At 35.2% G+C, this 63,553-nt stretch overlaps 5 protein-coding genes and 2 long non-coding RNA genes across 7 annotated transcripts; 4 read left to right on the top strand and 3 right to left on the bottom strand.

The window, feature by feature from the left end:
- Positions 1 to 867: 867 nt before the first annotated feature.
- On the top strand, positions 868 to 1,671 carry LOC142178278 (uncharacterized). The gene has a single exon (XM_075247607.1). The coding sequence runs from the start codon at positions 868 to 870 to the stop codon at positions 1,669 to 1,671; it is 804 nt and encodes a 267-aa protein (XP_075103708.1).
- Positions 1,672 to 6,743: 5,072 nt separating this feature from the next.
- On the bottom strand, positions 6,744 to 10,320 carry LOC107761417 (protein IQ-DOMAIN 3). Its single transcript, XM_016579643.2, has 6 exons — positions 10,135 to 10,320; positions 9,472 to 9,556; positions 9,036 to 9,356; positions 8,670 to 8,891; positions 8,200 to 8,319; positions 6,744 to 7,707 (listed from the first exon to the last, which is right to left on the bottom strand). Exons 2-6 carry the CDS (start codon positions 9,529 to 9,531, stop codon positions 7,045 to 7,047), a joined length of 1,386 nt encoding a protein of 461 aa, XP_016435129.2. The 5' UTR covers positions 9,532 to 9,556; positions 10,135 to 10,320; the 3' UTR covers positions 6,744 to 7,044.
- Positions 10,321 to 20,268: 9,948 nt separating this feature from the next.
- LOC142178486 (uncharacterized) lies at positions 20,269 to 21,212 on the top strand. The gene is made up of 3 exons (XR_012706649.1): positions 20,269 to 20,472; positions 20,741 to 20,895; positions 21,003 to 21,212. It is a non-coding gene; the product is annotated as an uncharacterized LOC142178486 (long non-coding RNA).
- Positions 21,213 to 21,561: 349 nt separating this feature from the next.
- On the bottom strand, positions 21,562 to 23,677 carry LOC107761419 (uncharacterized). The gene is made up of 2 exons (XR_001642594.2): positions 23,466 to 23,677; positions 21,562 to 21,947 (listed from the first exon to the last, which is right to left on the bottom strand). It is a non-coding gene; the product is annotated as an uncharacterized LOC107761419 (long non-coding RNA).
- A 2,737-nt stretch (positions 23,678 to 26,414) lies between these two features.
- LOC107761420 (putative catabolite repression protein creC) lies at positions 26,415 to 34,490 on the top strand. Its single transcript, XM_075247106.1, has 11 exons — positions 26,415 to 26,923; positions 28,014 to 28,328; positions 28,409 to 28,517; positions 28,594 to 28,687; positions 29,747 to 29,834; positions 29,945 to 30,028; positions 32,659 to 32,752; positions 32,870 to 32,957; positions 33,141 to 33,246; positions 33,328 to 33,420; positions 33,522 to 34,490. Exons 1-11 carry the CDS (start codon positions 26,741 to 26,743, stop codon positions 33,921 to 33,923), a joined length of 1,656 nt encoding a protein of 551 aa, XP_075103207.1. The 5' UTR covers positions 26,415 to 26,740; the 3' UTR covers positions 33,924 to 34,490.
- A 2,564-nt stretch (positions 34,491 to 37,054) lies between these two features.
- On the bottom strand, positions 37,055 to 37,792 carry LOC107776717 (trypsin inhibitor 1-like). Its single transcript, XM_016596631.2, has 3 exons — positions 37,658 to 37,792; positions 37,509 to 37,544; positions 37,055 to 37,383 (listed from the first exon to the last, which is right to left on the bottom strand). The coding sequence occupies exons 1-3, from the start codon at positions 37,701 to 37,703 to the stop codon at positions 37,181 to 37,183; spliced, it is 285 nt and encodes a 94-aa protein (XP_016452117.1). The 5' UTR covers positions 37,704 to 37,792; the 3' UTR covers positions 37,055 to 37,180.
- Positions 37,793 to 61,773: 23,981 nt separating this feature from the next.
- Positions 61,774 to 62,718, top strand: LOC107814132 (trypsin inhibitor 1). The gene is made up of 3 exons (XM_016639467.2): positions 61,774 to 61,921; positions 62,025 to 62,063; positions 62,404 to 62,718. Exons 1-3 carry the CDS (start codon positions 61,876 to 61,878, stop codon positions 62,604 to 62,606), a joined length of 288 nt encoding a protein of 95 aa, XP_016494953.1. The 5' UTR covers positions 61,774 to 61,875; the 3' UTR covers positions 62,607 to 62,718.
- Positions 62,719 to 63,553: the final 835 nt, after the last annotated feature.

Genomic DNA, 63,553 nt, shown 5'->3' with positions numbered 1-63,553 from the left:
TACTATTAGTTCTGAAATTATGGATTAATATACGAAATTATGAACAATGGCGTTTTGAACGGGTGAAAATAGTGATGTTTTTCCCATGTTTGTTCGAATTTTTTTAATGTAATAATAATATTATTTTGAGTTCTGAAATTATGGATTACCATACATAAGTATATTATGTGATATGAACGAGTCAAAATAATCAAAACCCTAAAAAATACCAAAAACAGAATGTTTCAAATAGGTCATGAATTTGGAATTCTGAAATTCTGTCAAACTCCGATTGACCTCAAATTTGGTAGGTTCATCGGAAACGACCCAGTGAGCAATACTCATCACTTTGCTTATGATGTACATCGTGTTTTGGGTATTCGGGGTCGTTTAGATGGGTTTTGGGCCATTTTTCTATTTTCTGGAAAAATAATTTAGTAATTTTTTTTAAAGAAAACAATGTTGGTAGGGTTCAATTCCCATGGTTCCCAATCATATTTTAAAGTAATATAATGTGTTGACATAGGTCTTCTTCCATATCGGATAAGTTCATTATAGATGATTGTTGTAGTTTTGCCTCTAGTTATTTGATTACTTGTATTAACTCTCCAACTGAGTTACATATTGATTTAATGAAACTAGAGTTTATAACAGTGATATTTACCTATCTTAAATTAACAGTTTACTCTCCATCTGAGTTGGTCATATTTTAATTTATGGGATAAATATCTTACATAACTCATATATTTTGCATGAATAGTTAAGTTTCCCTAACGAATCTAACTGTTCAATGAGCATGGTTATATGTGTAATGTGCTGTTTTGAATTTAACTATTCTAATTACATAACTAATGATCTATTTAAATTCGAAAATCTCTCAGATTAACAATGTCTTCATTCAACCCACTTACCTCAATTTTGAACCAAAACAAATTAGAAGGATCGAATTATATCGACTCGAAACGGAACCTTAATATTGTCCTAACTGCTGAAGGTTACAAGTTTGTAATCACTGAGGAGTGCCCAGAAAAACCTGATGAAGATGCTAGTGATGATCAGGTTAAGGCCTGTGACAAATGGGTAAAGGCTGATGAGATGTCACTATGTTACATTCTTGCCTCTATGGCGAATGATTTGCAACATCAGCATCAGTCTATGGGATCTGCTTATGACATGCTCGAAAATCTCAAACAGATGTTCGGTGAGCAAAATCGTGTGGCTAAGCAGACAGCCATGAAAGCCCTTTTGAACACCAAGATGGCTGAAGGATCATCGGTAAGGGACCATGTTCTGAAGATGATGGGTCCTCTGAATGAACTGGAGGTCCTTAGAGCTGTGATTGATAAAGAATCTCAAGTTGAGATGGTCCTGCAGGCTCTGCCTGACAATTTTCAACAATTTTGCTTGAACTATAATATGAACAAAATGGATTTGTCACTGGCAAAATTATTGAATAAGCTGCAAGCGGCAGAATCTATTATCAAACAACAAGCTCCAGTTGTGGCACTAAATATTGAGAAAGCTTCGGTTTCTAAGTCGAAAGGCGATAAGAAAAAGAAGAAGGCTCAAAAGATTTTGGCACTTGGAGGTGCGGCTGGTGTGAAAAAGCCCAAAGGAAAGTACTATCATTGCAAGCAACTTGGGCATCACAAAAAGCAATGCCCTGCCTATCTGGCAAAGTTGAATAAGTAAGGTAATTCGAATTTAAATGTCGTTGAAACTGGTTTAGCGACTGTCTCTACCATATTTTAGTGTGTAGATTCAGGAGCCACTAATCATCTCTGCACCACTTTGCAGGGGTTTTAGGAAATGCGGCGGCTAAGTGAGAATGAAGTTTGCGTTTTTCAAGCCAATGGCGAGCCAACACCAGCTTTAGCATTAGGAGATATTAGAGTTTCGTTTAGTAGTGATAGAGTTTTAGTTTTGAAAGATGTTCTCTATGTACCTTCTATTAGAAGGAATTTGATTTCGGTTTCGAAAATAATGGATGATAGTTATAATATTTATTTTGCTAATAACTCTGTTGTTATTAATTTTAATAAACGTTTTATCTACACTGCTGCTATAGTACATGACCTTTTTATTCTTGATATATCTCCTCATGTGCTACAACAACCAAAAGAATTAAATAATATTAATCTGCCACATAAAAGAAAACGTATTTCTGAATTGAGCCAAACTTATTTGTGGCACTTACGTCTAGGTCATATAAATCTAAATAGGATTTCGAGATTGGTCTCTGATGGACCTTTGAGTTCATTGAAAGGGGAGTCACTGCCAACGTGTGAATCCTATTTAGAAGGTAAAATGACCAAGAGACATTTTTCCTCAAAAGGAAATAGAGCCAGCGATAAGTTAGAATTAATTCACTCTGATTTGTGTGGACCAATGAATATACAAGCAAGAGGTGATTTTGAGTATTTTGTGACTTTCATAGATGATTACTCAAAATATGGATACATTTATCTGTTGCGTCGTAAGTCTGAATGCTTTGAGAAATTCAAAGAATTTAAGACGGGAACGGAGAAACGACATGATAAATATATCAAAACATTGTGATATGATCGGGGTGGTGAATACCTTTCTGCGGAATTCATTAAATACTTATCATATTGTGGAATTACATCTCAATTATCTGTCCCAAGAACACCACAACAAAATGGTATGGCAGAAAGAAGAAATATAACCCTTAAGAAAATGGTTAGATCAATGTTAAGTTATTCCGATCTGCCTTTTTCCTTTTGGGGATATGCTTTAGAAACAACAAATTACATTCTAAATTTGGTTCCTTCAAAGTCAGTACCTTCAACTCCATTAGAATTATGGACTGGATGCAAGCCAAGTTTATGGCACATTCGGGTTTGGGGTTGTCCAACACATGTGCTGAAAGGGAAAACGGATAAATTGGAATCGAGGACAAAATTATACATTTTTATTGGATATCCAAAATGCACTAAAGGCGGTTTATTTTATTGTCCCAAAGAAAACAAAAGTAATTGTTACGACAAATGCTAGATTTTTAGAAGAGAACTATTTAATGAACCATATTCCTATAAGTAAACTAGTTTTACATGAATTAAGTAATAGAGTAACTAATGACTTATCTCTGGAACATATCCCGGAAGCTAGTATTGACATACCACTGCATTATCATAGTGGGAGAAATGTCAATAGGCAGCAGAATGCACAAGAGTAATTGCCTGACATCTCACTACCCCAAAGTAGTGTGAGTAATGTTGAGCAACCTCAGATTGTTGAGCAACCTGAAATTGTTCTGCAACCTGCACTCCAGGAAGAAGTTAATGATATCCCAGCACCGCAAGGTGTGAAGGATAACGTTGAGGCTTCAGTTCTGGAAAATGATGTTGTGATTCAACAACAAAATCAGACTGCACCTGTAGTGACTAGTCGTAGTGGGATAATTATTAAAAAACTTGTCTGGTTTGCGCTTTTGGGAGAATCTTATGAAAGAATCCCTGAAGATCCTAATACATAACCTCTTAATTACGACAAAGCACTACAGGATACAGACACTGATAAATGGGTTGTTGCTATGAAATCTGAAATGGAGTCCATGTACTCCAATCAAGTCTGGGATCTTGTAGAACCGCCTACTTGAGTCAAACCCATTGGTTGTAGATGGATCTATAAGAAAAAGAGAGGAGTGGATGGAAAAGTGCAAACTTTTAAAGCTAGGCTTGTTGCAAAAGGGTTTACTCAAAAAGAAGGGATCGATTATGAGGAAACTTTTTTGCCAGTAGCCATGCTTAAATCCATTAGGATTCTCTTATCCATTGTTGCTCATTATGAGATTTGGCAAATGGATGTCAAGACGGCTTTTCTTAATGGAAGTCTTGATGAGTGCATCTATATGTCACAACTATTTGGTTTCATTAAAAGTGGCAATGAACATATATTGTGTAAATTAAAGAAATCCATTTATGGATTGAAACAAGCTTCTAGAGCATGGAATACTTGTTTTGACACATCGATTAAAACCCTCGATTTTGATCAATGTGAAAACGAGTCTTGTGTCTATAAGAAGTCGGATGGAGATAAAGTTACATTTTTTATTTTGTACGTAGATGATATTTTGCTCATAGAAAATAATGTGAGCATGTTGAATTTAGTAAAGGAATGGTTGTCCTCGCGTTTTGATGTGAAAGACTTGGGACAAACGGCACATATCCTTGGGATCAAGCCTATGTGAGATTGCAAGCGAAGGATATTAGGCTTATCCCAAGCACTTTATATTGATATTATTCACACCGGTTTTAGCATGCAAGATTTCAAAAAAGGTTTTCTCCCTTTTAGGCATGGAATCTCTGTGTCAAAAGATCAGTCCCCAAAAACGACTGATGAGATAGAAAAGATGAAGGCGGTCCCTTATGCTTATGCTGTAAGGAGTCTCATGTATGATATATTGTGTACTAGACCTGATATCTGCTTTGTTGTTGCCATGGTTAGTAGATTTCAGTCTAATCCTGGACGAGAACATTGGACTGTCGTTAAATTTATAATCAAGTACCTGAAAAGGACTAGGGATTATATGTTGATTTATCACTGAGGTGATCTTGTACCCATTGGCTATACTGATTCAGATTTCCAGTCAGATAGAGATTCTAGAAAATCTACCTTAGGATATATTTTTTACTTTAGGAGGTGGAGCCATAAGTTGGAGGAGTATCAAGTAATCATGTGTTGCTGATTCCACCATGGAAGCCGAATATATGGCTGAATCTGAGGCAGCTAAAGAGGTTGTTTGGCTCGGGAACTTTCTAAAAGAGTTTTGTAGTTCCTTCGGTTCAATCACCAATTGTACTTTATTATGACAATAGTGGTGCAGTTACAAACTCGAAGGAACCAAGAAGCCATAAAAGGAGTAAGCATATTGAGCATAAATATCATTTAATTCGGGACATAACTCAGAGAGGTGATGCAAGAGTATTGAAGATTACGTCAGAGGACAATTTGCCAGACCCGTTTACAAAGAGCTTGCCACAGAAGATTTTTGACAAGCATGTAGAAGGAATGGGTGTTAGAGTTGTACATGCATGGTTATGAGTCTAAGTGGGAGATTGTTGGGATATACTATTAACCATGCAGTTTTGACATAGTATTGTGTTTTATTCTTTATGGAATAATTATTTATTTAATTTATTTAATTTATTCAATCCAATAAAGTACTATTTTAAATAGATCATTTGTTACATGTGTGTCATTTAGTTATGTAGTAGACAATTTAGTGTATGGAGTCTTAGCTCATGCATAGAAGATTAAATTGTCGTTTCTCATAATTAATAAACTATGTTCACAATCGAAGATATTATTAGGCAAAATATCTTGACGATTGTAGCACAAGATTATAGTATAATTTGTCTTGAATGAGAGTGGTTTTACTCCGACTTCTTGTCCTAGTATACTTAGTGTATATTGAACGGACCAAGTAGAGAAAAAATATTTTTGTACTGAATATATACAAAACATTTTCTCTAATTCATTAAATGAGCTTATACTCCTAATCTTGATATAATTATTATGATCAATGTGATTTTTATTGTTTTGATTTATCAAAAGGTACAACTCTATTCAGAGTTAGTGTATGCCTAATAGCTTGGACAATAACGAATAGCATTTGTGAAATAATAATTAGTTGATAGAGCCCATGACTCGGTTTTGAGTTTGATGATACCCCTTTATGTAAGCTTATAAGTTTTCATGTGAAAACCCGGCCGGTGAATTTTGTATCCGTCACATAAAATAGTTTAAGCGGAATTATAGAGGATTTAATTAGTTGATTAAATTAAATTGTCAGTGATTTAATTTAATTAATTGGTACTAGTGATCTTAACATAGGGAGTTAAAATAAGTGTTAATGAATTTTCGAAATTCATATTGAGGAGTTCAATTGCAGTTTTTAGTGGAATAAACTGCATTTAATTATAGTAGGAATTAATTCATCCAAATTTTCGAATTATGCTATAATTGGTAGCCTCTTACTATTTATGTGGTCCATGTTATACCTAGTAAAAACCTGGACCGACTTGGGTAAAAGAAGAGACTTGGGAGAAAAGTCATCTTGTAGAGTTAGAGTAAGATTCTACTTGCACAAGCAGAATCCTACACATTTTTGGAGCCCTCTTTGGCTCATAAACGAGTCTACATAAGGAAGATATTTTTCACCCAATGACCTATTTTTTAGAGTTGTATTGTTCTTGCCCACCCAAAAGCAAATTTGTCCAAGGCCTTGCTAGGACCATAGCAGAAGACTGCACCCCTGGATTATTGCTCTGAGGAGGACCTGCGCAACATTTTCAAGAGGTTAGTGGTTCCTAATCTCGTAATTATATCATTGTCTAGTTTACATGTATGTGCTGCCTGATTTGAAGGCTTGCTTCCGCTGGGCATGTTGTAACAATCCATTCATTCTTTGAGCTAAATTCTCATCAGCATCACAATGCCATATTTCCCCTTTCTAATTGCCATTTATGTTTTCATCAATATGTCAATTGTCATCATTTCCAATTCATATGTAATTTACACTAATTCAGAACTCATTTCCATTTGCATAAACTTCATTTCTACTCAAGTTCCTTTCTTCATCAAATAGTATCTGATCTCAAGAAATGCAGATGTTTTCAGCAGTTGCTTGTTGTTCAAACTTACCCGGCGAAGACACGTACTTATTATGATCGACATTCAGGTTTAAGGCTATCTGTTTGTCAACCATCCCCAGAATTCAAGCAGGGAAATACTAATTGATCTAGAGACAGAAAATAATTTCCATTTAACTGAATAAATAAATAATCATATTACATATATAACCACTTCCAAGGAAAATGTTTTCTTTAAAATGATTCACTATTATCACAACCTCACCTTATCAACAACTGTGGAAGAAAAGAAATATATAAAAGCAAGAACCATCCAAGGTAAGCCTAAATACAACAACAAATTAATAAGAATTTTATGGAGAAGGTGATTCCCCTCTAATCTTTGTTTCTTATCTGCATTTAGTTCATGTAGTAGGGTAACAGGATAGCTTCTGACTTGTGGCAAGAATAATTAATTGATGACCTCGTTCACGTTATCCTCAGCAATGGAGGTGTTTAGGGATGTATTCTCAAACTTTGGCGGGCCTGAATGCCGCCTTGGTCTTGCAGGTGAAGGCGGGTAAGAGAGCCGCTTCTTGACAGACCCTGCTGATCCCTTTTCTGGTGTACCGTTCTCCATGCCTAAAGGGTTTTGCAATCGTGTTTTTGCTTTTGCTGATTTAGTAGGTACCATATAACTTGGTACAGAGGAAGAGCTTGCCAAACTCTCATCATCTCTTATAGATGATACCCCAATGCTATGCCTCCTGTTACGTTCTGATTGAATACTGATCATGCTTCGCGCATCATCATCTTGGCTTATTGCAGCTACTCTTGCCGATTTCAATTTTCTGGCTGCTACTGAATTGGCTGTCTTGAAAGGGGTTGTAGGAGATTGGTGACCTTGCTTTTGGCTGGACGGAGAAGAAGGGAGTTCAGAATTCAGCTGATGCCGAGCAAATGCCTTGGTAATTTCTCCTCCGGCAATACTTATACTGGCACTTCTAACGGACATTTGATCATTTTTGAGTTCCTTCGCGCCCATCCACCGATCTAACCAGCTCCAACCCCACTGAGGATTGGTTGGATCCATAAACAACAAGTTGGGAGATTTTGATGACTTCTTCCAGGTTTTCTGTCCAGTCAAAGTTTTTGTCACAAGCAATACTAAAAATCTTCTAACTAGCTGTGAAATTATAAATTTTAAACGCATGCTAAAGTCATTCTGCTGAAGTACAACAACAACAACAACAAACCCAGTGTAATCCCATAAGTGGAGTCTGGGGAGGGTAGTGTGTACACATACCTTACCCCTACCTTACAAAGGATTCTGCTGAAGTAATTCATAAAATTTTAAACACATGCAAAAGTCATCCTGCTGAAATAATGAGTTCTTTTAATGTTTAATAGGGGAAAAAACAGATGAGACCCTGTTATAAGTGATCACGTCACCATAAAATTTTGACAATAGAAATTTTAAAGGTCATATACATGATTCTTAGAATCAGCATCTTTCCACCACAACTACATCCTAACCCTTTACATTCTCTGTCATGTACCCATATGCATCGACTGCACTCTTTCCAAATGCTGATTATTTTGTATAAAAAAAAGACTAGCTAATTACCTGGTGTGAATATGAATAAGCTAGTGCTCTTTCACGTCTCACTGCAGCTTCGTATTTCTTGATTAAGCTTGCTTCGACCTGCTCTTTTGATTGCACAGTGTCATCCCATTCCTCCCCTCTCTATCAAAACAAACAAGAAATGGTATAGCAAGAAACAAATTATTGGTAAAAAAAAGAATGTACAAAAAGACACAGAGACACAAAGTTTAACCAAGAACAATTGTTACCCAAAATTGAAACAAAACAGATCAGGTGCATAGCTTTTAAACAGTGAGTAATTATTCGGTGGTCAAGTGTAGATATCAATTTCCATTGCAGCATTTTTTGGAGTTAAAGTTTCCTTATTTGGCATATAAATTTTCCTAGTGAACTTTATTAAAACACTAAGCACTAATTGATTCGCATTCTAGAGCTTGAGTTCATCCCTTCTTTCAAGAAAAAAAAAGGTGGAATAGAGGAAGAAAACTGACCCTCAAACTCTCGAGTTCTTTTGCATGTTTCTGCATAAGCTGCCTCTGGAGAGCTCGGTTCTCTTCCAACATCCTGATCCTTCTGGAACTAATCTGAGACTGCACACGAGAAAGCATTTGCATGCATTTTAAAGTATGGGCAGTTTGCCGTTCTGCAGTAGGTCCATCAGCAAGTGATTTGAGTCTGACAAGTCCTCTTAACGCCCTCAATGCCCTCCTCGCCTGCAGATGATAAACCCCGATAACAAGTTCCTTATTAGTATCAAACCCATTTATGCTATCTTTACGGAGCTAATAAGGAAAAGCATCAAGTTTATGGTAAACTAGCTGAAAAGAACATGAATATGAGAATGTACAAAAGCATACCAGATATCCCCGAAAAGCAGTCTGAATTCTGATTGTGGCTACTTCCTCCTTTGATTTGCCGGCAAACTTAGTCACTTTAGTTAACGGAACAACCTCCGCAGCAACCTGGTTAGCTGCAGCAGAAGCTTCTGCAGCTGCTGAAGTGGAAGCTGCAACGGAATATACATGTTTTGTCTGCTCCTCTTCCACTTCAACCAGTGTGACCTCTTCTACTGGAGGAACTGGACGAGGAGGAGACACTGAGGAAGCGACCAGGGACGAAGAATCTGGAACCGGGTCCTTTTCTTTCCCAAACCATTTCTTCTTTGATTTACTTCCTTTCTGAAATTAAACTCAGGCACCGTTATTCACTGTTAAATGAGGAAAAAAAGCCTTACATCATACTAAAAAAAAAACTCGATATAGCTATTCCACAAAACCTTGTTCGCGTTCTTACCTTAGGATCTGGGCTCAGAGCCTTCTTTACTGAAGAAAACCAGCTTCCTTTCTTCCCCATTTTTCGATTTATTCGTCAATTTTCCCTATTTAAAAGACAAAACAAAGCACATTACGCAGCTGAATCAACCTTTCACTGAGAGATTCATCCACATAATTCACATAATTAAGAGGAAGCTAAATCCCCTTGACTTAAGATCACAATTGTACAAAAATGTATATTCTACTTGCCATTTATGTATGTGTTGAGACAGTATAAGTGTGAGGAAAGAACCTAAGATTATCTGAAGATATTAGGGAATAGAATGTAACAACTGAAAGATCTATGAATTAAACAGTCATGTCTAATCATCCTCAAATAAAAATTCTGAATCCTCAGTCCCATAGTGGTCAAAAATCTCTTTAATAGATCACAATTAGCTCTTTATCTCAATACATTCTCAGCAACTAAAAACAGAATAACATAACTACTAATCCAATTCACTATATTACAGTTCTAAAGATAGAAAGAAAAATCATCGAAGATAATAATTATACACAACAACAACAGCCCATCAAAATTTTAAAAGACATTAAAGAAAATGACAATTGTAAAGGAAAAAAAGATACATATTTTGTCTGAATTGGAAGTAAAAGAAAGATCTGAAGTATGAGGAATTATTACCCTGTGAAAAAAATGGAGCTTCTTCAGATCTCAGAAAATTATCTAATTTGTTCTTCTTTGTTTCAAAGAATGTAACTTTATCTCACAATATGTTTCTATTTTGTATACAGTAACAAAAAAAAGTAATGTAAAGTGTTGGACCCCTCTTACTTTAGTGTGATAAAAATTAGATCTTGATGAAGAATAGTGGAAAATTTCAACCATGAGTGAGAGAGCATGAAAAAAGACCAGCTGGTTATGGGCCCCACTGTTGGTTTAAGTGGACCCCCACACTTGTAATTTGTGATTATCTAAACTATTTTATTTATCCGGTAGATAATGATTAGATGCTTCTGAGTTTTCTTGATTTATTCCTTTAATAATAACAACTCATGAAGCCGACACCTTTAAATAAGTACAATCAAACCTTTTTTATAATAGTTGTATTTGTTTTCAATATTTTTTTTTTATGCTATAGTAAATTGCTTCTATAAAGAGTATAATATAACATAAAAAATCGGTTTCGAGAAAATAAATATAACTACTATAAATAATGTTATGTAATGAATGAGTGTTATATAGGAATGATGTTACAGAGAAGTTTGACTATAGTTAATAAATAAAAAAGATAAAAGCATCCACAGCTAGAGATGAATAAGAAGAAGAATACTCCTCGTTATACTATTGGGTTATCCATACCCCTGCAGTATTATTTTAGGTTCAAATATACCTCTCATTTAAACGGAGGGACACGTATTATCGTCTGTTGGTCAATTCTAAATATATCCTAATTAATTAAAAAGACATATTACCCATTAAAAGACCCATTACCCATCATTTTCGATTTTTTAAGTTTTTAGTAAAAAAATCATTCAGTTTTTCCAGTTTTTACAAAAACATTGCTTTAGAAAATTGCTTTTCAGTTTTTACAAAAATATTGTTTTAGAAAATATTTTTTTGTTTTTTTAAAGCAGTTTTTTTTTTCGTAAAAACTGGAAAAAAATATTTTCGTTTTTTCAGTTTTTAGTAAAAAAAAAATTCAATTTTTTCCAATTTTTACACTAAAAAAAATTGCTTTAGAAAATTGCTTTTCGGGTATGGGTAAGGGGACTTTTTAATTAATTAGGAGATATTTAGAATTGGCCAACAGGACGATGACATATGTCCATCCGTTTAAATGTGGGGTATATTTGAATCCAAAGTATGACTGCAGGGGTATAGATAACCCAATAATATAATATGGGGTATTCTTAGACCATTTTTTAAAGTACAAAGGTATATTTGGCCATTTGCCGAACAACCATTGATAAACTTAAGTGCTGGTTTATTTGTAGAACTGTTACCTTGTATTTTATCAATCCCACTAAAAAAGTAACTTTTCTCAAACTTCATGTTTAGTGAAACTAAAACTAAAATACATAATTGAAACGGAAAAAGTAGTACATAGTAGAATTAAATATTAATGCATTTAATTTCGACCTGGATTTGGATGACTAAATTTTAATTTCTTAAATTCAAAATTTAATACATTCAAAAATTCTATAAAAATACTATAAATCATGATTTTTATGGTTAAATATAATTGAAAAGTATATCAAAGTAACACAAGTTTAGTAGTAATATGTTATTCTTATTTTGATCGATGGAATACCTTGCAGAGTTCTGATTTTATCGAACTCTTCAGTCTTCCCTTCTCCTTCCTAAACCATGGACTTTACCACCTTATCAATAAAATAGAAATACAAAGTTGTTGAAAAGGAAGGAAAAAAAAACATCATTAAACATTTTATTTTTTTACTGAACGAGAATAAATTAAGTAAGTAAAATAGAAGGGAAAAGGCCCAAAAATGACCTTGTGTTATTCGAAATAGATTACTTATAATCCTCGTTTAATGCCTCGTCGTTAAAGAATGAGTCTAATACTGTCCTTTTCCACTAACGACTACTCCCTAAAATATTTAGTTTGTCTAAAAAAACCCGGACATGACACGTGTCTTAATCAACCCACCCCTAATATTTTTTTACTAGCACCCCTCCTCCCCGACTTATTTCACCCACCCCTCCCCTTTTTACCCCTTCACTTAATATTTTTTAACCTAAAAAATCAGACCCTTCATTATTATTTTCCCCCATTTTCCTTCTCTTATTCTATCGCCATTGATTGTGAACATAGCCTTGGTTCCTATGATTTCTCTGAATCTGATTGTAATGACTATGATTATGAAGAACTTGAGATTATCACAAGAAAAGCAAGATCATTACAATCCTTATAACTATTCAATAAAATATACTACACTAATTAATACATTACACGGATTAACTATCATTATATCCTAAATTCGTACTTCACAACAAGAACCATAATGCAACAAATCCAACAAAGCATCCACATAAGACACGAATTAACATCCACTGATGGGCTACGATTTTGCTCAATGTTGCAATAGTTCCGGCATCAATAGCAGCAGCAGACTCAACATCAACAAGTTTCTTCTTCAAAATATTTCTTTCAACAACTTTTTCGCCCAATTTTGATATCGTTTGAGCCTCAATGCTAGCAGCAATATCATAAGCGGCCATTTTCTTCTTCAAAATATCTCTTTGCATTTCAGCATCTTCCAATTTTCTTTTAAGACTACTAATCAAAATCACAATTCTTGGAGGTAATTCATTATCCTGCCACTCCCAATAACCACACGATTTCTTCGGTAAAAATAACACAACAAAAATAAACCCAAATATTTCATGAGAATCCTAAGAACGCTAGAAGGCTTTTGAGAATTCAAAGAACACTATTAGCATAAATGAAGCTGACTTACCTCAGGTTTTGGGCACTTAAAAAAGCGCCTACCCGTATTTTTCAGAAGCATATGCCGTAAAATGGTGGGCAATAAGGCCACAAAGACACCTCTTCTTCGACCCATATGATGAACTAGAACAATAAGACATATTTATAAGGAGACCAAGGGATTAATCGAGTAAGTAGGCCGAAAATAGTGGTGGAACCTTAATCTAATTTGGAATTGAAGAAGGATAAAGAACCCTAGCGGAAAAACTTTGGGGAAGTCGTTTGATTTGGTGTTTGGGTAAAAGGGGGAGGGGTGGATGAAATACGACGGGGAGGGATAGCGTAGCGGGGGGTTTGGTAAAAAAATATTAGGGGTGGGTTGATTAAGACACGTGTCATGTCCTGATTTTTTTGGACAAAGGGAGTAGCCATTAGTGAAAAAGGGTAGTACTAGGCCCATTCTTTAACGACGAGGTCATTAGTAGGCTCAAGTTAAAATAACAGTTATAAGTGATCAATTTTAAATACCACAAGGTCAGTCTTTTTCCCAAATAGAAAGATAAAGTTGGTGTCGTGAATTTCCTCTTCTTCTTTTGTTTTTGGAAATTTCATGCTATTCGATTTAAAAATGTTATTAAATTGTTATCTAATTCATTTACTGACCATTAGTGAGGTTTTTATAAACACTTAAATTGGGTAGACACAGTATGCATTTACTGAGGATCTATCATCTGCGAAAGATAGTCTTTAATATTGCTGGTCCATCCTATACTACTTAATATAGCTGAAGAGAAATAACTCACACTTATTGCGTATGTTGGGTATCGAATTTTCTTCTATCTTTTTAGCGTCTTTTGTTGTTACTCTTTTTGGTATTTAAAAAGTTTTCAAGACTTTATGTCACGACCCAAACCATAGGGCTACGACGGGCAATCGGTGCCTTACTCAACCGAGTACCAACGTAACAAATTTTTCTAATCATACCATCATGGGTAAGTGTGCCAGAAGTGCCGTCATGAGATAACCAGAATAAAACTTGAGGGAATACTCGACATAGGACGACCCAACATGATATACAAACTCATACATGTGATATACGGGTCTATACGGCCGAAATGATTATTTATACACTCAAAATATAGGCCGACAAGACCATACAATCATCCATATATATGACATATGTCTACAAGCCTCTAAGAGTACATAAACGTCATAAAGGTCGGGACGGGGCTCCGCCATACCAATCTATACATGTCCAAAGCATAATGACCAAATAGGCAACTTCGGAGCAAGTGGAGTGCACCAATACCTTCCGCTGAGCTGATAGCCTACTAGGAGGACTGTCAACCTGTCTATCGGGACCTGCGCACATGGAACGCAACGTCCTCAGGCAAAAGGGACGTTAGTACAAATAAAGTACCGAGTATGTAAGGCATGAAAAAACAGTATATAAAAGACATGAAGGAAACATGGAGTAAAGAACTCAACCTATAAGTCTGAATAGCTCTGTGAATCATGAAACATTTATAATGTCATGCATATGCGTATAAATGGCATATCATGCATAGGTATATGCGTACATAACGTCATCAAACCTCCGAGGGGACCCCATCATATCATCTCGGCCTGTGTGGACGAAATTATCAACGTATAACAACTGATCAGGTGGTAGTGCGTATATAACATCGTAACCTTTTCCTATACCCCATGTACATATAATATACGTGTATATAACGCTAGCTGGTCATGGGTCAATGTACATGTATAAATGAATGCGATGCATAATGAAGTAAGTCAATAAGATCTCTCGGAATGTCATAAGATCATTATACCTTCGAATAAACTTTATCAACTTACGTATTTTCTAAGACCCATGAACAGACGATATAATAAGAGGACATATGAGGAATCAAGAACATAGGCAACCCTAGTACTTCTAAGAATAGAGTCACTTGTAAAAGTTGCGTGTTTGCTCGTTTTGTTGTATCATATGGATCATGCCAAAAGAAAAGAAATGATAGCCTTAACATACCTTAACTCTGTTGAGTATTTAATACCTTTCAAGCAATTCTTCAAACAACTCAACTCAATCTACCATAGCATAAAGAGATTCAAAATCAGTACTGAGTAAAAGTTAAGTCCGCAACTTAAACTAGCAGCTCGTTTATGTAAATTTGGGCAGCATCTCCCATGTAACCTTACTTACCAAGTCCATAAACCAACACGAACCCATGCAACCTTCACCTATATACTTTCAGCACCACAACACAAATCAAGCTACACAACAACAAGTGCATAAATATCACTAACGAAACTACTATTAAACACGACAAACGACAAGCTCGTATTGAATCCCTTTTAAACCCTTTAACTCCAAAGTCATTCATTCATTAACTTAACAACATAGCCATCGTGATATTAAGTACAACTGGAGGACTTCTAACCTCCTATTTATCTCCTAATTTACCCTCAAATATCCCAACAATCTAACAACAACAACAAGTACAATTTTTCATTGTTATATTGTCCTTTCTCTTCATACTCATAGTACCAACAACAAGTTCGACATGTAGATAACAACATAAACCATATCATAATCAAGTTATTTTCTCCATTTTTCAGCCATTTATAGTTCATGGAAACAACCTTTCCAAAACAGTCCATTAAAACCCATAACATCTCAAATTATTTCAAGTCTCCTCTTGTAATATTTTGCTCAAATAATGCAACCAGCACACAAACAACTTCAAGTACATATAGTAGGATTTTATACTCACCTTAAAAAGTATAAAACACACAAAATTTCAGCCAAGCACAGCCCAAAACGATCCTCAATAACACCACAACATTATAGGTGTTGTATTCTCTTCTTGAATCAACTTTTGGTGTTCAAGTTGGTGTGTAAACACTTGTAGTTCGCCTTGAAAATCTAATATATATGAAGGAGGAACTTATTATTACCTTAATCAACAAGAATAACATGAAACTTGAGGTTACTTCACTTGAAGAATCCTTTAAAATAGCCACAAGATGAATGACTGCGATCTAGCAAGTACCACGTGATCTCTAGCGTTGGATTCGTATTTTTATCTTTGGTTTTCAGTATAGAATCATGGAGACTGCTTTGAGAGTGTTTTGGGAGAGTGTAGGGTCTGTTTGGGTCAAAAAATGACCCCAAATGAGCCTTGACCCGATCTTTAAAGGTTGAAGAATCGCCCACCGCCTAAGTGGGTCCCATGGGAGCTGCTTGCGTAGTCTCACAAAAACACGAATATCTCTTTACTCCGACGTCGTATCGATGAACGGTGTAATGCGTTGTAAACTAGACTCGTAAACCTTAAATTTTGTATGTGGATCATCCCTTAATTCCAAGTATATTGAAAGAAAAGCTCAGCTATATTTGACCTAATTTTCAACATATTATGAATGTAACTTGTGATGACCTTTGCAAACTTTTGTTCCACGACTTGCTTGACTCCAAAACGTAACACACGACTATCATACCACTAAAATAACTCATAACATAACCTTATTATCATGTTAAGCACCCTAGTCTCACCCCAAAAGTATATGTCATAACTTTCCCCGCTTGTCGACTTTCGACGAAACTTATTTTCTTCAATTCGTTTAGCTTCTAAGCCTTCCAACACTCGTGGTTCTTATTATTCATGATTTTAAATATTTGTAACGTCCAAGGTAACATGATTAACTTACTTTATATACATTCAAAGACGATCTCATTTCTTAGCTTACGTCACTTGACTTACGACATACTCTCACGTATTAAAACATGGGGTGTAACATTTTACGTCTTATTTTAATTAATCAAAGTCATTGATAATTAAAAAATGAACATAGTAAAACAACCTCATGTTACTATGCACATGTGTAACAGTCTAATAGAGCAAGATTACTATTGTACACTATGATATAAATAGTTTACCAATCAATTTTTGATAACCCTTCGTCGAGGATAAGTTATAATTGGACTAGTAATGCAATGATTAATATTACGAAAATTAATAATATATAAATTATTTCTTGTTGGGTATTTAGTTCATTGCATTAAAATTGGGTATGCAAAATAAAGTATCATCTAAATTATTTGTTTATTTGTAATTAAAAAATAATAAATTTACAATTATACTCTAGAATATTTGATCGAGAGGGATACAATTGCTCTGTGATAAAGGAGGTCTGTCTAGAAACAACTACCATTCAAAGAGTGCATAATAAGTAAATGATGGTAACACTCTTGCGCCTTCATAGCCTTCTTGGGAAAAGACAAAAGATAGTTGTCCTTTTGATGTTTTATCTATGTAAAGCTTATGTATAGATTAGTTATTCCATGAGATAATACACTATAAAGTACTAATACATAGATTATTATCTTACATTTGAAATCACAATCAAATAATGTATGAACTCAATACAAATGTTTACACCATGATTAATTTCCTTATACAACACACCGTGATACCGAACGACCCCTTAATAACGTTAGTATATTAATCTTCAAATTTTCAACTATAAGTTCAAATATATCAAATCGAAACTCATTCACTCATTGAACGATTAACAACAGGTGTCGATGGTATGTAATGTCATACTATTGCTGGATTTATTAAGACTAAGAGTCCGTTTGAATTAGCTGATTTGAATTAGCTGATAAGTATTATGTGCTAAAAAATATTTTTAAGTGGTGAAACTGATTTAATAAATAAGCAATTATGTGTTTGGATACAAGTGTTGAAATTGATAAAACGTTGTTGCAGTATCTGATAAAAAAGTGCTGATAAGCTATTTTTTATGTTAAAATGACTTAAATAACCTTAGAACTCTTTACACTTACAATGGCGTAATTTTTCAAAATTTTAGATTTTCAGAGCGATTCAAATACAAAATATTCTATTTGTCATTTTATTTTAAATACAACTGTGATTAAATAAGATAATTTTTATGATAAATATAATTTATTTTATGATAAGCATATAATCATAAGTTATAATAATTAATAAATTGACAAAAGTTTCTCAATAAAAAATAAACCTAAATAGGACAAAATATTTGAACAAAAACAAATATTGTCTTCATCACCACGACACTTAAAAAGCAATACATCAAAAATTTGATATGTCCTCGTTTATTACATACACTTCAAAGATTATACACAATCACATAGATACAAATATGCAAAGGAATAGAGAATTTGCTTACCTCAAATAGTCAATGAAAATTGCAGACTTGAAGAGGCGGGGGGAGATTAGGTTGAATAAATAAGTGAGGCAGTGCGTATCGATGTAGGAATTTTATTCTAAAAAGGAAATATTTTAGGAATAAAATAGTAAAAAAATTGGTCAAACTTAAAGTGCTTATAAGCTAAAAATTCATAAGTTGGGGCTGACCAACTTATGGTATTTGACTTATTTTTGAACCGCTTGGCTTATAAGCATTTTTAACTTTACCAAACACGTAGATAACCTAAAAAGTTATTTACCCGAAATACGGATAGAGTTGAATTTGTACATAGTTCTAAGGATATGTGGTATAGCTTGATACAAATCGTGGGGATAAATAGAAATATCAAATATTGATTGCAAAGAATGCAAAATAAATAAGGTTGGAAAGAAGATGATTTTTAGGATTAAGCACAATGAATCAATTAATGAAGCTTAAAAGAATAATCCTTGAATATAGGAGAATATGGTGCTTGAATTACAATGTAAGCAAAAACTGCCCTCTACAAAAGTAGAAGATTCTACTTTAGATATAATTAAAAATACATAGTGGAGAACCCATGATAAATAAGTTTTTTCCCTAATTTTCGCCCAGATTCTCTCCCTTGATGTGTTTGCAATGGCTCTTGTCTGTGAGCTCGAGCTCGATCGGCCTCGATGCTGGTCGGTATTGCTTCTAGAGCTCGATATGGACTCGGGATCAGGTGATGATTCAGACTCGGTCCCGGTTGGCCTCTGTTCCTTAAGCTCGAAATCATCTCATCATAGTTCGATTCAGACCCGAACTCGATAATGACTTCGAACTCGGTGTTTGACCTATACCTGAAATCTAAAGCTTGTTTGTATCATCTTCGGAACCCATCTCGATATTACGAAGTCTTTCTTCGATCCATTATATTTCGACCTAGATCAATCGTACGAAGGCCGAAATCTATTTCGACAGTATACAAAAGTGCTTGTAAGTTGGTTTGACGAGCTTATAAGCTTAGCCAAACACCCTCTAAATGTACAATGAAAAAAAAAAACACGTATACATATGACGCAGCTAGTGGCACGACCAGGAATTTCAGTAATAAGGTTTAAAATATAAAGAAGTAAATATATAAAAAAAATCTAGGGAATCAACATCTATGTACATAAAAATAATTTTAATCTAATATATATAATAATGTAATTTTTCGACTAAAGGAGTTTGGATGAATCTTTTTCGCCCCGACTCCGCCCATAACCGCAGGAAATATAAAATATATTGGTTTTAGGTAAACATTGAGTGTGAAAAATATTTTACTAAAAAATATAGGGTACGACCATCACTCAACTTTCACCATCTGTCACGTTTCAATTTAAGCCAAAAATCACGGCATGAGTAAATCGTATCAGACACGACATTTTGCTCTTTGTAGTAGCGGGTAGATGTGTTTTTTTAGTTATGGAAGATCCAGCAAAAGCGTCTGCTAAATAAAAGCGTGTATACAAGCTCGTAATGAAAGACGTGATCGGAAGGTAAATGACACTATTCGTGAGGCTAGCAAATGGAGCTTGAAACTAATAGCTTGTTTGACAAAGTTTTTTTCTTGGTCAAAAGCGTTTTTTTTCGGAGTTAAGGTGTTCAGTCAAGTTTTTTGAAGGAAAAAAAATATTTTTGAGTAGAAGCAGAAACAGTTTCTGAGAAACAGAAAAAAATAGTTTCTCCTCAGAAGCATTTTTTTTGACAAATACTTTTGAGAAAAATACACTTAGAAATACTTTTTAAAAGCTTGGTCAAACACTAATTGCTGTTCAAAAGTGCTTTTCAAATTGATTAGCCAAACACAAATTGATTTTCACCAAAAACATTTTTGAAAAAAGCACTTCTCAAAATAATCAGATAGATTTTAAAAGCGTGGCCAAACAGGTTATAAGTCCCGCACATTTTTGCAATAATGCACAAATTGGCACTGTTCATTACATAAATGTTCCAACCCGACACATTATCTATCAATACCTTGTATCTAATTTGCTGTGAGGATAGTGACACTGCCAAATATTGCCAAAACTTGTGCATTTCCTTGACTCATGTATTCCATCTTTGATCTTTCAATACCCCCTTGCCCACCTCCACTTCATGCTTCTTCCCTGATCCTATTCCTCGTGATTTAGGAATAGTTTCTTGCTCCCTTAGCTAAAAAAAAAAAAAAAAAATCCTCTTAATTCTTATCATCACAAGAAAAGACCCTTGAGTTTGTGAAAAAATTAACTCAATCTAGCTACCTTTATTTGTCATGAAACTTAAGGCTAGCTTGACTTCCATTTTCTTCCTCCTACTCCTCTTGATGGCACCTTGTTCGTCTTCAGGTTTGTTCGTCCTCCTCCTGATGGCACCTTGTTCTTTTTTTTTATTCAAGTTGGACTAAATCAACCTAAATATACTCTAAACATGATGTGGTATTGTTCGTTTTCAACAAAACTCGTATGATTTTTTCTAAAAGTTCTCACATCATTAAGCGTATCCAAATACCTTATACTCCTATATAGCTTCCTAATCTTTCCAGCAATCAATTAATGTGGGACTTTGTTATGTACATGAGATTCATGACTAATGTAAATGATGTTTTCTTTATAGGGAGAAGAGATTTGTCAAGCATGGATTCGGATATTTATATCGATTATAGAGGTCCTGAAACTCATCCTCACATTCCTTCACCAAATCGATCCAAGGGACAACATAATGGTTGCAAATCTAAAGGCATTAGAGCTAGTAAGCCTGGCCTAACTCAGGTGAGAAACTCTCTTCCTATTGGCTACTACACATGATGTAGTATTTGAAGAATTCCAAGTTATATGTTCATTTTTTAAGTTTGATTTAATACATGGTTTTGTTGCAGGGGAAGAAAATTCATGGATGAGTTTGTATGAAGTTTGATTTATTTGGGCGTTCTTGAAACTTGGAAGGAGCAATCAACCAGAGTGTGTTTCATTAATTCTAGGTTAAACGAAGCAAAAGAAAAATGAGTTAAAATTTCTTTGTTTTCATCATTGGATTATGGATATATGAAGAATGTTTCCTAAATCTAAATGCAGAAGCATTAGATTGAGATTTTTCTATTTAAAATATATCTACTACTATAATTTGTGTAAATGAGGATGGGATTTTATTTGGTGCTATTGCCTTTATTGTTGATCAATAAAATCATTAGAATTGTGTATCAATACATGACCATAACTCAACATGTCAAATAACAGTGTTACTACGGCACTCTGTTATTCTTCTCTACTAAGCCACATTTCTTTCACCGCCATTATAGTCTTTCGAGAGCTAAGCTCAACAACTTCCGCAAAGATGCAACCTAAGATGGAAGCACCAAGCATAAACCTCACATCACCACCAAAAGGAAAAACAAAAACCCAATAGTTCTGCTAGAACGAAAAAGGAAGAACAGTAGCTTCTAGGAAAATTTCTCAGTTAGCTGGCAATCTTTAAAGTTCTAACAATGGTGACAGGAAAGTATTAACCTTAAAAAGTACAACCATCTGATTAAAGTGCTGCTGAATAACTCAGACATATTCTCTCTTCAACATGAACAAGGGGAATATCCTCCAATGTGTCTAAACAATTACTCTCCGGGTGCCGATACACCCTGCTTCAGCCTTTCCCTCTTCATCTTCTTCTTGGAGAGTGGCTTCTTTTTCTTTGGAGGAAGGGTTTTCTGGGCATACACATAAAGGACATAGTTTCCAATAAGAAACGCCAACACGAGCCCACCAATAAGAAGCAAGACAATCAAGCCTGGGTTGAATCCTTTAGCTTCGACATCATTGGCCATATTTTTCTGCTTAACCAAAAGTTGACAAATATTATTTCAATAAACTCGTGTATAATTTAGTAAATCCCGACTTTGATTCCTCTGTAGTGCAGTCACACGTTAGCTTTTATCCAACTTAAAAAAGAAGCTTCAAATGTTTCATCGTATTGGGCAAATAATGTATTTTAGAATATAAACCATTACTTTCAATGAAAGTTTATACTAGGACAAAATGTTGTATAGCAACATCTGCAAAGATAACATAGCCCATACAACATGATCATGAAAATTGTCAAAGAACAAGTTATAAAGAAACACCAATCAATAAGGGAAAATAGCCCGCGAGGAGGTCAAACTAAAAATGTAAGCTTTAAAGTATCAGCAGATGTTTGAGGAAGGACTCGAAAACCAGTTGTGTATACTGTATAGAACCAATAAGCAATTTAAAGATTTTTATGATGCTGGACAAGAGAGAGCTATAAGAATAGGAATAAGAATGCATTGGCATAAGTTTAGACTGCTTTGCAGTATAGTCAATTGCACCTTGGTCTCAAGTTCTTACGGTAGCTAAAGCAAGAGTTGAAGATTCAAGGCAAACCAAAGATAGTTCACAATGACCTGAGAACAGCATGAGTTGTTCTAACTTAAGATAGAATAGGTGGACAACAAAAAGCTAAGTTGTGAAATCTGGAGGAATTACTTTTTTTTTTAATGAAGAATATGGAGGTATTACCTTTTACAGTAGGTTCGGTCATAGTGAGGACATGGAAGTGAAACTAGAAGCAGAGTGGATCCATGAATTAAAATTGATGGGTTCGACTTGTAAGGTTCTTAGCACTAACTCAATTTACTTAAAAAATTATGAGTTCAATCTAATATTCTTTGAAGTTATAGTAGATTTTCACATATAAATCTACGTTCCGCGCGTCAAAAATACTGGGTCCAGATGAACCTAGTGACAATATGCTGCATCCGTCCCTGACTAGAGGGATACTTGTTTTAAGTATTTAAACTGCTACACTTGTTCGGTATATGTAGAAGGAATGTTAAGAACATTTAATTTCTCCACATTTTCAAATTTTGAAGCTGAGAATTCTACACCAAAAGGTAAATACCCCATTTTCTTTTCCTCCCTAACCAAAGAAGGGACAAAACCCTGCTCAGCTGTTCTTTCAACCCGAAAATTCATAACAGCTAAAGGATAGCAAGTGGTGGTTTGTACAGAAATTTCATCACCAATTTCAAAAGGCCTAATTTTCTATGCTAATGAGACCGTGAGAATATTAAATGCAGACATCTGTATCTTATCCACTGATATCTTGAATTTTTTACAAAGATATAACGAGTTTACAACTCGTAGTACCAAATGGGCATCTAGATTTCATCAAAAAACAAATAAGGAGCACTAATTATTCTCTTCTGTAATCTAATAAGGCAAACAAAATCAGGCATTCAGAATTCTGTATCACACAAATTGCAACAAATTGATTCAAACCAAAGCAGATCTGCTCATTTAAAAAAGGGGAGAATTCAGAAAATGCATACCACGCGATCGGAGGATTCTGATCTACGAATTCGGCCTCCTTATCAATTAGCTTCGATTGTAAGCGATTTCGTCGAGATATACGAAACGGAAAAATGTGGACTTTTTTTCTTAAGGCAAGGTGTTGGTATTAAGTACAGTGGGTGGTTAGTTAAGTTAGATTGTAAAACATCCTTTATTTTCTCTTTTCTTCTTTGGTTGGACCCAAAGTCCTTAGTTTTGTTCGTTTATACTTTATACCCATGAAGTCAATGCAACAAAAAGACCGGAATTAAGGAATAATGAAATAATTTACATATTCACATGTGTGCTCATTTTCGAAGTTTTGCTATTTTGAAATATATAAAAGGGATTATGAATAAATAATCAAAATGACAAGTTGGTTACTATTTGTGAAAAGTGAAAAAGGTTCACACTTTTAGTTATCTTTTGAATCAAAATAACGACAAGACAAGCTTGAGCATTACGAGGAGCAAAGCTTCCATTAAAAGTTGCTTTTAGTATATAGTAATTTTGACCAAAAAATTATATTACTGTAAAATTGTGTAAGATGCGATACAAGTATTTTTTTTCTATTTTTTTTGCTTGTCATTCATTAATAAAGAGAAAAGATACTTTACTTTGGTAATTCTATCAATTTAATAAAGTCTCGAGTAACTCTGATTTACGTCATTTAAAAATGACTCTTAACACAATTTTATTTAGCTACTTCAATTAAAGCTTCTACCTATTCCATACTCCACTTTTATGCATTGGCATGGCAAAAAAGTACTTCCCAACTCTAGCGTGTGAGAAATTCCAAAATCAAGTTTTTGTTATCTTTTTTCTCAAAATTTCTTTTATAGAACCACTATATCACTACCCACTCTTCCGCCACCATTGCCCCCATCATTTTATTTCCAGAAAGGCTTTATTTCCTGAGAATAATTTTTCTTCAATTTGATTAAAGTTTTTCCGGATTAGTTAAATTCACAAGCCATGAGATTTTTTTTTCTTTGTTAATTTTTGTCACGTCATAGAGCATAATATTCATGCATTGTAAATTTTTTGATGGACACACAATAAGTGAGATTGGAGTATCTAAAAGTACAATAGTGAAAATATTGCCAGGTTTAGGAGTCTGTCTATATATTTTGCCTTAAATTTTAATACTCAAACGTGAAAACTCAAATTAGGACGAACTTTTAAGTTAGCTTGATATCTCTGTGTTGGATTTGATTTTTTATTTATTTTGATCACATGAGAGGCAAGAAATTGCAAGGCTGAACAGGACACATTTCTATCCCTAGACTAAAGAAAATAACAAACTAGTCCCCTATGTTTAGGATAGGTTTAAAATAGTTCCTTAAATATACTTCTAAACAGTTCTATTCATTTTGCATTTTCCAAATGTGAGCAGCCTTTTGATCTCTGTCAAATATTTAACAAAGTGAGATGTAATGCAAGTATGAAAGTCCTATCAAAATCCATAAATTGGAATACCAAAAGCTACACTAAACATCAGAAATAGACAAAAAAAAAATTGCATCTTAAATACCAAAACTACCCAAATAGCCGCCTACCTAATCTATTAAATTGAAAATAACAGGCATATGAATAATATATATATATATATATATATATATATATATATATATATATAACTATGTATAATCAATGTATAATTTATGTATACCGGCTAGAAAATATAAATATTAAATTTTTCCGACTATTTATGTAATAATCCCTTGAAAAAACTGTACCGAACACAAAAAAAATGGATAAAAAGTAGCTCATGCAAATGTGAGTTCTACTTATAATTTTTATTATTGTTAAATCTAACAATAATAAAAATTGATTCACAAGTCATCCCCAAAAATGGCAGTTTTAAGTACCTTGGATCGGTTATTCAGGGGGATGGGGAGATCGACAAGGATGTCACACACCGTATAGGGGTTGGGTGGATGAAGTGGAGGTTAGCGTCTAGAGTCCTGTGTGACAAGAAAGTGCCTCCGATTCTCAAAGGTAAATTTTATAGGGCGGTAGTTAGACCGACCATGTTGTATGAGGCTGAGTGCTAACGAGTTAAGAACTCACATATCCAGAAGATGAAAATAGTTAGAATGAGGATGTTGAGGTGGATGTGCGGGAACACTAAGATGGATAAGATTAGGAATGAAGATATTCAGGAGAAGGTGGGCGTTGCCCCCATGGATGACAAGCTGCGGGAAACAAGGCTCAGATGGTTTGAGCACATTCAAAGGAGAAGCCCAGATGCGCCGGTGAGGAGGTGTGATCGGCTTATTTTGGTGGGCATGAGGAGAGGTAGAGAGCGTCCTAAGAAATATTGGGGATAGGTGATTAGGCATGACACGTCGATGCTTCAGATTACCGACGACATGGCCCTATACAGGAAGTTGTGGAGATCGAACATTAAGGTTGTAGGTTAGGAGGTAGTTGGAAATATCTCTACGGTGCTCCATATTGAGGCTAGTCTGTTAAGACTTGGTCTTAGACTGTTAGTGGTTAACGTTGAGTTCACACTACTCTTTCGTTCCTCTTAGTGCTATGCTTTAACTACTGGTTATTATTTTATTTTTTACTTATTTTCTAGTTCTGGTGATGTTCTTTGTTCTATGGTTTCTATTGATGATACTGATATATTGTCTCTTTTCGTCTTTCTTTTATCTTCTTGAACTGAGGGTCTTTCGGAAACAATCTCTCTACCTCTCGGGTAGGGGTAAGGTCTGCGTACACAGTTGTTGTTGTTGTTGTTATTATTGTTGTTGTTAAATCTAATAATTAGAGTTTTCAAATAAATAAAAGATCAAATTTTAAAAAAATATATTTAACAGACTATTTTAAATCTATAACCAAACATAAGGGATCAATTTTGTCATTTTCTCTTTAGCTTTTCCGTGGAAGCTCCCAATGACTAAAAGGCCAAATTAGGCACAAAACACTCTTTCCCTTAATGCAAGTGAATCTCAACGCCCACAAATTCTCAAACTCCCAAACACAGCAAAATAGAAAGAGAAAGCAGAAAAGAAGAAGAAGAAAAACTATTAGACTTGTTCCAACCGTCCATCCCTTCAACCAAAAGCTCCCCCAAAAGTCAAAATCTTCACCCTTTTCAAAGTTATGCACTCCACTCTATATATAGTCCTTTAAACAGTTAACAGCCAGAATTGATTAACAACACAAAGAAAAGGGTCACAAAAATCCAATTGCAAAAATGATCTAAATTACACCAACAACCCCCCAAAGGAGTGATTTTTCGATTGGTATTTTCAAAGAAATGATCAACTCGGCGGGTAGTAATAATATGATGTCTCCTTCTTCAGCATCAGCGAACAACAACGTACATTCTCCTGGTTTAAAGACTTATTTCAAAACCCCAGAAGGAAAATACAAACTTCAGTATGAGAAAACATACCCTGCTGGTCTTCTTCATTTTTCACATGGCAAGACTGTAACTCAGGTAAAACCCATTAATTCTTTACACTTTCTAGGGTTCCTACTTTTTTATCTTTTAATTTTAAAATAGTAGTGTTTTATATGATGCTCAAGATTAGATTTTGAGATTGACCCTTTTTTTAAAATTGTTTTTTTGAGTGGAATCTGGAATGGGTTTGGCTAATATGGTTAATTTTATGATTTGGGTTTAATACGTTATCATTCTGCCAAAAAGTTACTTTTTGTGCCATTTTGTTGTTTTTGGAGTTAATTGAGGACTTGTGAGCAAATTATTTTCACAGTTTATGCTATTTTAAAAGAGTAGTGTCTTATGTGATGCTCAAGATTAGATTTTTGAGATTGACCCTTTTTGTAAAATTAATCTTTGGAATGGGTTTGGCTAATATGGTTTATTTTATGATTTTTGGGTTTAATATGTTATCATTCTACCTAGACAGTAACTCGGGTAAAGCATTAACTCTTATACGATCTAGGGTTATTCTCTTAACTGAATTTTGTCCAATTATGCTACTTTAAAATAGTAGTGGTTTATATGATGCTCAAGATTAGATTTTGAGATTGACCCTTTATCTAAAATTAATTTTTTGGGTGGAAACTGGAATGTGTTTGGATAACATGATTCATTTTAAGATTTTGGGGTTTAATAAGTCATCATTATGCGAAAAGTTAATTTTTTTTTGCTACCTTGTAGTTTTTTTGGAGTTAATTGGGAACTTATGAGCAAATTATTGTGTCAGTTTATTCAGTTATTAAATATTAGTTTGTGCTCCAGTTTGACAACCCACTGTAGAGATCATTTGAGGTCGTATGGTTTCAGTGATTACACTTATTTCAAGCTGTGTGCCTCCAATTTCGAACATTTCAGGTCCTGTTTATTTCGAGGTTGTTTGCTTGAAGAATTTTCTTCAAGAAATGGCTGAAGGAAACTTGTTTAGCGAATGAAATTTATCAGCAGAATTGCTATTTTTTACATTCTGATACCAGCTAGATAAGCCTTAATTAGTAGATAATGCTTGATCATCCTTTTTTACATTGTCAAAATAAAACAAATATTAGTCCAGCTTTTGAAGTCTTGAAATGATTTTGATTTTCAGGTAACTGTAGCTCATCTCAAAGATAAGCCCATGCAGTCACAGCCTCAGTCGACATCAAGTTTTGGAGTCAGCAGTGGCGTTAGGTCGGCAGCAGCGAGACTCTTAGGTGGTGGAAATGGTAGTAAATCACATAGTTTTGTCGGAGGAAATGGTGGAAGTAAGTCTGTCAGTGGCATGAGTGGTAGAGCTGGATCATTTGGGGTGACAAGTTCAAATAACAATGTCAGTGTTCCCAATTTTGATGGCAAAGGGACTTATTTGGTATTCAATGTTGGTGACACGATTTTTATTAGTGATTTGAATTCCCGAGATAAGGTATGGTTGTCAACTATATTTATTCTCTAAGATGGAAATAAATGAATATATGAATCTGAGAGGTTTGTTGTGAAATGTAGGATCCTATAAAGTCAATACACTTTAGTAACTCAAATCCCATTTGCCATGCATTTGATCCGGATGGAAAGGATGGACATGATTTGCTCATTGGGTTGAGTTCGGGAGACGGTAAATTTCTCCACACATGATGTATAATTTCAATCTTCCACTTCACCACCCTTTACCTACGATGTCTGCTTTGCAGTTTATTCGGTATCTCTACGACAGCAATTGCAAGATGTTGGGAAGAAGCTTATTGGGGCACAACACTACAACAAGGATGGTTCTGTTAACAACAGGCAAGGCTCTCAGCTCACCCTTGCCTTTGTTATTCTTATAAATACTATGTAGGGATTGTAATGCTTTTCCTTATTTTATCTTGTCTTTTTGTAATAATGTTAATGGTCTGCAGTTGACATCCTATTTTTGAGTTATTGTTAAATAGATGAATAGTGATAACTGCGTATTTCCTAGCATAATCTTTGAGAACTATAAGAGTGGCAAGTTTTTCTTACTAAAAAAGCTGGAATCTTATTTTCTTAGTTGCCTATGTTTTTGGTTGGTTTTAAATGGAAGCCTTCTTTGGGTATTTGTGCAATCTTTACTATCTTAGTATATTTTTAATCGTATAGTGAATGCAGTTATGGTGGCTATTTCCCAATTTTATTTAGGTCAGTCCTTAGATGCTAATCATTATTGTTGGAATATAATCCAGAGAATGCATTGCTTTTTGGATTCCATTTAACAACCCCGTTAATGATTAAAGTTCTCTAAAGAACTCCATGTCATGTTTGAGAAAACTTTATTTCAAGTTTCATAAATAATATTTCTAAGTAATAGCCAGTAACCTTAGAAGCATATTCCACTGTCTTATAAATGTAGTGCAATCTTAAAGTTCTCTTAGGGAAAAGAAAGAGAACTAGGATAGTCTTTGTAGTACGAGAATGAGAACAAACAATCAATCAACTACACCTTATTCCAAACTAGCTAGGGAATATGAGGATGAAAAGACAACTCTATTAGAATTTTCAGTTTTTTGATATCTCGCCAAGGTTAACAACTTGAATCCCCCCTGTGCAGCCCAAATACAATTAGAGTCGTGATATTAGCATCAGGAACAGTATGGCTGTTATACTTTGGAGCATTATCTCCTTCGGTTCCTCCCACCCACTTCCTATATAGTCATAGTGCTTCATAGAATGTTTCAAAAGACAAGTAACTTAAGGGTTTGTATCCCCAAGAGCATCCTTTCTTATCAGGTTTAGTATTTTCCTTTGTTTTGACAGTCAATGTACTATTATTTCATTGATGCCTATAATCATGGAGCAGATTTAATATTTTACTTTGCCTTTCAACAGTCGATGTACTAGTATCGCATGGGTGCCTAACACTGATGGGTCTTTCATTGTTGCTCATGCCGATGGAAATTTTTACGTCTATGATAAGGTAAGTGTTGAAACTAATTGGGAGTGCTGCCAATTTCCTGGCCCTTTTCAATGATCCTTAGATATCCTACTTCGCTTAAATCAATGTGCAATTACGTTTTCATATTACAGAGCAAAGATGGTTCTGCCGATCCTTCATTTCCAGTCATTAAAGATCAAACTCATTTTTCAGTTGCCCATGCACGTTATAGTAAGGTATTTTGCTTGTGTTTATAGTTCCTTTCCTCAGCATTTGATGATGTGCCCGTGGTATCAGTACTGAGTGAATCAACCGTTTGCAAATTTCTTGGTTCATATATTCCTGCTTTTCTAATAAGAAGAACATTCTAACCTTTCTAGAATAGCTATCAGAAAGCACAAGCATGCTCCTTCTGTTAGATAAACGAGGTGGAGTAAAGGCATATATACAGTCAACTGCTTGTCTGTTATCATTATGCTCAAGCTATTATAGAAAATCAAGTATAACATAAAGTGTTTGGACAAAAGAATTGAAGAAAACTAGAATTAAGAATAGGAATTAAACATCATGTCAGTCAAGTTCAAAAAATGATTTAAAATTTTCGATTTAGGCGCTATGCAAGTTAAAGTTTTTATATTAATTCTTTAACTTCTTATTCCTAATCATTATTCTTAAGTGTGTCCCACATTGGTTACGGGAATATCTTATTGTCTCTCTATATGGTGTTGGACAATCCTCGCCCCGTGATAGCTTTTGGGCTGGAGTTAATCGCGAGGTCCATTATTTAAATATTATCAGAGCCAAACCTCTCTCTTTTCTTGGTACACCCAATGTTAGGGCCTCCCATATTACATTGTCCATGCTTAAGATGTCTAGCCCTAGGCGTGCTGGGAAAATGGAGGTTAGAGTTCCACATGGTTGAGGGAATGACATATTATCTCATTATATGGTGTTGGGCAGTTCTTATCTCATGAGCTAGCTGTTGAGGTTGAGCTACTCCCAAGTTCATTTTCCTGATCAACTATAAATATCATTCATAATGTTTTGTCAACAATTAGTATATCGCTTTGCTAAATATATTTAGTGTCTAGTATTTTGCTCCTAACATCAAGGTCCTAGTGATGATGCATATATCTTAGTGTCTTGGTGCTTGTACTAACAACCTCCTAAGCAAAGGGAAGCGCCCAACTTGGACTTCACCTAGATTCAGGAGTTAAACGTGCTTCAAACGAGCCAAATGAGTCTGTAACAACACTGCTAGATGGTTGAGATTGTGGTGTATTTCTTTGAAATCTGGCATATTCATATAAAGTTAATATTGCCAGATTGTGCAATGAGGGAAAAAAGTTTTAACTTTTGCACTGCAGTCTGCAGGTAATAGTTTTTAGCTTAATGATTTCTGTTATTTGATTGGATTTATAATCACTTCTTAAGTTATCATCTATTATGTAACGATTGCTTAATATTTCCACAAAATTGCACGCCAGCAAAATGTAACATATTAGATGATCTTGGCCCTGGAACTTCATTACAAGCATTGTGTAAGACCCATGCTCGATGCATATGAAAATTGTTAGGGATTAGGTTGTTTACTTGCTTCGTTAACAGAATTCTATATCCTTATGGTCTGATTTGTAAGCAAAGACATCTTTTTGTGTTTTTTAGTTGGGAAAAAGCGAAAAAAGAAATCATGTTTGAGACCTGCCCTTATTTCCAAGGACCATTAAGATTAAACAGAAGAGGAACTGTTCCATGTGTCTTAAGCACACTTCATATATAGTTGGTTCCTATTTATTTGGTTTAGATTTTGTATCTCATTCATTTTTGAGGGAGATATTTGTATCATCTTCTTCAAGAAAAGAAGAGAGAATAGACATGAACAACCGTTATGCACCACAGGTTTAGACCCAATTAGTAAGTGGAATGTTTCTGTTGAATTTCCATAATCTTGGCCAATCTCTATGGGCCTCATTCCCTAATTGGTGCTTCAGGTTCTCCTCTGTGAACAAGAAGAGTTAGTGTCCGTTACAACACCACCATGCTGTGGCTTTAGTTCCGAAAGTGCAACGAATTTCTTTGCCTAGTTTCAAAGTGACTGTGGGTACAGACCAGAGGGCATGAATGGTCTAAACTTTGTCTAGCTAATGCACGTTTACTTGACTCCTTATATACCCGTATACGTTACGCCATGTATTGGAGCTGCTTAATTACTTTTGTGCTGTTTGCATCTTCTTGATATCATTAATGAATCTTCTTAACTTCATAAAAAATACCCGTATATGCTATGCGGGAGTCTGTGTATTATTTTACGAGGAAGGATGCGGAATAAGAATACGTGTATTAGCAATACATAGATAACAATACCTACAGACGAAAGCGCTCATAAAGAAGGCAATCCCCGCACAACGATGCCTGCATTATTGCTTACTGATAACATTCCTGCACTACTATATGCTGTATAGCGATCCCGATATTATTATTCACCGCTAAACCGTCCCTGCGTTACTAGTCCGTGAACCAAACGATCTCTAAAGAATCAAGTTTTTGCTGTTCACTGCAAACATAAACATGGTTCCAGTTTCATCTTTCCGAAAACAGGAATAGCTTTTTTTCCTTATATGTTAACAAGCACGTTCCATATCTATTCTATCGAGGAAAAAGAACATTTATTCTGCTTTTCTCTACCAGAAATAAATAAATGTCTTGAGTTAGTTTATTAGCCATTCATTGTGTCATTTTATTTTATCTCCGAACTGATTGTGGTAAGACTGAAAAATGGTTGTCAAATTTCTTTCTTGCTGCAGTAGAGTATTTTAACTGTTTTAAGTTCTACCTTTTACATGATTCATTTGGCTTTTATATGCAGAATCCTATAGCTAGATGGCATATTTGCCAAGGGTCCATCAATAGCGTTGCTTTCTCGAGTGATGGAGCGTATATTGCAACTGTAGGGAGGGATGGTATTTTCTTCATGAGATAACTTATGAAGCTATTAATTCTTTTGTTCCGATTGTTTACCTTTGTTATGAATGACATGTTAAACAGGCATTTAGCTGAGTACGACTGACCTAATGCAGGTTATCTGCGTATATTTGACTACAAAAATGAACAGCTTATATGTGGTGGAAAAAGCTATTATGGTGCTCTACTGTGTTGTGCTTGGAGGTAAGCATTTAAGGTTTTCTGTTCATGACATATAGTAACTTGAAGTCATTTTTGCCTTGTAGCACACATTTTGTTCCCCCTCTCTCCTTCCCCCACCCCTGCAGATGCCCACAACAAACAAAGTATGTTATTTTTAATGTTTTGGCTAGAGAATATCTATACTGAGAGTACATGAACCAACAGCATGGACGGAAAGTACATTTTAGCTGGTGGAGAAGATGACCTAGTTCAGGTTTGGAGCATGGATGAACGTAAAGTTGTTGCATGGGGTGAGGGCCATAGCTCGTGGGTGAGTTTTGAGCTGTTATTAACTCACCTTGATTTTTGTGTAGCATTCATGCCTTATTCTCTTTAACTTGGGTCTCGGCAGGTCAGTGGTGTGGCATTTGATTCACATTGGTCAGCACCAAATTCAGATGGCACGGATGAAAATGTCGTCTACCGTTTTGGTTCTGTTGGTCAGGTATATGTGTCCCCCCTCCCCCCCCCCCAAAAAAAAAAAAAAAAAAACCTCATACTATTGGCTGTAAGTCTCACTGTTTTACTTGGATTTGTTTTTTGTAGGACACACAATTGCTCTTATGGGATCTGGAAATGGATGAAATCGTAGTACCAATGCGTCGTCCTCATGGTGGATCACCAACTTTCAGCACGGGGAGTCAGTCATCTCATTGGGATAGGGCTTGCCCCGTTGGTACTCTTCAGCCTGCTCCAAGCATGCGAGATATTCCAAAGCTATCGCCCCTGGTCACTCATCGTGTTCACACCGAACCACTCTCTGGCTTGATATTCACTCAGGAATCGGTCCTTACTATCTGCCGCGAGGGGCATATAAAGGTTTGGGTGAGACCAGAGTTTGGTGAAACCCAAACAAGCAACTCGGAGTCTTTATTAAGTACAAGCTTGAAGGATAAGCCACCAATATCAGGAAAGGTTGTCAGTTCCAAGTTACAAGCAATGACCTAACAGTTATCAGATTGTGTTTGTTGGGGGGGTTTACAAAATGGAGGATTCAATTAAATGGGGCTCCTTTTTACAAATGTCAGTAGCCATTTATTGATCTTCAGATTTGTTTGCTCATTGTATTGCGTAAAGTGCACTGAGATTAACCAACTAATTGTATGGCGAACAACGACGAAGATGAGAAGAGTGTCCAAGCAGCTTGTAAGTATGATAGGCAAAAATAATTGAGGTTTGGTCTCCCTTTTGACTTTTTTCATTCTCTTCAGCAAATTTTGATTAGAAACTGTTGGTTGATAGTTGATTTAAGTTGGGACTACCTCATGGTATGCCCTGCTCTACATTATGGACGCGGCTTTATCGGTTTATTTAGAGCACATTTTTATGGAATTTTTCTTATGCAAGTAGGTTAGTAGGGCCTAACTATGAATGGAATCAAGTACGATGTTTCAAAATGTACCATACCTTTTGTTGATTGTTTAGATTTCTTCTTTTACCTTGAAGCAGAGCATGTATAAAATATTAGCTTTTAGAGATTTTTGTCTTTATGGTATTGTCGTTTCCATGTTGTGTTCATACTATTTTCCTGTTCCGGTTTCCTAGTACCTTGCCATTGTTATTGGTTATTGATATTGCTTTTTCCATCTATTTTTGTGGTTCTTAGGTTGTTGGTACTAACTTTCTGGCCTCTGTTACTATTAGTGTTCTATTGTCTCTTTTCATCTTCTTGAGCCGAGGGTCTATCGGAAATCGCCTCTCTACCCCTCAGGGTAGGGGTAACGTCTGCGTACATTGATGTCGTTGTTGTGTTGTCGTTTCCACTTTAGATTGTGGATATATGCATGTATTCTTGCCAAAGCTCCGCATTGTCTGCAGTTTACAGAGGGTTGTTAAAACCGAGTTTTGGTCAGCAGCTTGAATCCCTGCGGCATTGTAGGAAAACTGTTGGTTGACAGATGACTTAATACTTATACTGAAATCTGTTTATTTAGAGCTCTGTCATTGAATTTTGCTTATGCAACTAGGTTAGTTGGGCCAAACTATGACTGGAATCATCAATCAGGTACCATAATATAGGGGCAAGCGCACAGATAACCATTCTCATGGATGCTATTTAGAGGAATTCTCATGGATGCTATTTAGAGGAGGGAGTTTTTCCTATATATACTATGATAGGAACTTATTAATTTATTTTCTCTAGGTTTTGTAGTTTTCAAAAAGTATCTACGTTTTTCTTACAAATTGTATATATTCCCTCCTTAAAAAACTCTCATCCCATGTTTAATACCTTCAATTAAGTGATTCAATTATATCCCTTCCTCTTTTCACACTTCTCCTCATTTCATGCGCCCTAATTTTTTTAATAAGCAGATCTCCTCTTCTCTCTCTTCGATAGTTGCACGTCTTCTACAAGAAGCTAGTAATTTTGCTTCAGTTGTTGAATGATTTTGGTTGGAACCTTCAAATACTGGATATAATGCCATACTTATAATGTTAGGAAAGTGATACCTAATCTAACAAATCCAATAATACAGAACTGATTTCCATAATAGACACCAAAAGATACTTTTTCTTTGTTGTTAGAAATTTATACACATAGCATAGAGTGTCATGAGATGACAAAAAAAAATCAGTTGCTAAAAGTTTCTTCAACAATTCAAAAATTGTTAAACTCTAGTAAAATTATTACTAATAGGATAATCACTCATACACAATCCAAATGTGAAATTGGTCAAAAACTTACAATTGCTCATCATCATATACAATTATCATACATTTGTAATACAATTTCTGCAACAATTATGATACAAATACAATTATGATACAATCGTGATACAATTATGATCTTCATCTTCTTCAAGTTTCAATCACAACTCTAAACTTAAATTCTGATACAATATTGTAATATAATTGTATTAGTATTGTATTAGGTATTAATTTAGATATTGATATATCAGATACAAGTCAAATACAACTTTGATACAATTGTGATACAATTAGAAACAATTATGATACAATTATCATACAATCGTGATACAATTCAGAAACTTTTCTTCTTCGAGTTTAAATATGAAATTTTACCTAAAAATAATTCTAAACTTAACTAATCTCCCTCAAAATTGAGATATAAACTCCAAGTTATATTCTCAATCGTTTGCAAGAGCACCCAATCCAAACAAATCACAAATTCGTAAAACCCAAATGTTGAATTCAATATTCGTAAAACCCAAATGTTGAATGTTTGTCAATGGAGAACTTTTTGCTACTGTAATTTTAGAGATAATGTCGACGAATTTTTGGGAAGAGGATGAGAACAAATCACAAATTCGTAAAATCCAAATGTTGAATTCAAAGCTTCGAAACTTTTTAATGGTTGTCAATGGAGAACTCTTTGCTACTGCAACTTTAGAGATAATGTCGATGAATTTATGTGAAGAGGATGAGATTTGGATTAATTTGTATGAAAGAGAGAAATATTTCAAAATCTTTTGAAAATGGGATGAAAATATGATTTTAGGGTCTTTGTATAACTCATATACAGTAAAGGGGGAGGGGGGAGGCTGACATGGGGGAGGGGAGAGGGAAGGGATGTATCAGTTACATCCTAGTTTTAAGGATGCTCTCTTTATTAAGGTTTTGTACATAAATATTAAATATAGATAGAGAATATAATTTTTAAGGAACCTAAAGAAAAGTGGTAAATAAGTTTCTATTATAGTATAATTAGGTAAATTTCCCTTAGAGATTAACCAGTACTTATTTTGTCCTGAAATATACCTAAGATAGTATACACACAATGCAGTTTTTGGATCTGACTACGTCAAACTTCCTTTTAATGAGAAACTTTTATAGCGACACAAATGTTATGGTCCTACAAAACTTGTACCCTTTAAGCCTTTAAAACCACAAATTTAAAAGTTTTTCTTTTTTGTCGCGCCAAGTCAAACTACCGAAAGAGTAACTATTTATAGACCACAAGTTACTATAAATTGTAAAAGGACATGTCGTATAAATAGCAACGTTTTGGAGTTATGTTTTAACGGTCATCAAGATGTTAAGCAGTGAAGGTAATGACACGTGGAAGAAGATGTAGTGATTATTACCATAAACGGCAGGAGCAGGATGACATATTAACATTAAAATTAAAAGCCACACTTAATTTATCACCAAATAGTTTTGATTACATATGGAGCATTAATTATAAGGCTCCAATTTATTTTCTTGGGGCTAGTTAAACACCTGGCGCGGGTAAATTTTTTTCCCTAACCAACCCGGGGAAGTTGTACAACAATGTCCAACACATTAACAAAAAGACGAACTCGATTACATCTAAGATCTTTTGTCACTGGAGAACCATTCAGTAGACTTGGAACATTAGTTAGTTTTGGATTTTCCTTCTGAATTATTTCCCTTGCAAACTTAGCTGGTACCCCAATAAGTTCTGGCCATGTCTCCTTTTTCACTCCTAAAATTAATAAATATAATGAGAGAGGATATATAATGGAAAAAAGAATAGAAAAAATTATGAACAAAAGATTAGGTAATATATATAGGAATTAAGAAGCAGGAGACGAAGAGTAAAAACCAAACCTGGGCAACTGGACTGAGCCGTGAGAGGTTGAAAAACTGTTCATAAAATAATTTACATTAAGTTTTTTTTTTTGGATTAAATAGAAATAAATATGAAAAAAGTACTTAAAAATAAATGTGGAATTAATGAGAGAGAAATTAGGGCTAACGTGATGCAAGAAGCAAGAAAGCAACCACGAGAGCTAACTTGGCCATTGTCTTTAATTTTGTCTAATTTTCCTTGGTTTGATGTGTTAGATTCATTTGGTTTTCTGGGGATATTTATAGGAGAGTTACATGGTATACTTGTTCGTTTAAGCAACCATAGTAGACTAATTTAATGTTGAAGATAAGCTTAATGAGTTGTCTATAACCATGTCGGTTAATTAATTTCTTTTATTTGTTGACTATTTAAATCAATTGATGTTCTTGTAGTACGAATTCACTTTAAAAATTGTATACTAGTTGAACGTTTACAAAATCAACACGGTATAAAGCAAATGATCCTAACTTATGTCAAGATTTAGGCTTAATCATGAAAGTGTGCTTCTATTAAGCCTAGACTAAGGCCTTTAATCCTTAATGTAAATTGTAGGCATATAAATTTTATTGGAATTAAATCTGTAAGATAATTTGGACTATATTTTAAATTCAAGATATATTACTTCAAACAAATTTATTGGGCTAATATAATTGGATTAGTTATATAAGTCCAACATATATGGATTAAATAAATAAGTCTTAATCCATTGGGCTAGCCCATTTAATTGGGCTAAAGTGATGAGCCCACTTCATTAAGCCCAAGATGTCATCTTCCTAGAGGCCCAGTTTGGTGCCACGTGTCAAATGACGTGGCGCGCCAAGTCAAACGGAAGAGCCAATAGGATTGTGTCATGTGTCAAAATGACAAGGCACGCTAAGTCAAATTAAAAGGCCAATGAAATCACGCCACATGTGCAAGTGATATGTTCTGGCCAATCAAATGCGGCCTTGTCACTCTTTAATCTGATTGGTCGGAAAGAGTTTGTTCTCATCACAACTCTTCCCTCCCACAACTATAAATAGGGGTCTTCATAACTTAGAGAGGACACCAGAAGTTATAACAAGAAGCAAGGGGGAGCTCGTGGATCAAATACTGCGGATTTCTCTAAAAGCTACAAGCATTCAAGTGTTCTAAGGATTAAAGGATCAAGACGAAGATTCAAGAACAAGCTGCAAGCCCTTGGATTAAAAATATGTCAAGATCAAGATTAGGCCTCGAGCACTTGGATTAAAATAAATTAAAATTCAAGATTAAGCTCATAGACTCTTTTATTTACTGTTGAAAAAAAGAATCAGAGGATTCATAAAGATTGTACACTCATATTGTTAAAATCAAATACTACGATTGTTATAATATTTTCGGTCTTGATTTTATTTTCTTGACCCAATTTATTGTCTACAAATTCTGGCACGCCCAATGGGACAATCTCTACCTCTCATCTCAACTTTTCAATCGCCAAAGTTTAAGAACATCAAAATGGTTTCAAAGAAAATCAACCCCGGATCAACTTCCACCAAGGCTGCTAACTCCAGGTTCTATGCTGATGTGGAAAACATCCTCGATGTTACCTTTGGAAGCTTCGGACCAGTTACGAGGAGCAAAGCAAGCTCTTTAGGACAACAAGCACTCCAAGTGCCGTCCGCATCAACCCCTATTTTCGGATCTTCATCCTCAAAAGGAGAAAGATCTTCCACAAACGCACCCGAAGGAGGAAGCGATGTTGCTGAAAAGATCAAGAAAACTCTTGCTCTGCTTGACCTCTCTGAATCCAAGAACTATGCTGTGAAGGAAGATGATGATGCTTCAAGTGATGGATCCTCCCTACTTACACTGCATAGCATGAGCCATTCGAGAATCAATCTGTGTGAAAATTCATGCTACTCCCCATCATCTACAACAATCATGCAAGCCATGGCGACAAACACTTCATCTGTGGAAGAGCAATTGCAAACTTGACGAAAACAAACACTGGCTTGACCAAGTGCATGCAAAATCAAGATGCTAGAATTGACAAGCAAGCAGACAAGGTGGGAATCTTGATGGAAGAAGAGTCCACCTATGCACCTGGCAAGCTCCCAGAAGTTTCAAAGATTGATTCTCCCCCAAGACGAGTAGCATCCGCTAAGGCTATCCCTGTCTCATCTGAAGGGATGATTCCCATCGATCAACTGAAGGAGTTTATTGAAGGAACTATTAAGAATAAATATGAAGTTTCTGCCAAGTCCTCCCTTACATATGCAAAGTTATACACTGCAAGGATCGATATGTTGAAGATGTCTACTGGCTATCAACCTCCAAAGTTTCAACAGTTTATGGTAAAGGCAATCCAAAGCAACATGTGGCGTACTTCGTTGAGACATGCAACAACGCTGGGACTTATGAAGATTACCTCGTCAAACAGTTTGTCCGTTCGCTAAAAAAAATGCTTTTGATTGGTATACAGACCTCGAGGCGGGATCTATTGATAGCTGGGATCAACTAGAGTAAGAGTTCCTCAATCGTTTTTATAGCACAAGGCACAATGTGAGCATGGTAGAACTCACAAATACTTGTCAAAGGAAGGGTAAACCAGTTATCGACTTTATCAATCATTAGAGGAATGCAAGCCTCAACTGTAAAGACAGGCTTAGTGAAGCTTCAGGCATAGAGATGTGCATCCAAGGCATGCATTGGGGATCGCGCTACATCTTGCAAGGTATCAAGCCTAGCACATTTGAAGAACTTGTAACTCGTGCCCATGACATGAAATTGAGCATGACCTTCGCTGGAAATGAAAGGCTGCCCATCTATGAACCTCGCAAAGGTAACGACAAGAAAGAAGTCAGGAAGTGGGGCAAGTTCGTACCCAAGTCTGAAAGCAATGAAGTTATGAATGTCAACACATCACCTATGAAGTTCACGACGAAGGTGAGCAAGAATCAGAGAATGAAATCCACTTCTTGTCAAGATAAGCCAAGTGGAAAGTTGACTCTAAAAGAAATGCAAGAGAAAGAGTACCCATTTCTGTATTCTGATGTGCCAGCCATTTTCGAAGAACTCCTTGAGTTAAATCTCATTAAGCTTCCGGAAATGAAATGGCCAAATGAAATTGGGAAAACTGATGACCCAAATTACCGCAAATATCATCGACTTGTGAGACACCCTATGGAGAAGTGTTTTGTCTTCAAGGACAAAGTTATGAACTTGGCTCGTGAAAAGAAGATCGTGCTTGAAGATGAGAAAGCAAGCGCAAACCAAGTTTCTATCAGATTTGGCTCATTCAGTCCATATGTATTATGTAGTTTTAAAGAAAGTAAAGATGAATAATTACTGGAGAACAACAAAGTTGAACACGATCAACCTGATGATCATGAAGGTTGGACATTAGTGACTCGTCGTAGGCGCCACAAAAGGAGCCCACGAAAAGAAACAATAGAACAACCAAAAAGGAAAATAATGGTGAAAAGAACAAGGAGATGGAATCCAGTTAAGCATTTGAAGAAAGCAAAAGTGGAGGTGCACCATCCTCAAAAGCTGCGACATCCAGTGACCTTGGAGGATTTCTTGCCTTGTTGGTTCCGCATGAAGATTTTCCGTGATGGTATTGAGGCCTCTTGTTGCAATGCTGATAAAGGGGAAGAAAAGAGTGATGACCTACCATTGGCACCATCTTTAGAAAATCTCATCGAGTCTATTCCTCAAGAAGTTAACACGTGCGAGGAAAAAGTCACGTTCACAAATGACGATCTTCTGCTAGGTGACACTCTTCATAACTGCCCCTTGTACCTGGTTGGCTATTTACGTGACGAAAAGATAAATCGAATTTTGGTTAATGGAGGATCCTCAGTGAACATCTTGCCAATTCGCACTGTAAAAGAACTTTGTATTCCGATGAACGAACTCTCAGAAAGTCATGTGATGATCCAAGGATTCAACCAAGGGGGAAAAGATCCATAGGCGCGATCAGGATGGGAATCACCATTGAGGATATGCAATCAAGTGCATGGCTACATGTGATCGATGAAAAGACTTCATACAACGTCTTGCTTGGAAGGCCTTGGATACAAGAGGATAAAGTAGTTCCATCTACCTACCATCAATGTTTAAAATACTACAAGGGTGAAGTTGAGAAGAAGATAGTTGCTGATGATGAGCCATTCACCGAGGTTGAGTCACACTTCGCCAATGCAAAGTTCTACTCGAAGAACCGCATTATGAAGGAGCTAAAAGCTGATGATGGCATGAAAAGCAAGAATGACGAGCCCACAACTAAAAGAGCTGAGGTGACTGCTGGTAGAGCCAAAGCTGTTACTGAGGAAGTACAACCTAACTCAAATAAATCTTATAGAGGGGATATTGTGTCTTGTGGCAAGAAAGTAACTCATGCGCTCCAATATGTACCTAGAAGGAAGAAATATGAAGGTGAATCATCTAATCTTGAAACTAACATGCTAAAGGAGTTAACTCTTCCGGTAAAACGAATTGAGGCAGTAAAGTTGTCCTCAAAACCACTTGCAGGGTTTGTGGCCCAAAATCGTTTGCAGAATGTGTCACTCCCAACAAAGCGGACAGATGAAGGTTTTGATCCTAACACTTACAGGCTATTTGCAAAAGCTGGATACAATCCCAATGAGCCGTCAAAGTTAGGGAAGCTCCTATCAGAAGCTGCTACGAGGAAACCACGTGAAGGTTTGGGATATAAAAAACCCTCACCAGTGCGCAGCTCCATAAGAAGGGCAAGCAATAATTATATCACTGTAGAAGATGAATCTACCGCTTCTAACATGCCATCTGTATTTGATCGACTTGGAAGATCAACTGTGAGGACTTCCGTATTTGAGAGATTGGGTCCATTAAAGAAGGGAACAAGTTCCAAATAAATTATCAAAGCATTAGAACACCCGCTTCACCCAGAATCCAAAAGATCTCTAAGGATTTCTAAAGTTTGGTTCCTTACAGAATGAGGCGACAAACAAAACTTGTGGTTTCATGTAAAGAAGTACCGAAGGTAAAGACATATACTGTGGTCTACACTAAGAAAGGTGATGAAGATGAATAAAGTGTGGGTTCTTCGTATCATGTTAATGCACTAGGCGAGAATGGTGTTTCGTCTCTAATGGAGGATGATGAGAAATTGGAGGATGTTTCATCGTGTTACCACATATCTTTCAATAATGGGGACCCTCAAGATGATGAAGATGCGAAAGATGCTTCACCTGAACTTGAAGAAGGGGTGAAGACAACAGTTGATGCCTTAAAAGAAGTTAACCTTGGCACCGATGAAGAACCAATACCCACCTACCTAAATGCTTTACTAGAAGTTGATGAAGATGAATAAAGTGTGGGTTCTTCGTATCATGTTAATGCACTAGGAGAGAATGGTGTTTCATCTCTAATGGAGGATGATGAGAAATTGGAGGATGTTTCATCGTGTTACCACATATCTTTCAATAATGGGGACCCTCAAGATGATGAAGATGCGAAAGATGCTTCACCTGAACTTGAAGAAGGGGTGAAGATAACAATTGATGCCTTAAAAGAAGTTAACCTTGGCATCGATGAAGAACCAATACCCACCTACCTAAATGCTTTACTAGAAGTTGATGAAGATGAATAAAGTGTGGGTTCTTCGTATCATGTTAATGCACTAGGCGAGAATGGTGTTTCGTCTCTAATGGAGGATGATGAGAAATTGGAGGATGTTTCATCGTGTTACCACATATCTTTCAATAATGGGGACCCTCAAGATGATGAAGATGCGAAAGATGCTTCACCTGAACTTGAAGAAGGGGTGAAGACAACAGTTGATGCCTTAAAAGAAGTTAACCTTGGCACCGATGAAGAACCAATACCCACCTACCTAAATGCTTTACTAGAAGTTGATGAAGATGAATAAAGTGTGGGTTCTTCGTATCATGTTAATGCACTAGGCGAGAATGGTGTTTCGTCTCTAATGGAGGATGATGAGAAATTGGAGGATGTTTCATCGTGTTACCACATATCTTTCAATAATGGGGACCCTCAAGATGATGAAGATGCGAAAGATGCTTCACCTGAACTTGAAGAAGGGGTGAAGACAACAGTTGATGCCTTAAAAGAAGTTAACCTTGGCACCGATGAAGAACCAATACCCACCTACCTAAATGCTTTACTAGAAGTTGATAAAAAAGGCACTTATATTGAGTTACTCAAGGAGTTAGGGATGTCTTTGCTTGGAGTTACAAAGAGATGCCTGGCTTGGACCCGAAAGTAGCAGTCCATCACCTTGCAGTCAAGAATGGTGCTCATCCTGTTAAACAAGCTCAAAGGCGCTTTAGGCCGGACTTGGTTCCCTTGATTGAAATCGAAGTTAACAAACTCATCGAAGCTGGCTTTATTCGTGAAGTTAAATACCCAATATGGGTTTCAAGTATTGTCCCTGTAAGGAAGAAAAATGGCCAGATTCGAGTGTGCGTTGACTTCAGGGATCTCAACAATGCATGTCCGAAATATGAATTCCCGCTTCCTATTCCAGAGCTGATGATCGATGCTACTACTGGGTACGAGGCAATGTTATTTATGGACGGTTCATCGGGCTATAACCAAATTTGCATGGTGCCAAAAGATGAAGAGCTTACTGCATTACGTACCCCCAAGGGTATTTATTGCTACAAGGTAATGCCTTTTGTCTTGAGGAACACTGGTGCTACTTACCAAAGGGATATGCAGAATATTTTTGACGATCTTCTCCACAAGAATGTCGAATGCTATGTTGACGACTTGGTGGTAAATTCAAGAGAGAAGAGCGACCACTTGAAAGACTTGAGAATGGTGTTTGAGTTCCTCCGGAGGTATTAACTTAGGATGAAACCATTGAAATGTGCCTTTGGAGTTACTTCTGGAAAGTTCCTTGGTTTCATTATCCGACATCGAGGGATCGAAATTGATCAAGCCAAAGTGGATGCCATTTTGAAAAAGCCTGAGCCTCGGGATATTCATGAATTGAAAAGTCTGCAAGGAAAGCTAGCATACCTGAGAAGATTCATCTCAAACCTAGCTGTGAGGTGCTAACCATTCAGTCGCCTCATGAAGAAAGGCATTCCTTTCAAGTGGGACCAAGCTTGTAGCAATGCCTTTAAATGTATTAAAACCTAATTGATGAAGCCTCAAGTTTTGGCAACCTCTATACTTGGAAAGCCGCTGATACTATATATTTCAACACAAGAAAGGTCTGTTGGAGCACTGTTGGCCCAAGAAAATAGTGAGGGGAAAGAAAACTCTCTTTACTACTTGAGCAGGATGATGACACCAAACGAGCAGAATTTTTCGCCAATTTAAAAGTTGTGTTTGGCGCTAGTCTTCTCAATTCAAAAGTTGAAGCACTACTTTCAAGCTCATGTTGTTCGTCTTGTTTCTAAAGCAAATCCCATCAAGTTCGTGATGTCAAAACCTGTTCTTAGTGATCGACTAGCGAGATGGTATCTCCAATTTCAACAATTCAAAATTTTGTACATCCCTCAAAAGGCTGTAAAAGGACAAGCATTGGCAGACTTCTTGGCAGATCATCCGATACCTAATGACTGGGAGCTAATTGACGAACTACCTGATGAGGACGCAATGGTCGTTAAAGTTCAACCTCCATGGAAAATGTATTTTGATGGTGTTGCGCATCGCGGAGGAGCTGGTGCTGGCGTAGTGTTTGTCACTTCCCAAGGTGAAGTCTTGCCCTACCTCTTCACCTTGACACAACTCTGTTCTAACAATGTTGCTGAGTATCAAACATTAATACTTGGGCTTGAAATGGCTGTTGATATGAAGCAGTTGCAGTTGCAAGTCTTTGGTGACTCCTAGTTGGTGATCAACCAGCTTGTAGGTAGTTATGAGGTCAAGAAACCTGAACTACGCCCATATCATGATTATGCTAAAAAATTAATAGGGTGGGTCGATGACGTGACTATTCAACATGTGCCAAGGAAAGAAAATAAGAAGGCTGATGCTTTAGCTACCCTAGCTTCATCGTTAACCCTACCTGAACAAGTGCAAGTTACTGTCTGCCAAAAATGGGTAGTACCGTCGCCAAATGAGGCTGAAGGTGAAGAAAATGATCTCAAGCATCTTGTCGCTGTTTCTGAAGCTGAGAAAGAAGAATGTCAACAACCTATTATCAACTACTTAAGCTATGGGATACTTCCAGAAAATTCGAGAAGAAGGACTGAAATCCGTCGTCGTGCACCTCGCTTCCTTTACTACAAAGATACTCTATACAAAAGGTCATTCGAGGGAGTGCTCTTGCGATGCTTAGGGGAAGAAGAAGCACTCCAAGCTCTTCAAGAGGCACATTCTGGGGTATGTCAGTCTGGACCAAAGCTCCACTTCCATATAAAAAGTATGGGATATTATTGGCCAACGATGGTGAAAGATTGCTTGGACTACGCTCGAAGATGCAAGACATGCCAATTTCATACAAATTTTATTCATCAGCCTCCTGAAGTGTTACATCTCACTATTGCATCCTGGCTGTTTGACGCTTGGGGATTAGATGTTGTTGGACCACTGCCAAAGTCCTCTGGTGGGCACCTATACATCTTGGCTGCAACTGACTACTTCTCGAAATGGGCTGAAGTTATTGCTCTTAAGGAAGTAAAGAAGGATAATGTTGCAAGTTTTATCCGAGTAAACGTAATCTATCGCCTTGGCATTCCTCGTTACATAATAATGGATAATGGCAAGCCATTCGACAATAGGTTGATGAACAAGATTTGTGATCTCTTTGGCTTCAAGCAACGCAACTCTTCTATGTACAATGCTGCCGCCAATGGTCTAGCCGAGGCATTCAACAAGACTCTATGCAACTTGTTAAATAAAGTCATCTCTAAATCCAAACGAGACTGGCATGATCGTATGGAAGAAGCTCTATGGGCATATAGGATAACTCACTGTACGCCAACACAAGCGACCCCTTATGCACTCGTTTATGGAGCCGAAGCCATCTTACCACTCGAGCGTCAAATACCTTCATTACGATTAGCTATCCAAGAAGGTATCACTGATGAAGAAACTACTCAACTTCGATTAGCAGAGTTGGAGGCTCTTGATGAGAAGAGGTTGGAAGCTCAACAGAGTCTTGAATGTTATCAAGCTCGATTGTCTTGTGCCTTCAATAAAAGAGTTATCCCGAGATCCTTTCAAGTAGGAGATCAAGTCCTTGCCGTATGAAGACCCATAATTACTTCCCATAAACCTGTAGGGAAGTTCACTTCAAAATGGGATGGGACATATGTTGTACAAGAAGCTTATTTAAGTGGGGCTTACAAGCTAGTTGATGCAGATGGCATAAGAATCGGCACTATCAATAGCAAGTTTTTGAATAAGTATTATCTTTGAAGTTGCAACGCTCCTTGATGCATGAGCCTAAACTGCACGTTCCTACACTCCTGGCCCGCATAAGTCTAACTTGTGTACGACCCACCATAAAGACTAAAATTTTAACAGATTAAGATAAATCTTAAATTCAAGACACTACAAGATGACTCTTGAAATATTTAGGAGTCTATTAGGGTTACTTGGTAGCTACTCCACTCAAACCATAATTCATGCCTATAAATACGGCTACATATGTCCTTCAAAGACGATCTCGGCAATTCCATAAATATGATGACCCAAAATGTCATCTTTAAAGTTAATAATTAATTCTGTATTCTAAGACCTTAAAAAATACTATTTATCATTACTCGACTTGCGTGCACAGTCCGTAAAATTTTTCGAAAAGTTTTATGTGAAAAATGGATTAAAATATGAATTAGAGCTTTAAAGCTCAACTAAGTTGACTTTGGTCAATATTTTAAAAAACCAGACTCAGATCACTGTTTTAATAGTTTTGATAGGTCCGTATCATGATTTTGGACTTGGGTGTATGCCCGGAATCAAATTCCGCGGTCCCTACCCCGAGATATGGAATTTTGAAGAAAAATTAAAGGTTTTAAAAGCTTAAGTCAAATAGTGACCGGATGTCAAATTATGTGCAAATGACCCCAGAATAGAATTTTGTTGATTCCAACAGCTTTTTATGGTGATTTTGGATTTAAGAGCGTGATCAGAACATTATTTGGAAGTCCGTAGTGAAATTAGGCTTGAAATGGCTAAAACAGAAATTTAAGTTTGGAAGTTTGACCGAGGAGTTGACTTTTTGATACCGGAGTCGGAATCCAATTCCAAAAATTTTCATGGCTCCGTTATGTCATTTATGACTTGTGTGCAAAATTTGAGGTCAATCGGACTTGATTTGATAGGTTCCGGCGTCGTTTGTAAAAATTAAAAGTTTCAAGTTCATTAGGCTTGAATCTATGTGTGATTCATATTTTTTGTGTTGTTGGATGTGATTTGAAGACTCGACTATGTTCGTATGATTTTTTAGAACTTGTTGGTATATTTAGTTGAGGTTCCGAGGGGTTCAGGTGAGTTTCGGATGGTTAACGGATCAAATTCGGACTTAAAAGAAAAATCTGAAGTTTCTGCCTTCTGGTGTAATCGCACCTGCAGAACTTGGCTCGCAGGTGCGACCATGCAGAAGCGCAATGGACCTCGTAGGTGCGCAAGGTTCGCAGAAGCGGACAGGAAACTCGCATAAGTGAGCTCGCAGGTGCGAGCTGAGATGCGCAGAAGCGGAGGCTGGACCGGTGACTGTGAAGCGCAGATGCAGAAGGCATCTCGCAGGTGCGGACACGCACCTGTGCGTGGATGATCGCAGAAGCGAGGGAAAAATCCGCAGAAGCGGTTCAAATTCTGCAGGTGCGAGACTCCTGGACAGAATGTTAAAAACAGAGGAGTCCGAGATTTTGTCATTTTTGACATTTCCAAAAGCGGGTGAGGCGATATTTGAGCGAGAAATCACGGAAAATTTTGAGGTAAGTCCCTTGTGAGCTTTTCTACTCCATAATATTGAATTATCATCGAATAATCCGACTAGATTACATGTTTTTGGGGTGTAAATCGAGAGTTTGAACTTAGGGATTTGAAGATATGGAGGTCGAGTTGAGGTCGAATTTTGGTAAAATTAGTATGGGTAGACTCGTGATTGAATGGGCGTTCATATTTCGTAACTTTCACCGGATTCCGAGACGTGCCATTTTTGAGTTAATTTCGGATTTTTATTGAAAAATGTAGTATTTTCTTATGAAATTAATTGTATAATTTTTGTTGACTGTATCGAATTAATTATGACTAGATTCGAGTCGATCGGAGTCGGAAAGTCGAGGAAAAGGCATACTACTTGATTAAATTGGAGCAAGTCGAGGTAATTGACTTGTCTAACTTTGTGTGGGAAAATCTCCCCTAGAATTGGTATTGAAGTGATAAATTGTAATGTGTTGAAAGTCGTGTATACGAGGTGACGAGTGTGTACACGGGCTAAATGTGAAAGATTATATTTTAAATTGTGTAGATCACTGTTGCACATTAATTAAACTATTTTATTCTGATATATTCTTCATTATTGATTTAATGTTTATATTTTAAAGTTGGTTGACCTTTTTCTGCTAATTGTTTTACCTGTTTAGTTGAAACTTGGTTTCTTTTATTCTGTGCATTATTTAAAGTTGATTTTCTTTAAATAAAATATTATTAATATGAAGTATTTGATATTTTTTAAATTTGGTATTGAAGCAACGTATTACAGATTTTGAAATATTATTTTGCTGAATTATTTATTCCTGAATATTTTTGTAAGATTTTCGTACTCATTGTGATGGAGCCGTGAGCTCTTTATTGTGAAAAAATATTGTTGTTGAAATATTTTGGGAAGTTAAATTATTTGAGCACTTGATGTGCAAATTGTGATATTTTGTGATATTGATACGCATGCGGTGATATAAGGTCTGGGTATTGAAATGCATGCGGTGAGATAAGGGTAGCTTGATACGCGTGGCTAATGGGGGGAACTATTAAAAGTCATGCGGTGTGATAAGGATGGCTAAAACGCGGGATGCTATTTCGGGAAAAATATTTTCTTTAAAATAAATTGTGAAGGCTCCCGTAGTGAGATAATGAAATGAGATATTGTGAATTTAATTATGATTTGGGACTACGAGGCGGTACCTCGGGAGTGCCCTTATTGACATTGATTTATGGCCGCAGTTGCCTTTGATTATTTGTTGTGATTTTCTTGAAGTTGAAAGGGAATTTTGTTTTGATTCCACGAGATATTATTTGCCATTATTTTGTGTAATTAAATGGTGACATGCTACTTGATTCATTTCCATTGTCATTTTATTTTATTATATTGTTAAACATCTTACCATAAAATTATTGTTTTTCAGTAAGTCCTGACCTGACCTCGCCACTAATCTACCGAGGTTAGGCTTGGCACTTACTGGGTACCGCCGTGGTGTACTCATACTACACTTCTGTACATCTTTTTGTGCAGATCCAGGTACTCCTTACCAGCTCCGACATCAGTGAGTTACCTATACACGGAGACTTCGAGGTATATCTGCCAGCGTCCGCAGACTCCGGAGTCCCCTTCTATCATTATTATGTTTCTTCCTTATTTTCTTCAGACCTTGATATATATAGAGACATTGAGGATAAAATTTTTAGAAGCTTGTGACTTATCTCTACCAGATTTTGGGAGTTGCAATTATTTAAAGTTTCAGATTTCTATTTTTATTCCGCATTGATAGGCTTACCTAGTCTTGCCATTATGACATCCTACGGAGGGAATTTTGGGTCGTGACAATAAACTCTCAGAATATGCATAAATAGATCAAATATACGATCTCCGAAATTCCATTAAAATCATGGAATATTCATTAAGAAATCAAAGGCATATCAAATTTGTCTTTCTTAAAGTTCTAACAACATTCAAGATCCAAATGGAGTGTTGCTACATGCTTCTTGATCATCAAATACATCAAGGAGATGCATATCATGCATCCTACATTCGAGAAATACGACGCTTAAGACCTCGAATTACGGATAACAAATCGGAGATAAGAATTAAGGGATAAATAGTATTGTGACCCGCAATATTTATCAATAAAATCCTTTTTTCTTTATAGTTGTTGGTGATTGCAGTTTTATTTTTCTGCATAAAATTTATTGCAAACAAATTGGCACGCTCGGTGAGACTAGTTCTTCCCTTCATCTCTTCCTCGTGCAAATCGAAAACTACAAGTTTTAAAATTATCTGTTATGATGGTCGGGTACTTCAAGTCTCGTCTTCAAGTTTCAGCAATCCTACACCTCGACAAGCCTTGAAGTAGGGGACATTTGTAGATATTAAAATTTTATCGGATCAAATTCATATGAAATTTGGGCAAAATCCTAAATTTAAGATACTACAAGTAGAGTCCATCAATGTTTTCTTGGAGGCTATTCTATCTGAAACCCTAACTTGGAGGCTACTCTACCTGAAACCCTAGCTTGAAGGGTACTCTACCCAAAATCCTAGCTACACCTATAAAAAGGGACCACATATTCCCTTTGAAAGCATCTCAAAATTCCATAAAAATACATGAAATATTCACAAAGAGATCAAAGACATCAAATATTGTCTTTCTCAAAGTCACCGAAGTGATCAACATATGTTCAGGCGGCCTAGGCAAAAGTTAGGACAATAAAAAAAAAGAGTCCGCTAGGTTGAAAACCTCGAAAGAGGCGGCCTAGGCAAAAGTTAGGACATATATATATATATATATATATATATATATATATATATATATATATATATATATATATATATATATATATATATATATATATATATATATAAGAGTTGCGCTAGGTTGAAAACCTCGTAAGAGGCGGCCTAGGCAAAAGTTAGGACATATATAAAAAAAATCACCCAGTTACCCATTCTGAACTACGGTTGACTTGATCCTTTTCACCGAGGTACGTAGGCAGCTTAGAGTTTTATTCTGATATCAGTCTCATGAGTTCAAAAGATACATAGTGCCCCAATCATTTCTAGGTTGGAAATCTCGAAAGAGGCGGCCTAGGCAAAAGTTAGGACATATATATATATATATATATATATATATATATATATATATATATATATATATATATATATATATATATATATATATATATATATATATATGAAGTAAGATGTAATATAATCCATTCAATCAGCACTTGATTTGGTTGAGATACTATTCTTATGTTAAGCTTTGGATCCCATTTAATTTAAAAGGGGAAAGCTGCTATGGTAAAATGGCGTCTTCACTGAAATGATGACAATATTTGCATCAAAGTCTGGGGATTCACTATGTCTTTATGTTCGCATAACCTTCAAGTTTATTGGTCTTCATATCTGTTCACTACCCTAAAAAAAGGGGGGAAGTGAAGAGAGGCGTCAAAAGGGAACACAAATATAAGAAGAAAGATTCATGGGCACAACGTTTCAAATTCAGTGAGACTTGAACCCAAGATATTTGTGAGAATGGAGCTCTTGAATTTCGATTGATAGCAAGAAAAACTTCTTGTGATCCCGAGGCTTCCATACCAAAACATAAAAGTTTTAGCGAAGTCGCGCCAATTCGAAACTACGGTTCGTGATTTCAACATTCCTATATCAAGATATAAAGGTTTTGGTGAAGTCGCGCAAGTTTGAAATTGTCGGCATGTCGGAATTTTATGTTGACTTTGAAATATTATCTGAAACTATTCTTAAGGTATTAAATCTTGAAATTTGGATACGTTTTATATTTTAAAGTTTGGTTTTCAACAAATCTAACGGTCCATGATTTCGATGTATCTACACTAAGATACAAATATTTTGGTGAAGCTGCACAAATCTGAAACTATCATCGTGTCAGAATTTAATGTTAGATTCAAAATAATATTTGGGACGATTCTCATAGAGTTTGATTTCGAATTTTGGATATGTCTTAGATTTTGAAGTCTAGTTTCCATAAAATTAAACGGTTCATAATTTCGACATTTCTACACCAAGATATGAGTTTTTTGGTGAGACTGCGCAAATCTAAAATTTTCAATGTAGTATAATCTAAAGTTGGTTTCAAAATATTACCTGGGGCGATTCTTAAGGTACTTGATTCCAAATTTTGGATATGTCTCAGATTTTAAAATTTAGTCTCTAAGGAATCAAATGGCTCATATTTTTGATATCCTCACATTGAGATATATATTTCCTACCGCAAAGCTACAAAGGTAATGAACAATATTATCTTCAAAAGAAAATTGAGGATGTATATTCAAATACAGAGAACTTCGAGACATGAACGATAATAATGGTGGCAAAATGGTTAAAAGAAAACAGTTAATCACCCATATTATCCACTAAAAAATGGGTTGGATAATAAACTTTTTAAAAATGGGTCAAATATGGATAAGAACCATATTATCCATTTAGAAAATGGATAACCAATAGGTAACCAATGGATAACCAATAAGTTTAATTTTTACATTTGTAAAGTCTCAAATTGGGGGTTCCTCAAGTTTGGGAGACTAGGAATTCTCCCAAAAGTACCGGTTAACCCATTTTTTATCCGTATTAAATATGGATTGGGTCGGATAATTTATTCATTTTTCATTATCCGTTTTCGACCCGAACCGCCCGTTTGCCACTCCTAAACGATAGCAATGTTTAAAAGAAAGTCAAGTTCTATTTTGTAGATGTCCATACATCATGTTAAGCAAGCAAATATTGATATTGAACCGCAAAAAAGGAGGGGAGGGGGTGTCCATGTCGGAGTTTTTCTTTTAGAGGTTTTCGTTGCGAACTTTTAAAGGTATTCGCCTTGGACTTTTAAAGGTTTTATTGCGAACTTTTAAAGGTGTTCATCGTTAACTTTTAAAGGCATCCGAACTTTTAAGGTTTTGGTTCCGAACCTTTAAAAGGTGTACGTCTCGAATTTTTAAATGTGTCAGTCTTGAACTTTTAAAAATGCTCGTGACGAATTTTAAAGGGTCCTGACTGCCTACTTTAAAAGGTTTCTACCATGAACTTGTAAGGGTTTTCGCCACGAATTTTAAAGGTATTCACTGTGAACTTTTAAAATTCTTGACCAGGAGCTGTAAGGATCTTTGCAAGAATTTTCATTGGTCTTCGCCACAAATTTTAAAGGTCTTCATCGAATTTTATGGGTTTCACCGCAAATTTTAAAGGTCTTCATCGCAAGATTTTAAGGGTCTTCGCCACAAATTTTAAAGATCTTCATCGCAGACTTTTATGGGCTTCGCCGCAAATTTTAAAGGTCTTTGTGATGACCCAAAATGCCATATTTAAATTTAATAAGTAATTATGTGTTCTAAAAACCTCGAAAAGTACCATTTATTATTCCTCGACTTGCGTGCGTAGTCCATACAATTTTTTGAAAAGTTTTTTATGTGAAAAATAGATTAAAATGTGAAATAGAGCTTTAAAACTCAATTGAGTTGACTTTGGTCAACATTTTGAGCAAACTGACCCGGATTAGTATTTTGACAATTCCGGTAGGTCCGTATCGTGATTTGAGACTTGAGCGTATGCCCGAAATCGAATTCCGAGGTCCCTAGCCCAAGATATGGAATTTTGATGAAAAATTAAAAGTTTATAAGCTTAATGATTTTTAAGAAATTACTGATATTGGCTTTATTGATTCTTGGTTCCGGAGCTCGGTATAGGTCCACTATAATATTTATGACTTGTCTGCCGAATTTGGTGAGAATCGGAGTTAATTTGACGTGATTCGGACGTCCGGTTGTGAAAATATAAGTTTTAAAGTTTTCTTGAAAACTTCCTTTGATTTGATGTCCGATTCATAGTTCTAGGCGTTATTTTGGCCATTTGATCGCGCGAGCAAGTTCGTATGATGTTTTTGAACTTGGGTGCATGTTTGGTTTGGAGCCCCGAGGGCTCGGGTGAGTTTCGGGTAGGCTACAGGATGATTTTGAACTTAGAAAATCTGGTTTTTGAGCTTCTGCTGTCATCTGGTATATTGTGTTTTGCGATCGCGAAGCTATTCCTGTGATCGCGAAGAGAAAATTTTAAGCCGTGAGTTTTACTCTTCACGTTCGCGAAGATAGGCACACGAACGCGAAAGGCTAGCTCCCAGTGCATTGCGAATGCGAGCTCAAAGCTGCGATCGCGAAGAAGAAATGAGGCAGAAGCTGAAGCACTGAAATTGTGCTACGCGATCGCATAAACCTGTACGCGATCGCGTAAGGCTGAGAAATTGTTCTTTCCGATCGCATGGCCTTATACGCGATCGCGTAGTGTTAAACAAACCTGGGCAAATTTTGTTCTACGCGATCGCGAATGAATTTCCACGACCGCGATGAATAAAAATCTGAAAAATAGAACTTAAGTTCTCGAAATGAGGTTTCGACCCATTTTCAACCATTTTCAATTTTTGAGCTCGGGTAAGGCGATTTTCACGGGAAAACATTGGGGTAAGTGTTCCTTATCCTATATTGATTATATTTCGTGATTTCATACTCATTTATATCATGAATCCGTGAATTTAAGATCAAAAACAAAAATTTAAGATTTGAAGGTCCATTTGAAATCGGAATTTGATAAATTTTGCATGGTTGGACCCGTATTGGAACGGGTGTTCAAATTTCATAAGTCTTTCCAAGATTTGAGACGTGAGTCCCACTGTCGAATATTTAAATGAATTACAGATTTTTATCCAGAAAATTATTAATTTCGATGATTCATATTGAGTATATCGAATTGTTTGTGAATAGATTTGAAGCTTTTGGAGACAAATTTAAAAGAAAAAGCCGTGGTCGAGTAATTGATTGGAATTTGCAAAGCGAGGTAAGTGTCGTGGTTAACCTTGACTTGAGGGAATAGAACCCTTAAATTATTTGTTATGTGAAATGCATCTGAACGACGTATAGGCGAGGTGACGAGTGTCTATATATCGTCAAATTAATTATTTGCATATTTACTCGAAAAATCATAAATTATTTTAAATCATGAATTAATTGTTATAATAATTGTTTCTCTCCTATTCTTTGTCAAATATAAATTCCTGAATTCCTGCATTAATTGTTACATCTTATTTGAATTATATGTATTAATTGCTACTTGACATTTAGCATATTAAACATTAAACTGCCTATTTTCTCCCTGATTTTCATAATAAATTATTATTTGTCATTGGTTATTTCATAATTAAATCATAATTATTGTATGCTTGTTGTCTTATAATTTTATACTAATTGTTGCATTTAATGAGAAAATTTATTCTATAAGAATTGATAAATAGATATATTAGAGGATCGGGTTGCACGCGACAACAGAATTAATTGAAATGAATATATTGGAGGATCGGGTTGCACGCCGCAACAGACTTATTAAAAAGTCTATATTGGAGGATCGGGTTGCACGTCGCAACAGACTTATTAAAAAGTCAATATTTGAGGGATCGAATTACAAGCCGCAATAGACTTATTTAAAAGTCATTATATATACTTGATTAAAAATAATTATATGAGAGGATTGAAAACATATACCTATGGGGGATGGATTTTATAGTCAGACTCCTGGAGGAATTCAACTTGTTAGCGGCGGTGAAATTGCCGAAACCGAATTAACCTTGGACTGCGTCTAGTTATGCTTGTTGCTGTTTTCCTTGTCCAATCAAAGAATGAAATCTCATCTTCTCATCTTTATAAGACAAAAGCTACACAGCGTTGGACCCACATTTTGATATTGTTCAACTGAATTTGAACAATAGAATGGCCATTATAATAACAATTGTTATTGCCTTTCTTATTACTAGCAATGCTTGGTATCTTTGTAAAATTGTTAAGTGGACAAAAATCACAACCAAAGTTATTGATAGACGTGGAATTAATTCATATCCTCCACGTTCTCATTTGATGTGACGTAATGCATGGAGTTATTCTCTCATTTGGCATATATGAAATGCATTTCACAGATTATTATTAATCTTAAAGAAGTATCAAGTTAATACTTCAAGCCTAATCCTTACAGTGTACGATTCATCGACAAGTCTTGAAGTAGGGGCATTTGTAGGCATATAAATTTTATTGAAATTAAATCCGTAAAATAATTTGGACTATATTTTAAATTCAAGATATATTAGTTCAAATAAATTTATTGGACTAATATAATTAGATTAGTTATATAAGTCCAACATATATGGATTAAATAAATAAATCTTAATCCATTAGGCAAGCCCATTTAATTGGGCTAAAGTGATGAGCCAACTTCATTAAGCACAAGATGTCATCTTCCTAGAGGCCCAGTTTGGTGCCACGTGTCAAATGACGTAGCACGCCAAGTCAAACGGAAGAGCCAATAAGATTATGCCACGTGTCAAAATGACAAGGCACGCCAAGTCAAATTAAAAGGCCAATGAAATCACGTCACTTGTGCAAGTGACATGTTCTGGCCAATCAAATGCGGCCTTGTCACTCTTTAATCTGATTGGTCGGAAAGAGTTTCTTTACATTACAACTCTTCCCTCCCACAACTATAAATATGGGTATTCATAACCCAGAAAAGATACCAGAAGTTATAACAAGAAGCAAGAGAGGTTTCGTGGATCAAATGCTGCAGATTTCTCTAAAAGCTGCAAGCATTCAAGTATTCTAAGTATTAAAAGATCAAGACGAAGATTCAAGAACAAGTTGCAAGCCCTTGGATTAAAAATACGTTAAGATTAAAATCAAGATCAGACCTCAAGTACTTGAATTAAAATAAAATAAAATTCAAGATTAAACTCGAAGGCTCTTTTATTTACTATTGAAAAGTAGAATCAGAGGATTAATAGAGATTGTACACTCATATTGTTAAAATCAAATACTACGATTGTTGCAATATTTTCGGTCTTGATTTTATTTTCTTGACCCAATTTTTTGTCTACATAAATCATATTGATTTGAGTTATAAACTTTTTATAGGAAACTTTGTGCTTAGTTTCTTTCTTCTAAATCATATAGGTTCCTTTATAAATACTGTCACACCTCGATATTTTGGTATCAAATTTTAATGAAAAAATGACACTTTATAGTCATAGTTAACATAATGGCCGGAAATAAATAAATAAATAAATAAATAAATAAATAAATATATATATATATATATATATATATATATATATATATATATATATATAATTTTTGCGATTACCAAATATAAATAATTTCGGCCTCTGAGGTAAAATTGATCTTTGCCCAACTTTAATAGAAGAAAGTACTAAGTCTCTCTTTTGTAAAGTCAACATTAACCAACAGCGACAATACTTGTGATATAGATATATTTTATAAACTTTTGCGATTACCAAATATAAATAATTTCGGCCTCTGAGGTAAAATTGATCTTTGCCCAACTTTAATAGAAGAAAGTACTAAGTCTCTCTTTTGTAAAGTCAACATTAACCAACAGCGACAATACTTGTGATATAGATATACACGACGTCAACTCAAATGACAAAATAAAAAATTATGACAACTTTATATATTTATTCTTGATATGTAATATAATATCACAATTATACAACTTAGGACCGGGACATAGGGTATGCCATATTATATCTATCCAATTTGTCAACTACTTGTATTCATATTTCAATATTTGAATTTTCAGTACGGGAAGGTCCCAGGAAAATTGAAGTGATGCACGAAACCTAGAAATGGTCAATTATTTCAAATAAAATAACAAAAGTATAAGATTGCGTATTACAAAATAATCAAACTTGTGCTATAATATATTGAAAAAGAAAACTTGTACTGCAATGTTTCCGCTCGGGGTGCACATGAGTCGGGTTGGTTCGGATTTTTTAATTACCAAACCAAATCAATTGTATCGGGTTATTAAATCTAAATACCAAACCAAACCAATAAAAGTCGGGTTTTTTAATCTCGATTTTTCGGATTTTCGGGTTTTTTTGATTTTTTTTCTTCATAAAGTCTTCATAGCACAAAACGTAAAATTTGTGCTCCAAATATTTCTTTAATCCTAGTAAAACAGAATTATATAAGGTGTTTTTCAATAAAATAACATAAATATGAGATGAGTCATGGCATTGTACTAAAATATTAAACAATAAAGATAATAAAATCGCATAAAATAAATATTATTAATAAGCCATAATGAAAACAAACATAATTTAAAATTATGACTAATAAGTAATATTATTTACATGACTAACCACTAAAAGAAAAATAAGTTATACATTTTATCTAAATCATGAAAAAACTAAAAAATAGATATCCAACACTATTTTCATTCATAGTATAATTGAATTGAATATTTTTTATTAGCATTAGTATTGATTTGATTTTGGTTTAAGATTTATTTGAGTTACTAACATTTATGGACTATAAAACTTATTGGAGCATCCAAAAATTATAAGCCCAAGCTTGAAATAATACGTTAAAAGATAAAACTATGAAAAAGGTTAAGAAATATTTATAAACTACACTACCATAAATATTTTTATGTATTAAATATATTTAAAACTTCTATACATATAATATCGGGTTGGTTTGATTTCGGTTTGACTTTTTTTAATTTAAAATCAAACCAAATCAAATATGATCGAATTTATTTTTCCAACACCAAACCATAGTCGGGTTTTTTTTTCTCGGTTTGACTCAGATTATCGGGTTGATACGGTTTGTCGGTTTCATTTGTACACCCCTAATTTTCACGATTAGGGCCACTATCTTATTTTTATATTTTGGTTGTTTGACCTTTAAGTTGATAATCAAAGTTCAAACATTGAAAATAATCAGTAAAATGTGGCTCATGTCTTTTTCCAAATATTCCCACGTCTCAATAAATTAATGTACTATAGTTGCTTAGAGAACAAAGATCTCTCAATTTAGTGATTTAAATTATAATAATAATAATAATAATAATAATAATAATTATTTATTTATTTATTTATTTATGCAATTTTGACTTTGAAATTCATATCTTTTCACACGGCATAGGGCGGCGAAAGGAGTTGTCACCCGTGTTAAGACTTTGTCCATCATATTTCTTCTTACCCTCAAATACTTAATTATTTTTAAATTGATGAAAATTACTAATAGGTTAAAAAATAAACCAGAAGGTACATGATTTTGTAAAACATTCAACAATAGTAAATACGTTCCAAACTAAGATTCGCTATTTGGAATTTGCTATATGAATCATCACTATTTTTCATTTGAATCCATTTCATTCCATTATTTATAATTAGAGATTTAATATAAAACACTAGAGCCTCTGGACAATTTCCACTAAAATAGACAACAACTCATATAAACATACTCTCATAATTAAATCTTAAATCCAAAGTGTTGCTTTTGCTAGATCTACATGAAAATGTTAAATCAATCAATTTCGAAACATGTTTTAGTATAGTAATACAAGAACAATCTATCTATCTATCTATATATATAAAGTTGGGAAAAAGAAAAGTGATGTGGCATATCTCTTAGACTAGGATTCTTATTTATCTTTTTTCTCAATTTTTTGCCTTTTTTTTTTGTTTTTGTTTTTAATTTAATAAATTAGCCCAATAATGCATTTAGCTTTATACGTTACCTACTTTATTATGATCTTTAAACTACACTAATTGTAGGAATACTCATATTTATGTGTTATCTTAAAAGGTCCAATGGTCACCTTCTTAAAATACCACGCTGGATTTGTAACGTTAATAAAAAGTTGAAACGGAAAGGATAATTATAGTAGAGAAAGGTAATGAAAAGCAGTATAAATGTTAGCCATGGGAACACAAGATCTCAAGATAATTGAACGAACAAATTTTTTGCACGGATATAATAGTTCCAGATTGATCATTGTGAAAGGAGCTTAACAGCCTCAGGTAACGAATTCATCGGTATAGCTTTTTGAAGATATATATCACTTCCTAAATGATTTTTACAGTGAGCAAAATTTTGATTATCATAATTAATGAATTTTACAAACTTTTATATCAGGAAAAAAAAAGAAAAGAATACTACATGTGTGGATTGAATCTCATTTTTCCAAGGAACTTAATGAATCGAAGATCAGAAGCACTCATGATCACCTCTGAAAATATCTGTGAAGTCGCGTGACAGCGTGAGGATGGTGCCAAATGCTAAATGTTAGTTCTTTCTTCTACTCTTTTATTATCTATAAAGAGTGTAAATATTTAAATTGTATGAGGAGTTATTGAGGAACACGAGTAAGTTTGTGGAATTTATTTTGGAGTAGAAAATAGATTCAGCGTGATGAGAAAAAGAATTGGTGGTTGGGGGGAGACAAGTACACTGAACGGGAAAAAAATAAAGAAGAAATGGAAAGAAAAAGAAAAAACCTAAAAAATGAATAATAAACATAGAAAAAGAAAGGAATACTACATACGTTTTTTGTTTCACTTTTTGTCTGGGGTAACTTCTGCAAGTGGTATTAGGTTTTCAGGTAGTAAAATTAGTGTCTCTCACATTCATTGAACATTTTTATGTGAAGGTTATGTTCTTAATCAATTTGTGGTTTTATTTGTTAAGAATTAGAAGAAGTTTCAATGTTGATATAATAGGGCCATGACGCAGGAGAATCACTGGCCATTGCTAAATCTACGGCAATGAAAAAGAAAAGCAAATATCAAAGACCGATTAGTAGGATCCGATATTGAGAGGTTGATTGCGGAGAACTACAATGCACAACCAGTAAATTCGAACAAGCAATTTCATACTCACTTGAATAATATTTAAATAGTGAAGGAAGGCTGGGGGATTTCATTACCTTTTTTTCCTCAATATAATGTTTTGGAACAAATTCTCTCACCAATGTGTCCTTACTGCATAGATCTATGCTTGGTTAAAATTTCTAAACCTCCAAATTAAAATAGCAATTTGGTTGACATTCCAAAAGTGTGGCTTACCTTTTGGACCGTTCCTTGTAATTTACGTTAAATAAACCTCAAATGCTAAAACTTATTTAAGCAGTGTATCAACGACATCTTAACATAGGCGATTGAAGAGATTACAACCGCTGCGAGTTGATCGAGCTGTCTTCAAAGATAAAATATTATATTTGTGATAATAAACTTATAGAATTAATAATCATATGCTTTTAAATAAAACTTTTATTTATTCTATCTCAATTAATTAAATTCCCAAAACATCATTTATAAATTTACTATAACTGCGCGAAACGCGGACCAATTCACTAGTCAATTAATACCAAAAGTCAACAAAAAGAAAATTAAGAGCGGGTCATCGATCGACAACTCATCAAGTTTATCTTTAAAATTAAATTAGTATACTATGGTTGCTTCGAAGAACAAGTAGCTCATGTAATTGAGGCAAAAACTCTACTATAAATATCCCTATAAATCCAAATGAATTATCATACACATCACAACTTGGTTTCCTTAATCTCAATTCTTCAAAGCAATTAGAAAAATAATTAGACAAAAGACTATGGAGAAGTTAGCTCACGTGGTTGCTTTCTTGCTTCTTGCATCTCGTTAGTTCTTTTCCTAGCTACTCTTATTTTTATTTTTATTTCTTCACATGTATTTCTATTTATTGATAAAAAGGATAACTTATTTACATTATTCTTTGAACAGTCTTTCAACCTCTCATGTCTCAGTCCGATGGTTGCCCAGGTTTGGTTTTCACTCTTTTGTCTCCTGCTTCTTCCAATATTATTTTGCCTAGCTTCTTTTTTTTTATGAAGTTTATATATAATTGTGGAAAGGATATTATTGGAGCAACAGTAAATTATCTCCGTAAAACCTATAGGTTACGGGTACGAGTCGTAGAATCAGCCACTGATGCTTACATCATGGTAGACTGCCTCATCACACCCCTTGCGGTGTCGGCGCTTTCCCGGATCTTGCGTAAATGCGAGATAATTCGTGCACTGAACTGCCCTTTATTTTATGTATATAATTGTGCTTTTCATAAAAATATCTCTCTTTGTCTCTCATTATATGTAAATTATAGGAGTGAAAAAGGAGACATGGCCAGAACTTCTTGGGGTACCAGCCAAGTTAGCAAGGGAAACAATTCAAAGGGAAGAACCAACACTAACTAATGTTCAAACTGTACTGAATGGGAGATTTGTGACACAAGATTTTAGATGTGATCGAGTTCGTCTTTGGGTTAATGTGTTGGACTTTGTCGTACAAACTCCCCGGGTTGGTTGAGGGAAAAATATTTACCCGCATTAATTAAGAAAATAAATTCTAGCCATATGGTTAATGTCTTCATGTATTAATCCATTATTTGGTGATAAATAAATGTGGCTTTTACATGTTACTATCATCCTGCACATCATGATGTAAATTTCTGCATATTTTTATTTATTTATTTATTTATTTTAATCGCTCTATTTTATTCGAAGTAAAGTATTGAACAATTGAGAATTCCCCATATTCGGGGACAAGGGGCGGAACGACCTCTCAATCTACTTACTGCAGCCCAGGAAGAAAAAAGTCGTCTAGGCGTTCCCTGTTGCTCTGGTAATTAGTGAGTATTCATATACCGGCCTCAAATTATTTAGAATTGAGGCGCATATAGTTTGTTAAGCATAGTTATAGGTTTTTTTTCTTCTTTTCACCATCTTTTTACTACTTAGCCAAATGATGAAGATCCAATGGGCTCCATCATATTTCCAAAAGTTTCAAAGGCCCATGCCAAGAGATTCACACGAAGACCTAAAAGAACTCAAATTATACACAAAGAAGACATGCAATTAAGAGTAAAGGAGCCAAAGTATGAGTATAATTTAGTTAGGGCAAGTTATATATTTAGACTCGGTAAAAAATAATTATATCTTTTAGCCAATTTACAAGAAATATATATTGATTCTAGATAACATACGTATTCTTTTTGTACATTATACATTAATATATACAAAAATATATATTTTGTCAGTTATTATTTTTAGAGCAACTATACTGTGTAGTTTTCCCTTAAGTTATCTCTTCACATGGGCTTTTGAAGTTTTTGAAAACATACTTGACGAAGAACATTGAATCTTCATCATTTGGAAGTATAAAAAATTGTGAAACTTGATTATCATATTCACACGATGGAAGATACATATGATGATAATGATACTTTTGAGTATTAAAAACTTATGGTTACAGTA

This window comes from Nicotiana tabacum, chromosome 24 (genome assembly GCF_000715075.1).
Source record: "Nicotiana tabacum cultivar K326 chromosome 24, ASM71507v2, whole genome shotgun sequence".
NCBI classification, from domain to species: domain Eukaryota; kingdom Viridiplantae; phylum Streptophyta; class Magnoliopsida; order Solanales; family Solanaceae; genus Nicotiana; species Nicotiana tabacum.
The sequence above is the reverse complement of the archived record's forward strand: the minus strand, read 5'-3'. Positions and strand labels throughout refer to the sequence as shown.

Excerpts from the sequence above, each read along its gene's own strand:
- LOC142178278 (XM_075247607.1), top strand. The coding sequence starts at position 868 with ATGTCTTCATTCAACCCACTTACCTCAATTTTGAACCAAAACAAATTA.
- LOC107761417 (XM_016579643.2), bottom strand. The coding sequence starts at position 9,531 with ATGGGGAAGAAAGGAAGCTGGTTTTCTTCAGTAAAGAAGGCTCTGAGC. Across the intron at positions 9,357-9,471 it reads CTCTGAGCCCAGATCCTAAG|AAAGGAAGTAAATCAAAGAA; the intron begins GTAAGAACGCGA and ends GTTTAATTTCAG. Across the intron at positions 8,892-9,035 it reads CTGCTTTTCGGGGATATCTG|GCGAGGAGGGCATTGAGGGC; the intron begins GTATGCTTTTGT and ends TATCATCTGCAG.
- LOC107761420 (XM_075247106.1), top strand. The coding sequence starts at position 26,741 with ATGATCAACTCGGCGGGTAGTAATAATATGATGTCTCCTTCTTCAGCA. Across the intron at positions 26,924-28,013 it reads ATGGCAAGACTGTAACTCAG|GTAACTGTAGCTCATCTCAA; the intron begins GTAAAACCCATT and ends TTTGATTTTCAG. Across the intron at positions 30,029-32,658 it reads CCCATGCACGTTATAGTAAG|AATCCTATAGCTAGATGGCA; the intron begins GTATTTTGCTTG and ends TTTTATATGCAG.
- LOC107776717 (XM_016596631.2), bottom strand. The coding sequence starts at position 37,703 with ATGGCCAAGTTAGCTCTCGTGGTTGCTTTCTTGCTTCTTGCATCAC. Across the intron at positions 37,545-37,657 it reads TTTCTTGCTTCTTGCATCAC|TTTTTCAACCTCTCACGGCT; the intron begins GTTAGCCCTAAT and ends TTTTATGAACAG. Across the intron at positions 37,384-37,508 it reads GGCTCAGTCCAGTTGCCCAG|GAGTGAAAAAGGAGACATGG; the intron begins GTTTGGTTTTTA and ends TATTAATTTTAG.
- LOC107814132 (XM_016639467.2), top strand. The coding sequence starts at position 61,876 with ATGGAGAAGTTAGCTCACGTGGTTGCTTTCTTGCTTCTTGCATCTC. Across the intron at positions 61,922-62,024 it reads TTTCTTGCTTCTTGCATCTC|TCTTTCAACCTCTCATGTCT; the intron begins GTTAGTTCTTTT and ends TTCTTTGAACAG. Across the intron at positions 62,064-62,403 it reads TCAGTCCGATGGTTGCCCAG|GAGTGAAAAAGGAGACATGG; the intron begins GTTTGGTTTTCA and ends TGTAAATTATAG.